Consider the following 71,229-nt stretch of genomic DNA (forward strand, 5'->3'; position numbering starts at 1 on the left):
CTGTTAAGATTCTTCAAATCTTACTTCGGCATCGCAACAGTTTACATGTTGTCTGATGTACTACCTTTGTTGGCAATGCTGTCAAAGTCATGCCAGGTAATATATTTTGCTTATTTCATGTATTTATTTAGAAAGTGTTACTTTGTTTTGATCAGTTTTACAAAAAAATCTTACTTCATTTTACAGAAAGAAGATGTTGTCATAATCTCGATCAAAACACAATTGACTATCACCAATGAAGAACTGCAGTCTTTGTATTCCAGCCCAGGTCCTTCTTCACTTCATTAGAGGAAGTTCTTAAGACTGAACTGGAGGATCTGAATATACCTTTTGATGAAGATAAGAAAGACAAATTTACATCTAAGGTATGTGTCTAGTTTTGCTTCGTTACAGTTAATTAGTTTATTTAAAGATTATCAAATAATTTAAAAATAAAAGGCTTCAGTATTTATTCTATCGAAAAGTACTGTGATCAACACATTTTGATTGATTTCCTTTTTTCTTTTCTTAAATACTAGTTCAGGTTTACAAGGCGTTCCATCAAAATACCATAAAAATTTAGAGGAAAGCTCCCCTAACATGCCCCTTCTTCGGGTATTTGAAATATTCAAGCCTCAGTAAGTGCCAGAATCAACAATATTTACAGATGGAGATAAAATGTTGCAGGTATGTTTAGTATGAATAATATTTAAAACATACATTTCTAAAGTATTTTTACATCTTTTTGTACAAGACTTAAGCCTATATCAAAATACAACTGTTTTCAGACATTGATACAACACTACAGTCCATCCATGATAGACAGTGAGTACAAACTGATGAAAAGGACACATTCAGAAAAATGACACAAACAGACTTCATGAAACACATGGCACAAGAAGAAAGGTCCACAATTTTTCCTAATTAATCACTGCTTTCTAATATTGGATTGGTCATTCCTGTTTCAACTGCTGGTAAGTTATGTTAAAACAAACTGATAAAATATTAATTTATCTGCTTTAAATAATCAATGGAATATTCTTGGAAACTCCAAAAATATGTTTTTAGCTCATCTGATTTTTTGAAAAAAAATGATGACTTATTGTCATCACTTGAGCGGTTGTCGGCGTCGGCGTCGGCGTTGCCTGGTTAAGTTTTATGTTTAGGTCAGCTTTTCTCCTAAACTATCAAAGCTATTGCTTTGAAACTTGGAATACTTGTTCACCATCATAAGCTGACCCTGTATAGCAAGAAACATAACTCCATCTTGCTTTTTGCAAGATTTATGGCCCCTTTTGTACTTAGAAAATATCAGATTTCTTGGTTAAGTTTTATGTTTAGGTCAACTTTTCTCCTAAACTATCAAAGCTATTGCTTTGAAACTTGGAATACTTGTTCACCATCATAAGCAGACCCTGTACATCAAGAAACATAACTCCATCTTGCTTTTTGCAAAATTTATTGCCCCTTTTGGACTTAGAAAATCAGTTTTCTTGGTTAAGTTTTATGTTTAGGTCAGCTTTTATCCTAAACTATCAAAGCTATTGCTTTAAAACTTGCAACAGTTGTTTACCATCATAATCTGACCCTGTACAGCAAGAAACATAACTCCATCCTGCTTTTTGCAAGATTTATGGCCCCTTTTGTACTTAGAAAATATCATATTTCTTGGTTAAGTTTTATGTTTAGGTCAACTTTTTCTCTTAAACTATCTAAGCTATTGCTTTGAAACTTGCAACACTTGTTCACCATCATAAGCTGACCCTGTACAGCAAGCAACATAACTCGATCCTGCTTTTTGCAATAATTATTGCCCCTTTTGGACTTCATTTTCTTGGTTGAGTATTATGTTTAAGTCAACTTTTCTCATAAACTATCAAAGCTATTGCTTTAAAACTTGCAATAGTTTTTCACCATCATAAGTTGACACTGTACATCAAGAAACATAACTCTATCCTGCTTTTTGCAAGAATGATGGCCCTTTTTAGTCTTAGAAAATCATGGGTAGGACAATATTTCTATTACACAAAAAAAATCAGATGAGCGTCAGCACCCGCAAGGCGGTGCTCTTGTTTTCTCAATATTTTCAGATTGTGAGAGGTCATTTTCTGACTGAAAATAGTGAAAACACCTCTATGCAACAACCTGACAACAAAAACAACTTGAACAGGGTACTACAAGTATCAATCAATGGACCAAAACTGGAGTGTTTCAATTGTAACTATGTTGCCAACAAATGGAATTAAAAACCAAGGCGTATACATGTGCAATAAACTTTAAAAGAAATACAACAAATGTTTTATTCCATTTTATATACCTTGATTTTAAGACTTTTGCTGTTTTAATTATGTTTTAGATGATCTTACTCTGAGAAAACAATTGAAACTGTATACTTTGTTTCTGTTAACAATATATAACGACAAATTATGAAAAAGTGTACCCGGCTATAATTTTGGAGAGCCCGGCTATAAAAAAAATCCTGGGGAGAACCCTCATTGTACCTGCATAATTAAATGCCATACGTTTACATTTACAGTCGTTTGATAAAAAACATTTCAGTTTATTAGTGGTATTACATATTTAAACTGTATTCCTAATGCATAGTACTCTTTGTACTAAGGAATAATGTAGTAATTAAGAAATAATAAATATGTGCCTATATTTTATCAGTTAATAAAATATGGGCAGGAGTTCGGATGCGTAATAATTAAATCACGAGTGCGTAGCACGAGTGATTTAATATTCGCATCCGAACGACTGCCCATATTTTATTAACTGATAAAATTATTGGAACATATTTATTATTTCGATTCTAACCACGTAAATTCTTCGCATTTTACAGCACTACATTTTAGCGCGATTGTCATTCGGCTGGCCATATGCTATTATAAAAACCTCCCCACGAATGGAAAGCGTTGCATCAAACGGAATTTTCCGATATTCAGTAAATTTTAATTAAAGTATTAAGTCGTTATTGCCGTGAAAATGTTATTTTCAATAACATCAAAGGTCGGATATAGAAATCAGAGGTAAATACTTAATTCAAGGTTTATATATGCAGTTTCTAAAAATAGTAAACGTCACCTACATGATGGCACTGAAACATACACGCCAGAACATTGCGGCGGCATATAAACACGTAAAAACTTGAGTCTGGAAGATTGGAAAATTAATTATAATTTATTTACTGTCAAAGTAGAATCTAGTTGACATTTGTGGTGCCTACAACGCAGAAATTGTAAACTACACACACGACCAGACATAGATGCACTGGTGTTGAAGTTGAAACTTACCGGGCTGAAACATATTCTTACGGTAAAATATAAACAAATAAATTCATCAGTTAGATATTGTTTGTTTCAGAAAATTTGATGTACTTTTTATTACTACTACATAACACTGAAAAAGTCGAGTATTTAGTCGGTATATAACGGAAGCAGAGTAGAATCTCAGTCGTGTTACAATCGTAGGGCGGAATGGAAGAGCTATATTTTATCGTAGATTCATGTATAGGCGATTTCGCTATATGTTTATATAGCAACTGCTGCGGATCGTGTTAGAATTCTTCATATTTTAAGTCCAGAATACCTTTTAATCATTTTATAACCAAGAGAGAACACACCTTCGGCTGAGCGCGAAACTATTGTAACTGTATATAAATAAAGAACAAGATACAATAGTTTCGCGCTCAGCTCCCGATACATTTTACTTCACTTAGATACTTGATAAGTCGTACAAGATGAGGCGTATCAGAACAATAAGGTTTCGACATATATATTATCAAATCTACACATTTTATATCTTATTTCAAAATGAGAAACGATTATTCAAAATCGCAGAGCTTGGTGTAATTGTATTTGAGAAATAGTTACATCGTAAACATTTGTCATGAACATCATTTGATTTGTAATTACAAGCAATGTACATCTAGCGTCAGAATGCTTTTGCCTGAACATTTTGTGAGACGTAGCAAATAGTTTTGCAATAATGATGTAGGTACAAATATATGAATAGTTCCTGTTTTGAATCTCTTCCCCTCTCACCCCATAAATGTCCATCATGGCAATATTTTGATGACGGTCCCTTTCAGCAAGAAATTAATTTAAGACACGTCGTAAAATTGAGAAAATTTTAACATATTCAATAAAAGAATCAGAAAGAGAAGTACAATGTACACTTTTTTCTTAATGATTTTTTTTTCTAATTAATGACAGTTTTGTTTTGTTTATAGTTAAATCAATTTACATTCTCTTTTAATCTGGAATCAGATGTCCGACCTTTAATGGATGAAAACTGCAAAAAGAGACAAAATCCGAAGTGTTATATTTTAATGAAAGCAATATGAAATAAATTCGACAATTAATGTCTGTACTAAACATTTATGTCAGCAGTATGTAGCGAGGTGATTCGATGTTACAACTTTCCTTGGCGCAGGATATGGTATTTCAGGCGCTTGAGAGTAAGGCAAATTAGCCATCCACAGGTGCTTTGGCATCTATTTCAGAGACTTCATTAAACACTTCATGTTAAATGGTCTGATAAAGTGGTAATAAAACATATTAAACGTGGAAACATATGGTATGGACAAGTGTCTGTCAAATAATGCTACACATAGCTGCTTTATAGTCACGTTCTGGTCGGCTTGCAGTCAGTCTGGCGTTTTCGCATTCCCAAACGGAATGCTCGATATTTTCTGAAATGAACGAACATAAAGTGACAGGAGGTGGTTCGATGCATCCGTTGCGATGACAAAATAAACACAACAATTGTAAAGTAGGAATACTTAACTCTGTTGTACTTTTCCAGCTTTTAAGCTGTATGTTTTTTTTTTCATCTATAAGAAAGATATTTGAAATACAAATATATCATATACAAAATGTGTATGGTCAATGAAATACAATTCCATGAGTATGTCTTTTTCATGTTATTTCTTGTGAAGATATTACCAATTACCAACACGTTATCTAGTATTCAAAATACGGACACCTCTCCCAGCAAGTTTCGTTTTAGGTACGATGGTTGTCATTCACCGGGTTCATTCGAATGTAGTCCATAACCTTAGGACGGCCAGCACATGTTCATGCAACCTCGCCAGGTATATGTATGTTTATGACAACACAGAAAATGAAGTCACTCGACCTTCAGCTATTTCCGGAAGTAAATAAAATGAAAGTAGAAATGCTAAACTTGAAAACGAAAGCCGCATTTTGATTCGTAGATAGTCAGGGGTCACGCGCAGGGGTCACCCCGTCTAAATGCATGCGCGTGGACTTCTTTTTTTTTTTTTCTTTCTTTTTTTTTTTTTTTTTTTGTGCTATTGGGGAGCCAATTTTCAGCACTTTATTACGAATTAAAATTACCTGGGCTTTAGTACAGCATGTCAGCTTTTAATCTATGAAAAAGTATTTGAGCTCTGGATAAACACAAATCCCACAGGGGTCCGTAACGGACCAAGGGTACATTGATAATTTTGGAACTTTATCAAATCGCTCAAAATGTCATTTTTGATGTTGTCTGAGAGTGTCAGTATATGCCTCAGATGTAAGAAATAACCGTATTTGAGAGCTGCATACCTAGACATTTCAGAAATATTTTCAAAATAAGTTTCGTGTAATAAATGTTGTTTCTACGCAAGCGTGAAAGGGCCATCAGACGCTAATACGCTTTAGTACGTTAAGGCTGCGGAAAGGATATCACTTTAAATCGTTATATTTTTCCGCCTAGTAAAAATCATTTTCATGCCAGTTTGCTTGTAAAGAATTGTCTGCGAATGAAGTTAAGCATTTTATACGCTTCCAAGTTTCTGTGGAAACTGCTGGGTAAACTGAAAGTGAAGTAGGTACTTCAAGATATCGACCTAACAAAATTATTGTTTTAATCACGTGTCTCAGTCACTTTAGCATGATTTCCTTGCATTATGTTCAATCCTGTTTTGTTTTGGCATTTTGTGATTGCAAGTAGACAGACGTGGTCTTGCAAAAAAAAAAAGAAATGCGGGAAATTTTGACATTGTATATAGATATTTTACATAGAAAATCGGAATACAGACATTTAGTACCGTCAATATATTTATCAGTATTCATGATATATCATGATTAGTTAATTTTTAAAATGGACTGGTCAATCATTCAATGTTGGCAGTACCATTTATTATTCGAAGGGGGTTTAATTGAAAATTTATTGAGTAGCGAACAGTACATACTATGATGAGCCGGGTGTGCAGGATAATCTTGGTCTGCACTTGCGGTCTGCACTTATCGCATGCCGCCAGCAGGCTGAAGGTTACAGATTTTTTTTAAAGTTGAAGACAATTACAAATCAGTGTAAAAAGGAGTCGTTACAATGCGCAGAATATCATTTTTTAAACCAATAAACGATGTTATGGTATATATACTCTGATTGCGATAATAATTTTGAGCAATTTTATTTCATTTGCTTTTTTTTTTTCTTTCAGTTATTGTTTCTTTAGAGTTCTTAAGTTACAAAAATGACAGAAATCAGAAATATAATTGAGCCGCACCATGAGAAAATCACCATAATGCATTTGCGACCAACATGGACCAGACCAGCATGCGCATTCGCGCAGTCTGGTCAGGATACATGATGTTTGCTAACGGTTTCTCTAATTGCAATAGACTTTGAAAGCGAACAGCATGGATCCTGACCAGACTGCGTGGATGTGCAGGCTGTTCTGGATCCATGCTGGTCGCAAATGCAATATGTTGGTTTTCTCGGATTTCTCATTGTGCGGCTCAATTATATTTATAAAACGTGTTACTAGATACTTCTTATCGACTTGCGTTTCTGCGTCTTAATCTATAGAAATTCACCACTAAACGCATTATAACTTCCACAGACCCTCCTGTTCCGTTTTGAAAATTGATCAATATAGATGATGGTATTGTTTCTCTGAAACAAAAATTTGAAAATCATACATAACTTCATAAGTCAAACAGGTTATTAACTGCTGAACTGATCTATTTCTGATCACCCGTTTAGAAATTCATGGGAAGGCTTTCTGCAGTAATCTATTTCTCTGCAAGAAAACATTTCCTGTTCTAGTATGACAGCGATCGGCAATTTATTGATCACGATTACGCAACGGATGCCACCGTTGGTCTCAAATCAGAATGATTTATGTAATTTCCGTAAACCAAATCAAAGCAGACGATCGTATTATATTGATAAATAACCAGTTGTATAAAACGACAGTAGATATTAAAGGACCTTTAATGACCAGTATTGACAAGACCAATACAATTAAAAACGTTTGATGCATAGTAATGAATGTCTTCTAAAGCAGGTTTAGTTATGAAAAACGAAAGAGAAAATAAACAAATAGATAAAAAATTTCCAATCTGGCGGACAGTTTGTTTGCTAAATAACAAACACTCGTTTGTGCTGATTGCCAAAATCATTGGTTTTGTTGATGTGTTAAAGTTCAGAGAAAGTTAGGTCAGTAATAGTCATCTTTTGACTCGAATGTATTGTATTTGATAATTAGTCAGGTAAGAAAACATCATCACCAAGTTAAACTAGTATTTATATTCTAATACAGAGCGATCTTAAATTCATCAGCATTGTGCAAATGCACTTCAATACAAACAGCCAGAATAGCTAGCTTGTTGGTAATACATTCTCTACCGATGATGGTTATGAAATATTTTTATCAATCTTAGCGTTTGATAAAATTTTTGCCTAATGGATTCCCTATTTTCAATCTGTCACGTGTCAAACATTTTATTCTGTCATAAAAAACTGCTTTTTTTTCTCTGGACCCAGACATGCATTAACCGGAGGAAAATCGTGTATTAACAATACAATTTGCGTGCTGTAAATACAGGGCTGAATATTTACTCTTGTGCACATGGATATGTGGTACCTAAGTCTTGTTGTTTTTTCCATAAAGTCTCCGTTTTTATAGCATAGCAGATACAGTCCAAGCTGTATTAGTTACCAACCCCCTCCACTGCCCTATGTGCTTAAAGTGGCAGGAGCCAGTTACGCATTTGGCCCGGGTACGTTTTATAAATAAAATAGATAGATGTACTTCACAGGCATATATATTCAACTGGATATTTATGATGTTTATTGAACTAAGGATTCCTGCGTACGAGTAATTATTGTGTAAAATTAATATGTGCTTGAATCGATTTTCCTAGCTCCGTGTAGACGGCCGGGTCTAAAATCTTACCTGAGGTAACGGAAGTCAGACGAAATGGAAACGGTCATCCATCCATCCAGATTCAGCTCAAATTTGTGGAAAAAGTAAACGGTTAAGAGACACTTTTCTTCCCACCATTATTTTCGTCTGGTCACATGCTTTGAAAATATACATGTGTTTTAGGTCAGTCATTTGCAGATAATACGGTACAGGTCGCGCAAGGTGTGCATTTTGAGCCATTTTTTGCCTCAAAATTTAGTGTCCTGAAACCGGCGTTCTACTCATTTTTATCACAGAAGCAATAGAATCGGCAGGCTGTCACATAATGAAGTGCTAAGTATATGCAATACATCCGCTCAACACTTGCCTTGAATTTATCAAAATTGGATTTTTTATAATTTGTTTCGCACTGGTACCAGCGCAGATATGTGGAATTTTCAAATCTACTGACCCTTGCCCCCTTACTCCATTAATTACTCCTCCTGTTTACTCTCTTACGAATTCAGCGTTATAAAAAGAAGTTCGGTAACTGTAAATGTATTGAATCGTATGCGACTTGTGCGATTTATTATTTTAGGCATCATGTCAACGATTTTTGGGAAGCATTAATTTGTATGTTTGTATTTGATTTCTCACATAATTCATATAATGTTTGGAAGCAGGTAAACACTCAAAACTCAAAATAACTGTTCCTACTAAAGTAACTCTTACGTAAAAGATAATTCTTGAAACTGTGTTCCTATTTAGATCTACCGAATTTTTAAGTAACATGTAAAAGTATGGGAAGTGTCATGTTTGCAATAACGTAAAACAAAAATAAGCGTATAAATATATTGAATACATGCTTTTGGTAGTTTTGTTGATTTGTGCCCCCGGTTTTAGATATTTAAACATGTTGACCGTTTCCAAGAAAAGCAGAATTGTAATTGAAAATTGTTCCAGAATCTTAAAGTCATCCGCAATTAAAAGCGATGCAACAAATTTAGTCTTCGTTTCATGTTTTTATGCAAGAAAATCGACAAGCCATTTTTGTTTTATGTATAAGCATCTGCAGAAGCCCTTTGGGATATGTTGGTGACTTCGATGTCCGGTCTTGGTCACCAACAAACTATCGGGATTCTGCAGACTTAAATACAGAAAAACGTATATTATTCCTACATTAAATAAATCAGGTAGAATCGCTATTCCAGCGTTATTTTCACGAACAGTACAGAAGCACAAGGAAAACGATTTAAAAGGAAAAACGCAGTCCTCTCGACAGAACATGCACAATTCAACTATTTATAGCTTGCAAACTAATCACCTATATATAAGAACTAATCTAACAACACCCGAATTATTTCATCTAAAGGCTGTCGTCATTATTATTACATCATAGCGAAAAACGTCATATCTGCGCCTTTGAAAAGAACAAATGACGTCAAAAATGTAGCTAATAAGCCTCAATAACGTTTTAGAATTGAAATAATGCATGTCAAACAGTGACTTTCTTTGGTATAAATTAATTTTTGTCTTTTAGGTGCGTGGTATTTCATCACACGTCCTGTTCTCCAATAAAGGATTTTGTTGAAATCTAAATAATTGTTTAGGATATATATTTTTTATTTTTACATTCTGATGTGCAATGTATATACAGAACTTTATACAATAGAAAAGTCATAATCGCTCTGTAGGAATGGTTTTAATCCCCCTCGTATAGGGGCAAAAATTACAAAATATGAAAGACCTAAATAGATAAAATGCTTTCCTCCTGTTTTTCTCTGTGATAAAAAGAGTCAGCGATACTGCAATTATATGATCATTTACATGAAAGTGGAATCTATTAAAGTATCGTCTTTAGACGAGGTATTTCCACGAAAGGCAGTCGTTTTCATCCGGTCATGGCCACTCTGTCAAGTACATATAATTATCCCCTGGAGGAAAAGAATGTCGTTATTCAGCTTTTACTACCAACGATATTGTTTTTGTTTTAAATGATATAACAGACAGTTATATTCTTGCTGTAGGACCAATTTCCTTGAGGAAGATAATTGCGTTGGTTATTCCGTTAACATAAGAGTGTAACTCATTCAGGATATAATGCTGACCTGATTAAAGAAACGATGAGGTTCCATTTTTTTACCAAATTTGTATATGAGCTGCAACTGAATTTTGAACAAATCAGCTTTTTCTGCTTACAAGTATATTTCAAAAGTCAAATATCAGACTAACATTTGTCATCATCATTCGTCGTCATCGTCATATATCATTATCATTGTCATTCATCATTATCAAACATCACTATTTCATCACTATTTAGTCACTAACATCATCACATTTGCTATCTTTATAATAAAACACAAACATACATCTAATGTTGACTTGTAAGACACAGAGAATAACAAATGTCAATATAATCTTTGATGCATTTGAACAAAAAGATAACAGTGTCATAATGATAAAACACTTGTTGAGGCTATACGTATTGATCTGATATTCGCGCTGACCTCGGCAAACTGACATTCATTTTATTGTTCTACAAGTTTGGGTATATGTTCGTGACTGCATTGTATTGCAATGGTGCCCAAATACCATCCAGTCGGCTTACGGAAGGTCGATGGTTCTACCCGGGTGATTGCTCATGATAAAATAATGCATAGAGGGACACCTGAGGTCTTCCTCCACCATCAAAGCTGAAAAGTCGCCATATGACCTAAATTGTGTCGGGTTGTGACGTTAAACCTAACAAATTCAAATCTATTTTTGTAAATAAAAATTGTGAAGCATGCATGTGAGCTAGCTGAAATAAAATATATGTTTTAAAGAAAATAGGTTATCAGTGGATATTTAACACTGACTAAAAATTATTGTTTTGTTGTTCATAGTCCAAGATCAGTTAAAACACTGACTGTTGTTTTTTGTTTTGTAAGTATTGTCGTTCTGTAGTGTAGTTATTAGCAAAAATGGCTTAGATGTCTCCTTTCTCTTCAGATTGTAACTGAAATACGTATTTACTGAGAAAACGTTTGAATTGTGAACAGGCAAACCAAGCCAACAGGTGCCAATTGCATTACACATAGTTGGATAGGTGAAATTCAATAGAACACATACGACTGACAATACTGACGCAGCTAAAAGCTTACGAATGTTTGGACGATATCTATAATAAGAAAATGTTCCATGTTTGGACTTAGAAAATAATAAGAATTGCGGTTATATATATATAAACAGTTACTTATTAATGTCACGTGACATGCTTACATTAACTGGTAAATAGCTTCTGTATGGCAAATATTATATTTGCACATGGATTTCTTTTACTGTCTTTAAAATCTGATCTTGATTGACAGATACATTCAAAGGCTGCATAAAATGCTGATGCTACTCTTACCTTGTAAAGGTGACATAAATTAAAATCAATGTTTTTCTAAATGGTGAACATATTGGGATATAACTGGGCAATCAAATATACCTAAAGGTTTTCGGTAAGATATGGGAATAGTAAGCACCCTTTGTAACAGTTAATAGTACTCCAAATTGAAAGAGGGACAAGTTCATTATAAAACTTTAAAGGTAAAGGTTAATTAATGCATGCACTTAGTTAAACGTCTCAGAATATCGAGGAAGCGCTAAAAGTTTTGTAAAGATGATTGAAATAATTGAATAATTGCAGATCACGTAAGTGTGCTTTGAAGAGGATACGTTCATCTAATTCAAAACGTTTAAATGGTACGTCAGGACAATTTTTTACTTAAATGTATGTACTGATGACTGATTCAATGTACACATAATCTATAGGCACATGTAATGCCAGATAAAAACAGGCTGAAGCCAGCAATTTCTTCATAATTTATGCTCGTGTCTTACCCTTTTTATTTTATAAAAGAGGTGAATGATATTTAAAGAGCTTCGATTACTAAGAATATGCTGTATGGCTTGTACTTCATCCCTAATGTCTCTCATTCTTTAGGTGGTATTGTAAAGGTAAAATCGTGGATTCATGGTATGTTCTGAATATAAGACCACTCGGAGCTTAAACGTTTTAGGATACTTCTCGAACTGGGGTAAAAATACGCTATTATCTTTGGTGAGAATCGCATGAAATTGATCTTGACAAATTGCTATTAATCTGAACTAAGACCCTAGGACAACCGATGAAGATGTTATATCTAATTGAACTATGCCGTACCCTAGTTAAAATATTGGGAGTTTCATTCTTCACGCATTTCTGAATGTGGGTTATTTATGTAATACAAGTATGTATACATGTAAATTTACTATTTTTATTATTTAAACAGTAGTTAGATTTGTAATACCCTCCATAAAGGACAACCTAATGTTGCTCACTAGGCCTCATGTCAAGGCACTCAAGACTCAAGAAGACGTTGCATGGTGTCCATATAGAGTAAAATCATAGATATGGAACTGCGGAAGGTTGCGATGTCTCGGGATGAGCCAAGGTCGCAGCCAGACATAGTGAAGGTCCTATTCCCCGGACAATGAGATGATTTGGGTAAGTAAGTAAGTAAGTAAATGAGTAAGTATATAGATAGTAGTCTCTACTTTGTTATAATTACTTGAATGAAGCGCTGCTCACATTATTAACGTAATCAAAATTTCTTCTTATGTTTTCTTACTTGTATTAAAATTGTTCACTTGACGTGTTTAGGAATCAATTCTAGAATTCTACGTTTATATTTTATAGGCTATTGCACTAGTTTACAAAGTTCAGAAGATATTGGACTTTTACTCGATAAAACCACATGTTGAATTAAATTATATTATTTTACTTGTGTTTCTTTCATTTGTTTTAATACCATTTTAACTCTTACAGAGCAGAAATGGAAATGAACAGTCTCTCCGAAATTCATATTAAACTTGATTGGTTTACGACACCGCGATTTTCTGAATTGAGTTAATGTGAATCATGCAGAGAAATTGCGAAATGTCACGAAAAGCGGACAAAAACGAAAGGCATCATTTCAATTAGAAATAAATACCGAAAACAAAAACAATGTTTGGAACACAAAATGCATTAATTCTTTTGTGTGCCTAAATCGTTTTATATATTTTTCGACAGTGCCTATATCTAAATAAACGGGAAATAATTCTGACACGAAACTAGCAAAGTATTGTGAGATGCGACAGCTGATCATTCTGAGGTCTTAAATCTCCGGCTCAGCAAAAAAATAATTTTTACGATAATTTGACTTGGGTAATGATAGTTGAAAATAAAAATCGAAATAATATTCAACATAATTATAGGTACCCTCCCTGACAAAATTCATGGCTACTGCATTGCACAACCGCACTAACAAAAACGTTGTTAATAAAAATAGGATGTGTTTCTTCAACACAAGTTACAATAAATTATACTATGGCCAAATTGTTATTTGCCTATATTCACTCATGATCTCTTTAAACCATCAAGGAAACGTTACTCTTTGCTACAATAAGATTATCACACTCATTTATCTTCGGAAAAATTAATGATACTGAATTGCCTGAACAAAATACTTTATCAATGTAATATATTAAACTGCTCTTGCTTAAAACTAAGAACTAATAAGATCCAGCACGACCCTTCTTTCATTTACTGATATTTTGCACGTTGGTATAATGAACAGAACTATGTTATAGTAATCTTCGTAGTGTTTGTCTGCTTGAGTAGGATGTGAGCCTACATCTTCATCTACATCTACGGAGATACTCCCAGCAATCAATTTCTGATCATAACTGGGAGGTTGGGGCAGTTGTTAAAAGCATGTTGCTATGTTACATGATACATGATATTCATGTTGTTAAGAGCAGTAATATATACAGCTTGTTAAAAATAAAAACAGGATGATGACATTAGTATATACGAGTCTAGGTCAGATGTGAAGCACTGAAGGTTCACACTGTCCTTGATGTTATAAGGTAAGGCGTTCCAGTATCTGATTGTGCGGGGGAAAAAGGAGTTCATAGGATATTGTGTTCTTGAAGATGGAATGATAAAGTTTAAATTTCTAGAGGTTGTCAGGTGGTTATGATCTACAGAGACGAGGTTGTGTGATATTTTATACAACATTATTAAAGATGCATGTATTCTTCTTTGTTCTAATGTCTGCCATTTAAGAGTTTCAAGCATTGATGTGAAAAAAACTTGCTGAAATACTAATTTGTATTCAAAAGTTTGATTAGAAATATATCTCTCTGAAATAAAGCAAATTTCAAAATTTTGAAACTATAAATTGTATTAAGAGACATTTTAAACTTCGTGATATGATCATGTGTTTTTCATTTATACTGATAAATATCTGTTCGTAATGTGTCAGATCAGACAAACTGATTTCAGTAGACTTCGGAACTAATAAATTTCGTTGTACTTAAGTGGCCTTGTGTAGTAATCAATAGAATAATGCATACGAAATGCTATATGATGTTACCCGTTACTACATGTATAAAATAGAAAAAGTAGAAACTTCACAGGTCGCTCAACACGACAAAAACGAAAATGTTGCAGGATTGCTCGGTTTGATTGAGCCTGTTCATGGACTAAGCAAATATTACAACACTTTAGCTTAGTTTTGTGGATACTGATTCATTTTAGCTCGATCATGACGAAAACTTCCAGATTATTTAAAACACTGTCAGGTCCCATCACAAGTGAACATCAATTACATGCCTGATGTATTTTATGATTTTACAAAGAAAAACTAAAAATATATAATTTAGAAATGTGTGTAAGATATTCAGAGACATGTTACAGTTTCGCAAAAGGCTACCTTACTACGAGCGATTAAAGAGGCGTTAAAAACTTATACTTCGGTGTATCCATTTGCCACTTCATATAGCTGGCTTACGAAATGTCGATGGTTCTACCAAGATGCATCCCCGTGATGAAATAATTCACGGAGGGGAACCTGGGGTCTTCCCTCACCATCAAAGCTGAAAAGTCGACATATGACCTATAATTGTGTCGGTGTGACGTTAAACCCAACAAAAAAAGACTAGTTTGCCAATTGAAAATATTCTATCAAATGCATTCACTGTTTATTAAAGCGTTGATATAATGTTAAAGGTTCATGTTATATGAAAGTTTTGCTGCTCTACCACTTATTTATGCCACGGAATGTGTTACGTAAATGATAAATATCAAAGTTTGATGTCAAACCGTGTTATTCTTTCAACAAAATCGGCTATATAATCCATACTAAACTGCCACCAGCAATAAAAGAGCATTACCATATTGTCCCGTCGCATATTGGATTAAAGTTTGCACGATACTGGATTGCAGGAAAACACTGGATTTAACAGAATTGCCAGATATAAAACATGTTTGAGGAATGGCATTGATGTGAAATTTCCGTGCTTAACAGTCGTCAATGTTAAGTCATTAACAGAAAGAAACATATCAGAAATGTGAACAGTCTTTATTTAACTTAAAGGCTTTTCATAATGGAACATGGGGAATATTAGACATTTGTCGGTATAGGCTGAGCTCATAATAATCAAATATCCTGTGGAGGTGACACATGTTTGCCTTTGTTTGTCTGTCTGCCCACCCGTCTGGCTGTACGAGAACATTTGTATCATACACATTTGACCTATCATTATTACACAACAGTACTGGAATATTTTCAACTTTAGAAACTATGCACCTGAAACAATTTGCTCAGTAGGAGCAAGGTTGATCGCCCTGTGTCCGTCGTCCGCTTACGTCGTCCGTGGTAAACAATTCCGCTTTAAAGATTCTAAAGGCCACTGACCCCAGCGTAATATGTCTTTGCCAAAATGTCCTCAAGTTAACAAAACATCAAACGAGTTTGAAACATGATCGAAAATATGTCACTAGGCCAAACCATGTTAAAAACTTGTTGACATTCTAGAGGTCATTGTTTCTACTGGATCTATATGAATTCTGAATAGAATGTTTGCCTTTATGACTTTGAAGTATATTCAAACGGGATAAAAAAGACAATCATTTGTAACTACTATATTTATATTTCAATCACTCATAACTTACATTTAAACTCAAAGACGCCAACTTGCTTGTAAAATAACGGTCGGCCATTTTGTTGAAAAACGAAAGTAGAAAACCCATTCTGTTCTTGGCGTCTTTAAGTTTAAATGTAAGTTATTTAAGACTGTAGACTAGTTTACTATTTTCTAAATGCCCGATGTGTAATTGGTAGCAAGGTAGCCTGCATTGTTACTGAACTGGACATACTGGTTGTTCCACAGCGTGTCCTAGAAAACCTCAATAGCGTTACGGCAACCTTTTCAATACATCAGTATATAGGGGGGGGGGGGATTTTTTTTTTTTCGTTTTAGGATTAAAAACAGTGGTTTTTAGCTTTTTTTAAATGGGAGGACCCATATGGGCACCACCTGTGGTTTTACAAGGAAAAACACCTGCTGAAGGTCATATGATGGCATACACTTTTTGTTTTACATTTTTAACGCCCTGTATCAAAATATTGTATCTGCAGTGATGAATTTTTGTGCACACACACACATATATATATCATAGGATCAAGGATGTATGCAATGTTTTGGCATATAGGATATGTATGTATATCAATTATCATAACACATTAATTTATTAACTCAATACTTGCTTTGACACAAAGACCAGTTATAGCTGGTCACAGCATATGATATTTAACATTTAGCCGGCTAGCGGCAAGTGATTCTTCCTTTGCGACCAGTGCAGACCATGATCTTGGTCTGCATTTTTCGCTATTTTATCAATAAATTTTCAGTGAATACCCCTTTGAATAGTATAAGTGGTACTGCCCAAATTGAATGATGGACCAGTCCATTTTAGAAATTTAGAGTTGCCATTTGGGTATCCAACAGTAAATGTAAAACAAAAACGTATTGTATTTTGATGAATTCTATGATATTATGTGTATGAACAGATAGTTAGCAATCATTTACAATCTCAGTACCAAGCCTTAAAATATAAGAAAAATGATGCACGACATACATTATTCGAAAGGTTAATTTCTAATTGATCTGCAAGATGATGTGTAACCCGTCTACGTGACGTAACTTATAATTTCAACGCAACATGATTGTACTTATTTTGATGGTCTGAATCCTCCGAAAATGTGCTAGATTTATAGAGTTAATTTTGCTACCATATTATTTAATATTCAGTGTAACTCTTTATCCACGTGACATAGTCGGACACACGTGTAAACACAGCTGGAAATTTCTCTGGCCTTGCTTTACTGGTAAAACTTGCTATACCCACTTGAGTCCATTCCCCTAGGTAATTCTGGCAAACTAACGGACCTCCACTGTCTCCCTTCAAAGTAATAACATATACATTATAAAATACTAGCCTCAAAATATTTCACAGATTTTTATCGATGACTTCTGGCAGTGGTTATATAGATTTGTTATCATAGGTTATCATTTTTGTTAACAATAGCCAATTTTTATAAAATTAGCAAAAAGCAATATCTGATCTAACTGATCAGATGAAAGTGTCTGCGCATGCTCACAGAATTAGTGTGCGTGCATGCTCAATGGCGGCATTAGAAGTCTTCCTAAATGTTTTTGTATGACAACTTTTAAATGTTGGTTGTAAAATACCAATGACAAAGACGGGCAGTACAAAGTGGCAAATATCAATAAAGTAATTGCAAAAAAAATACAAACCGGACAAATTCCTCCACTGTTACTACTGGATTTGAAGCCTGCACAAAGTCTACCAAACATGGTTCGTAGATTGTAATAGTAACCACATTCAGTGTCATCTAAAATAGGTAGCTGTACGGACATGGCATAGCGAGATATACCCCCACCTGCAAATACACACAAAGTTAGTATTCCAGAGAGTCCAAGAAGAGGAACGGTCACCACTAGAAATAAGAAATTCAATTGAGCTGATACAGATCTAGTTTAAAGGATTTAACATTCTCCTCCGGAATGCAGGATGGGTATAGGAGAATTTCATTTTGTAATAAGGAAAACTTTTCTAAAAAAGCTATTAATAAAGACGGAAAACAACGGTACAATAAAATCAGTATTTTTTTCGAAGCATGTCGCTTAAAAGCGCTATAATATTATGATAATATTAAAACATACCGGCCGCAGTACATCCCCAACCAGCCATATGGCAGTTGCTTCCCTTGGCTGGAAAGCTGAAGTCGAAACCGTCTGGAAGTTGAATCCTCTTGATATGCTCGAACCTTGGACCAGACGGCACCGGGTCCTCTAGCTTGACGATAGCTATATCCTGATACCACAAATCTGAAGACACAGTAGAATCAAGAACAATTTTTTTTTTCTTGCTTTTATTTGAGCCGCACCATGAGAAAACCAACATAGTGCGTTTGCGACCAGCATGGATCCAGACCAGTCTGCGCATCCGCACAGTCTGGTCAGGATCATGCTGTTCGCTTTCAAAGCCTATTACAATTAGAGAAACCTTTAACGAACAGCATGGATCCTGACCAGACTGCGCGAATGCGCAGGCTGGTCTGGATCCATGCTGGTCACAAACGCACTATGTTGGTTTTTTCACATGGCGCGGCTCATTTGTCTATACATAATCTGTGACGAGAATCTTACTTGAATTTTAAATTTTCATTGAAAAGAGGACAGTTTTGTATATACAAACGGAGTCTATGTTATTTAATAGAGACATTAATCCTTTGTTTATAAAAGTAGCTCTCGGAATGTATAAATAAAATCATCATGCGAAATAATAGTAAAATGTTAATAGGGGATGAAAATCCCCGAGACGGTAACGTCCGTATATAGATATTCGTCTTTGCTGTTTGCACTATACTGAGGCAATTTTTTCGATGTTTTCCGGTTCCGGTTTATGTAAAATCCGCTGACTGGTTGTCTTTATGAACATCCGAGCACCCCGAATCTGTCACACAGATTCGTAAACCGCGCCAACATGATTATTTTACTTCTTTTTCGTAATGAAAACTGTACATGCAACTGAAAAACACTTTTAAAACAGTAAGGAAGTGTAAAGGCCGTCAAGTTTCTGCGTGGAGTGCAAACAAACAAAAAAATCCTAAAGCCAGTGCGAGAACGCTGAATGACGTCACCGTCACGGATTCCCGTAAATTTTGCAATGTATGATATTCGCTGTAAGAGGTATGATGACACAAAATGTAAACTACTGTTTAGAGCGAAGTTTCACTTTCTTGAGCGTTAAATATTTCTTTCTAAGTGGATATATAAAAGATAAATCCCCATGCTAGGCGGTGCCTTAATTCATATTAAAGTTACATCTCCACAAGTTCATTCAAACCCGACAAACACTGTGATATATTTCTCTCCTAGACATACGAAGCATTATTTACATGAAATGTTTTATTCAGACACGTAATTTGTGAAATATACATAACAGATGCGATTGTATGACCGAAAGATCTAATAAGGAAGACTTCCAGGATCCTTTATTATTCTGAATGTGCAAGTAATCACAAACAAATGTCGTCTGATGCAGAAGAAATATTTCATTATATGTAAATCAAGTCTGATGAAACCGTCAGATTATTCAAGAAAGCAAACAAAAGTTCTACCATTTTTATTGTATCCCGGATGTATGATGATTTTTGACACGTCTATTTCCCAGATACGCCAGTCTTTTTTTCCAAGTGTTTTTCCTAGAAAATCCATAAATCTGTCGGCTAGGGCAACCTAAAAAGATATAAACTGTAACATGACAGTACCAATGGCGCTGCATATGATTAGGTTACTACGATGATATCTCATAACAAAAACATTTACTCTGTGCTAGTAGCATTAACGCAAACAGTTGCTGGCATAGAACCCCGCTACATCGGCCCTTTCAAGGCTTTGATTAAAATGTTCCATGGAACACTATACTACTATAGCAGTAGCATTAAGCCCCCTACAGACGGTAGGTTTTTGTTGTACAACACTAATTATCCCAAAGATGTACAATTTTGAAATTGTACATTTTTCACATACATAAACATAGTGCATCAGGTACTGAAGAGAATGTAACCATTAATAATAAAAAATGATATTCACCTATTTATGTCCCATGAATTTCATTAGCATGACACAATTACGTAAGTCACGCCATGAGAAAACCAACATTGTGGCTTTGCGACCAGCATGGATGCAGACCAGCCTGTGCATCCGCGCAGTCTGGTCAGGATCAACGATGTTTGATTTCAAACTCTATTGCAATTAGAGAAACCGTTAGTGAACAGCATGGACCAGACTGCGCGGATGCTGGTCGGAAACGCACTATGTTGGTTTTCTCACGGCGCGGCTCAAATCATTTAACTTTTCAGTGTCATCCGTTTTCCATTATGCATTAGAAGCCATTTTATATTCAGATTTGTGTTTATTTTTTGGGCAGTTGTTTCTGGAATTTCATTCACTTGCCTCATATCAACTAATTATTTACCAATTTGTTGCTTGTCAACGTGGGTGGCACGTAAGGCAAAACTTACGAAACAGAACATGTCCTAATCTGTAAGTTACGAAATTAAGGAATAGCATCATACACACGATAATATTCGGCTGTACATCTTGAATTTAATTGGTGTTGTACAACAAAAACCTACCGTCTGTAGAGGGCTTTACATTACCTATTAGCCAGTTTCTATGGGGACCGCCACAAGTCAGGCTATTGCTGGTGAATAAGGAGGAATCTTTATAAGCCGGTGTTGTGTATACATGTATGTATATGATTACGGTAGTAACTCAAATGTAACTCCTTGTATTTTTTAACATTATTTATACATTGTATATATAATATTTACTTGTCAATGTTCAAACTATGTACAGCAAAAATTACGACAGATTTTCAAACCTACCTTTAGATCAACTGTTGCCAGCCTAACTTCCCACTCGTCAACATCTCGTCTTGCAATAAATAAAGGGAGATAAATAAATACCATGAAATTTCATTTTTCTGAAGAGTTGTGCCTCTTTTCTTCAAAACCTAGGCCTATAAAAATACCTCGATCTCGTATCATGAATTATAAAAGGTATACGAATCGTTTGATAAGCAAAATAGTCTAACAGATGAAGAAGAATGTTTATTTGTACCAAACCGTCAAATGAATCATTGACAAAGTGTCTAAGTAATACTAGTATAATAAAATGAAATGGCGGGATGGCCAGATAACATGTGCATTTGCACGAGTCACGCTGTATTCTATCAATTTCGGCCATACAAGATTTGTGTATTTAAATTGTTGTAAATATTTCGTTGTTAAGTTTAATATAAAAAGTCTTATGCATTCTTACCCTGAATCAAAGCAGTGTGCGGCTGTAAGGACGTATCGGTCATTGAGGAGAGAGCCACCACAATACACGTGCCTGTGACGTATTGGTATGATACCAAATAACCTCTCTGTCACAATTTTCCCGTGCAAAGACACCAGCCAAGGACTGTGGCCTTTTGAGATTTCAGTTCCACCGATCACTCGTTTTTGTCTAGATAACGTTTCTGCACCTGCAAACAAACAGATGTACGTGGTTTATAACATGTAGTCAGTATGCTATTAAAGGTGGTTACTCAGATTTTGGACAAGTAATGGATTTGTTCGAAACTTTAACAACTGTATATTTACACTTTAGTTGTGTTCTCGTAGTTAGATGTTAGCTAGGTAGGTGGGGGAGGGATTGGGATGAGGCGGAGGGGGCGGAAGGAGGTTATTACAAAATATCATAAAAAAGGTAATGAATGTTACATTTCTAATAGGGATCTAAATCTATGTAATGGATCTTTTTCTTTCTTAAATAAATATCAAATGAGATACTAGTATACAAAAAAAATGAAAAATGTCATATATGTTACTGACCAGCTTCGATAATTTTCAACTTGACACTGATATTTATCTGCAATTGTTTAGTGTAAGGTATTTCTGAAGGTATCTACAGCTGTGTTGGACCATAATTTTTCATAAATCACATTTTTCTCATCTGTGAGAAATACTATTCTATATTTCGCACGTGCGAAAGAATGTGATCTAATTTTCCCACAAACATATCATTTCTGGTAATTGTATGCAAATTCAGCTGGAATGACCTTGACATAAAATAAACAGAAAGCGACGAAATAAAGAATAGATACAATACAATGGTGAATACTCGAATTAAACTGAGGGCTCGGTGGTGGGAGAATGCATTTATAATCACTATAAAGGGAGACAATCTAATAAAATGATGTCGATAAACAGGGGAGACAATATTAAGTCCATCTACTTCAAGTTCCAAAAGGCTTTATATTTTATAAAAAAAAACCTGATAAAACAGCTGTCCAAATAGATGTTATGCAAAATGATATGGTTAGAAAAGCATTACTTTTAATACTGCACATGAGACTGTACAGGTAGAGCTACAAAGGGAGGACATCAAAGACAACAGAATTCAAAAAACCTTCTTCTATATTTATCAGTATTCAAATCTTTGTCAAACAAATATGGAAAACAATTATCATACAGAAGTAAATAAATTTTATGTTTATCACGAAAAATGTGGCAGCCACATTTTAGAAAGGCATTGTAAGCCTTTAATGATTATAATGTGTGTAAATTAAAATAACACAACTTACCAAATGCGCATGTAGCCAAAACTATAGAAGTATATATGAGTAAAACACACGTGCGATGTACGGTATCCATAACTATTTATCTTTCAAACACCGTCCGATAGAGAAAAAATCATTTCTAAATGAACCGTATACAAACAATAAACAAAATTGTATAATTGGATTGTATACAATATAGATGATGTGTTGAGTTTTGTCAAACTCGGTTGATGATACAAAGTTTATCTGTCATTTTATCATATTAAGTACTGATAAACAAAGAAGGCCTTATAGTCCACGACATGTCAAGTACATAAAGTTATTGCACTTCCGACAATGTGATATACTTGATAATCCCTTTTTAGGCTCTTTTTCCCATTTCTATGTCAAGACACACAAACATATAACTATGACTCCGCTAACTGAACATATTTACCTTTAGTTGCCTAAATTTTGGCTACGCTATGTACGTAACGTAACTTTACGCAAGTGCGTAAGTTTTATACCCGGTAGGCAAATTTCGATTTGTGTTGATGTTTAAATGAAATATTAATTAGTAACCAATATGTATGTGGCAGGACAAAAGCCGTTTAATTTTAATGAGACAGAACCTGAGCTGAATATTCGCGTGTGTTTGTCGTAGCTTTCAAATATACCGAAGATTTGGCTAGGCGTTCTACTGTAAGTTAGCTCCAGACGTTATAAAATTGGGTGGCCTCCACGTATCCACGAAAAGCAGTTGGACGAAGTGTTTGAAGAAAGTACTAAAAATTGATGACAAATGCTTTGTGCGGAGGAAAGTGTTCATTTTGCAGTCTTTGGCGCGCTTTATTTTATGAAAATCCGTCAAATAATAAGGACAATATAGGCAAAATGTTACCTGAATCGAGGCGTTTTCTCCATGTGTACAGTATTCAAAAGTGACGCATATGCGCGTTGGTCACTCTGAAGAATAATCTTTGTGGTATTATTAGCTACTGCTTAAGCATTAGGATAGGGGTGGGGTTGGAAACTGAAGCAGGAGTGTCGGTGCGGTTTAGGGAGCACGACTTTGCTGGATTCACTTATCAACTTATCAAAACACTTGACCGGGTAGCAATCACCTGACCTGCACGAACGAGAGGAATTACATGTATATAAGGTGTATTATCCTGGTAGAGGTAATATCAGCAAGATCAAAATTCTCTTAAGAAACTCTAAGAAATCCAATTACATTTTTTCAGCAATACAATGAGTTTGACCTGGTACAGTATACGTGTTTGTGAGGTATAGGTAAGTTACGGGTAATTCAGGGATTATCTTTCTTTAATCCTATCGTTAACCCAGCTTAATCTCCTGATATATACGCAGATTAACCCTTCATAGCATTTTGTGAATTATGAACAAGATCAATATATACGACTGATAATTGTTTATTGTTTTTTTAATATAGTAAATAATAGAGGATTGTAATAATTTGTAATACAACACTCATCAAGGTAGGGGTTGTCTTTCATCTCTTAATAATTTGTTTGTCCAGTGTTATTTTTAAAACAAAATATGTATTTATTTATGCGCCGTCGCGTCAACTTTGCCGAAACGATATTAGAATTTGTTAAAATTGTTACTACAGCTGCAAATCCGCGAAGCAAAACATGTTGATCATTTAAATAAGATGGCGCTTTTGGCGCGACGACGCACAGTTATTTATTTGTTAAACGGTTTTTATGCAAGCTCCGTAGCATTAGCTCCATATAACCAAGGTATATATCTTACACGTTCGGATGGGGTTATTGCTAATAACTTAATAAATGAAATCCATTTATTGAGTTTTTGCAATATGTGGCATAAATGTTAGATCCCACCTTTGATGATGCATATCAACTGTTAATATTTGTCTTTTCTTGATAAAATTAGTCACCTATCACATATCATGTATGATGCTGTAACAGAACCATTTATTGTTAATTGTGTTTTCAATTTCGTCATTTAGATATTAAATGACAGATTTCAATCAAATCTGTATTTATGCTATGAACACATTTGATAAGACCAGTTGAAACTATGATAAGAATCAACATATATGTAGATATTGCTTGGGTTAAATATCCTACTTTTTGTACTGTCGTCTGCTAGTATCTTTATTATTTTCCGACCAGATTTCTTTTTCTCAGCACACTTTATATAGCAGTGCAAGTCAGAAGTTCAGGAGGGAGTGTATCTAGTCTTAATAGTGATTAATTTAACAATAAAAAATATACAAAAAAAGAAGATTTTATTAAAATAGTTACAAAAACAATTAGTGATCATTCCTATTAACCAATTAAAAGTTATATGAGCCGCGTCTTGAGAAAACCAACATAGTGGCTTTGCGACCAGCATGGATCCAGACCAGCCTGCGCATCCGCGCAGACTGGTCAGGATCCATGCTGTTCGCTAATGGTTTCTTTAATTGCTATAGGCTTTGAAAGCGAACAGCATGGGTCCTGACCAGACTGCGCGGATGCACATGCTGGTCTGGATCCATGCTGGTCGCAAAGCCACTATGTTGGTTTTCTCATGACACGGCTCAATTATAAGTTTTAACTCTTCCTATCCTTTGATCTAGATGATCTGTTTCTGTTTGATACGTAGATGAAAGTTATTTGTATTTATATTCTTTCAATACTTTAATTTAAATCAACAAAGATCTTTTTAAACAAGTTTGTGCAATCAAACAGACTTTCCTTTAATATTATACTGGTTAATGCACTTCTTACTTTATTTTGACAGTTGTTTACGGGCCTAGTTTAGTTTTTCATTTTGTTGGGTGTCACTATTTTACACAAAAGGTCTCTTATCACATAAAATATCATAAAGGATTTAACAAGAGAATTCCTGCATTTCTATGGTAAGATCTACTAAAGAAAAGCCGCCATAACTTCACCCTTTTATCGGCCTGTAGCTTGATCTATATCATATTGCATTTGAAATGCAAGACGTTACAATTAGTGAAAAACGTTAAACAATGAAATCACGAACCACTTTTCTCTACTTTTAAATGTATTGAATTAATTGAAAAACGAAATTCAATTGAGAAAGGTCTATATTATAAAATAGGAAATATGATGGATAATTATTGTCAATTCAAATGGATAAAGAAGTTCTTCAATATTGGAGAGAAAAAAATAATTAAAACCGAATGATGACGGTGTAACGTGAAGACTGAGAAAGTGTGACAAAAATATATGGTATTAAAGAACACAGACTTCGATTTGAAAGCGCTCGTTTTGTCAAATCACTAGTTGTCAAAGGGCGGCTTAATTATATTTTCAATTTTTCACTGTAATTCAAATGTGAGCCGTGCCATGAGAAAACCAACATAGTGGGTATGCGACCAGCATGGATCCAGACCAGCCTGCGCATCCGCGCAGTCTGGTCAGGCTCCATGCTGTTCGCTTTTAAAGCCTACTGGAATTGGAGAAACTATTAGCGAACAGCATGGATCCTGACCAGACTGCGCAGATGCGCAGGCTGGTCTGGATCCATGCTGGTCGCATACCCACTATGTTGGTTTTCCCATGGCTCGGCTCATGTATTTTTATATTTAAGATATCGACGTATACTACTTCAATGAATGTATTTTATTTTTTTACCACATTTGATAAATTCTTTACTTCTTCTATCATGTCATTGATAAGTTCAAGTGTAAAACAAATATTGTGCGTTCTTTGTAAACAATCGTTCATGTTAGAATAGAACTGAAGATTTGTGTGATAATTGTAATACTGTAGATTACAGAGACACAGTTTAGAGTACATGGTACTAACAAAATATGTAAAATATCTTTAATTGTCGGATCTACTGTTTTAGCACTTGTTTGGTTTGAATTGGGAATACTGTAAAGGTATGTTACGATTTTTTTATGAATATTAACTGCATACATTGACCACAATATGGTTTAAACTCATGGACTACAAACTGCTTTAAAATGAAAGACATACTAAAATGATTATGTCTTGCGCTACGTGTTTTGTACCTCTTTAGGTTCAGTACCTCTTTTATAGCCCATGAACTACCTTTTATATAATTCAAAAACGCACTGATTACTTTTTTGAGCGGGACTACATATACATACACATGTTGTGTTGTGCAAGTGAAAGGAGCACTTTTGTGTTTCCACTTTGCGGAAACAAGAAGAGTACACAAGTCGTACCGACGGACGCGCCACCTATGACACCTGTGCCGGAACCCATGGTTCCCGAAGTAATGTCTGCGCAACCAAATCCTGTGTTGCATAACCCTGCAACCGTACCGACCCGGCCCGGTCAGGTACTACATAACTCCACAACCGTGCCAAGCCGGCCTGGTTCGCTGGCACAAAATGAAGTACACGCTAAATCTGAGCCTGTACCTACCAAGCCAAGGGTAAGGCTGATAATAGTATAGTTATATACAAGTAGTATGTGTTGATTTTCACTATATTCTGGGACCTAAACCAATTCTGTTTATGGGTGAATCTGTCACTGAAGAGTATGCTTAAATGTTCTTATTTAGGTTGGCATTACTTTTGAGGGTCAAGCATTCTTCAGTGGAGACATCAATATTTAAAGATATAAATTCTTACTATCATTTGTTTATTTTATCTTGTCATTTGAAAGCATACTTTCATAAAATCATTTAAATTGAGAAGATATCAGAAGTGTATCAACGGGATAAGATAAGTAAAAACAATTAAATTCGGACGGGCAGGTAGAGGCTCTGACAAGGTTTTCGCTGTTCGTAGGTTCATTACTCCAGTGGAACAAGAAAGCTGTGGTGCGGTAACAAAAACGTTGCAATAAGTTAGTACTGTTATGAACAATTTAGTAAAAACAACATAAGTATGATTAAGCATCTCCCCTTCAACAGTCTGAATAAACGTTTCGGGGAGCGGTGGTCTAGTGGTTAAGGTGTCGGCCGCCGAATCCGCGGGGGAAGAGTGTATGTGGCGGGAGGGGGTGCGGGGGGGGGTCTTAGCACTAGTGCACGATTTTTCAGGTAGCGGACTTGAGCGGTTCAAATAAGCTTGGGTCGAGCATTAACTAATAAACTTAAACTTAAACCTAATATCAAACTTTACTACGCCGTAAAATATCTAACGCCTATAACGAAATAAATTATGCGTAATTTGTCACTGCAAATCAATACAAGGTAAAACCTATGAAAATGCACTTGGACCAATTTAAACGTTTTGCATACGATTTAAGTGGATCATGTTATATAGAAATAAAACACAAAGTCTATTAAAAAGAATATATTTGTTTTGGAGCTCATATTTGGTAGCTACTATAAACGCATATCATTCTGTTGGATAATGATACGGGGATACGGTTGAAGTTGTGAAAAGTGATTTGTTTGTATTGGGAACAAACGGGGTGGAAACGGCAATCTTGATTAAGTCAAGTTAATTATTTCCGCTCAGCAGATTTAAACAAAGGTAGGTTGCTCGGGTCAGCGGGGTGTCTGGTGTCAGGTAATTAAGTCTTGTCTTTTTGTTTTCATTCAGAATACTGTGTCACATAAGCAGTGAACATGTTAAAAGGAACATTCGGTACATTTTGATGATTTTTTTACATTGGATACCGATCTATATGAAACAGAGAACAATGATGGTCTTCCTAAACATGTTATCTTGTTAAGAATAAAGAGACTATAATAAAGAATAAAGAAGAATATCTTGTAAGCCTGGAACGTATAAACGCATTTCAAACAGGAGGTATAATGCTTCAACTTTTCCTGATACTTTCACCAAGGTGGTTTTGGATAGTTTGACAGTTTTGAAGGACAGAAAAATAATAATCAATATTATTTACATTGGTGACAAGTGCTTTCTTTCTTTGATTAGCTTGTTGCTGGGGTCTCAAGCAGAAGTTAACCCTTAGCCTGCTGCAGGCGAATTTAACAGCCTTTGCAAACAGCTTGGAACCAGATCAAATCGGCGTCTGATCAGGTTCCAAGCTGTTTGCTACTCTGACAATATTTCTTCCAATTTTGGAGCAAATTGAATGAACTTAACAATTTTAGCAGACGACATTTCCAGCAGACGACAATTTACCTAGCATGCTAAAGGTTAATGGAAACTTTACAGAAATACAAAAATCTTTGACAAAGAAGGGAGTTTAAATTCCTGATTATACATTTACATATGAATACGCGAAATACATTAAGAAACCCGAGACATGTAATTAAGATGGAAGAACTAGCATGCACACTAGACTGGAGATTAATACTTAAGAAATTATGACTGGTGATAGCTTTATATATTGATTGCACAGATAATGATTACAAAAAATATATAAAATGTAAAAAGTGCAAACCGTATGCTTGGCAGTATGATTTTACACCGCTGTCCTACCAGTCTATCGCCATCCAGCTATTTCTAGCGCGCGTTAAAAAACTGTGACAGATTTTGTTCATTGTCTTCTTCTATCGCCCAGTTCTATCTAAATATGGTCAGTTACTTCACCCAGACGCTAATCCATTTGTGCAAAAACAATCCGTTGTTTTCCTGCACTATTAAACCACAGAAAGTCGTTTGTCATAGTCACTTTAAACAATAAAAAAAACTTTTTATCTTTCAGACGATGAGTGTTCCGGGCCGACTTTTGGCGACATATCCATTGCTGCCGTCGTTTAAGTTTAGTGATACACTTGACTGTTATGTCGACGATATCGACTCTTTAGATCCCGACATCCCAGGGCCCCACCCACCGCCAACAAAGAAAGTCGACATATTCAGTCCGGCGGACTACACTGATGTTGATGCAAGAGCTGTTAATGTAAGAAATTTTAGTTCTGTAGTGTAGTAACTTTTAACCAGCTAAATTTTTGAAATGGACTAGTCCATCATTCAATTTGGGCAATACCGCTTTTTATTCAAAGGGGTGTTCACTGAAAATTTACTGTCTGAATAGCGAACAATGCAGACGTGCAGGCTGGTCTTGGTCTGCACTGGTCGCAAAGGCATGGTCTCTTGCCGCGAGCAGGCTAAAGATTAAGTTTATAAATTGCAGATCGATGTTTATGAAAAGTTTCTGTAATCTGCCCCGCCCCGCGCAAAAACCTACCTTTGTTTCAGCCTAGTACGTACGTTATAATCAGCTCTTTCCTCTTTTTGCCTGTAACATTTAAGATGTTCAGGAGCAAAGAATTGTGAGATGCAATATGTCTGTTTGTAAATACATGCATAAACTCATATAGACTTTGTAACGTAGTTGTAAATTATAGGTGCGTACTTCATTATTACAAAAAAAAAACAACATGTTATACGTTTGTGAGGTTTAGGAAGCTGGCCGATATCTGCCTTGTTGTACATAGCAGAGGCAGGGTTGACCATCATTTGTAGTAGGATTATAGCCACCTTACGAAGCCTTAACTGTACGAATGAAATACAAGTCATATGTCAATGTAACTTAAAGCAAACCAATAGAGACTTAACAGATTTCTTATTGATAAAAAAAATGATTTTGTTTAGACACCAACAAAGTTCCTGAAACAGTCACTGAAAGATCTGGTTGACTACCTTACTGCCGGATATGACGACGACTTGTCCAAGATCCGGGTCATTTATCGCTGGATCACGTGCCAGCCTATCGACTTACTGCCAATGAAGAAAACACCATCACAGGGCCATGCAGTATTTCAACTCTGGCGTATCAAGAACAAAAAGGGGAACTATGCCCAACTAGTCAGCTTGCTTTGTAGGTAAGGCCCTCAAACTTATATGCAGAAACATCGATGTGACATGCAGGTATGTAGCGTTCTGTACAAAATGACCATACATTGTGAAATAACATTTGTATAAATGTTGAGTTTGTAATACGTCTACATTTTAGAGACATATTGCATGCAAGTATGTCATTCAAATATAATTTTCAAACACACAAACATATTCCTTTCTGAAAAGTAAATATTATAGTGGCTGATTTCTACCATGTCGCATTGTCTTGTTTGCGGGGCGGAAAAGCAAGAGAAATAGAAAAAAGAGCTTTGTATCGTGATGTTTTGTCGTGTCTTCGTTCCGCTAAGACGAAAACTCGCAATGATTCGCATGATATAACGACAGATATCGGCCGAAAACACGAGAGAACAAAACATAACGTCCTAGCAGTCTTTATATGTCTTCTAATCTCTTCGTCACATTTTGTTTTCTTCTAGTGGTTTTGCGGGACGGAAACTCTAGAACTTGACATTGCAGAAACTGGCCATCATAAAATATCCTAATCTAACATATAACTAACATAAATATAAAACAGTTTACCACACGGATCTTTTTAACGTATCTGATACTAAGTAAATTTATACTGGGAAAGGCACACGAAACTCATAAATAGAAATTATTTGTTTCTTTTATAGTATCAAGATAAGAATTTAAAAGGAGTAGTAGTGTGTTGGTGTAATGCAAACATTCAAAATGAATCCTTAAATAAATGTTTTTAAGAACGATCATTTATACGTATTCCTGTCTCAAACATATTAAAAAACATACCAGTTTAGAACTTCAAATGACACCTTCAAAGGAACAAGAGAAAAGCATGCTAAAAAGGTTGGTTAAATTCACACTTACACGAAAGACAATCGCACCTGATAATGATCCTATTTGAGGAGTACAAATAAGATCACCATGCATAAACTTTGAATTAAATTTGAGCTTCATATGATATAACTTTGTTTTAAATGTGTTTCAGATATGCCAAGATACCATGCGTTATTATCCATGGTACTTTGAAGGGATCAACATACGAGGTTGGTGATCCAATCGACGAAGACAAACATTATGGCGAATGGAACGCTGTCTTGGTGGACGAGCATTGGCGTTTTATTAATGCCTACTGGGGCACATGCGCAGAAGGTGCTAGCGAGGACGTCAGTATTCCGAATGGTGATGACGTAATAGAAAATGGCGAATCGGCGTCGAAACTGCATTATTTTTGTGATGAAAATTATTTTTTGACTGATCCAGATCAGGTTGTTGCAACACATTTACCGACTTTGCCAAAATGGCAACTCAAAAAAGATCCTTTAACTCCAGAAGAATTTGAAAAGATGACATTTGTAAAAGACAGGTATTTTAATCTTAAATTACGGACTTTAACCCATCCGGAGTGTATAGTGCGTAGCAATACAGGGCAAGTGGAGATAAAATTCACGATTCCTCGCCAGACGTCACTGAATATAGACTTTCAGTATCTACTCTTTCGGTTGAACGACGGTACGGAAAAAAGGTATTGTTCGCTTTCTTATGCTTAAGTTAATACATTTTTGATTTTTCAGTCTTTCAGTGTAGGCCTACGCATCATCAACCATTTTACAAATTTCTTTCACACTGGTGTTTTTCCTTGCCTTTAGTTTCATGTGTTGTCATGGGGTAGGGTGTAAATGGTGTCTTTCGGTGGTTTAAGTAAAAAAAATTGTGTCTATCGGATAAATATTGTGGATTTTGTTGACAAATGGTTACCCTATGGTGGATATTTGCCAAGTAAGCGAGTTTTTTTTTACTTTGGAAACATTGCATGCGTGACCACGCCATTTCTCTCCTCCCGATATTTTACCCCGAGTCGGTACCTGGCGCCGTAAAAAAGTTATTGAACGCTTTATACGGAGCTATATAGTTCATGTCCTGCTCAAGTACACTTTTTTAACGATTTTTGTAAAAGAACAGTACAAGTTCGACCAAATTTATGATAGTCAAGGCTTTTGAATTATTGATTCTTACTTACGACTGCACAACACAAGTGCAAGAGCCTTTTATTGCCGATTTTTATGCCCCCGAAGGGAGGCATATAGTTTTTGAACCGTCGGTCTGTCGGTCTGTCAGTCTGTCGGTCTGTCCGCATTTTCGTGTCCGGTCCATATCTTTGTCATCAATGTATAGATTTTCAAATAACTTGGCATGAATGTGTACCACAGTAAGACGACGTGTCGCGCGCAAGACCCAGGTCCGTAGCTCAAACGTCAAGGTCACAATTATACATTAAGGGATAGTGCATTGATGGGCGTGTCCGGTCCATATCTTTGTCATCGATAGATGGATTTTCAAATAACTTGGCAGGAATGTGTACCACAGTAAGACGACGTGTCGCGCGCAAGACCCAGGTCCGTAGCTCAAAGGTCAAGGTCACACTTAGACATTAAGGGATAGTGCATTGATGGGCGTGTCCGGTCCATATCTTTGTCATCCATGAATGGATTTTCAAATAACTTGGCAGGAATGTGTACCACAGTAAGACGACGTGTCGCGCGCAAGACCCAGGTCCGTAGCTCAAAGGTCAAGGTCACACTTAGACATTAAGGGATAGTGCATTGATGGGCGTGTCCGGTCCATATCTTTGTCATCGATGGATGGATTTTCAAATAACTTGGCATGAATGTGTACCACAGTAAGACGACGTGTCGCGCGCAAGACCCAGGTCAGTACCTCAAAGGTCAAGGTCACACTTAGACATTAAGGGATAGTGCATTGATGGGCGTGTCCGGCCCATATCTTTGTCATCCATGAATGGATTTTCAAATAACTTGGCAGGAATGTGTAACACAGTAAGACGACGTGTCGCGCGCAAGACCCGGGTCCGTAGCTCAAAGGTCAAGGTCACACTTAGATATTAAAGGGATAGTGCATTGATGGGCGTGTCCGGTCCATATCTTTGTCATCGATGGATGGATTTTCAAATAACTTGGCATGAATGTGTACCACAGTAAGACGACGTGTCGCGCGCAAGACCCAGCTCCGTAGGTCAAAGGTCCTAAACTCTAACATCGGCCATAACTATTCATTTAAAGTGCCATCGGGGGCATGTGTCATCCTATGGAGACAGCTCTTGTTAATCATTAATTTTTACTTACGACTGCATAGCTCAAGTGCTAGAACCTTTCATTGCCGATTTTTCTTGTTTAACCCTTAGCCTGCTGCAGGCGAATTTAACAGCCTTTGCAAACAGCTTGGAACCAGATTAGACGCCGATTAAATCGGCGTCTGATCAGGTTCCAAGCTGTTTGCTACTCTGACAATATTTCTTCCAATTTTGGAGCAAATTGAATGAACTTTACAATTTTAGCAGACGACATTTCCAGCAGACGACAATTTATCTAGCATGCTAAAGGTTAAGCCGATTTCAGTATCTTGAGGGGAACTTTAAAACAATTTGGTCTCTATTCGGGTCACTGTACTGTGTAAGAGTTACTAGTATGATACCATTCCAATGTACAAGGAAACTCGCCATAAAACATTTCAATAGCCGAACCGTTTTCGTAATAGCAAGCTAGCAGTTCACATTACAGGTTAACAAAGGTTGATTTGTTTTATTGTGTTGTACTGATTACATTAACTGTGCGTAAATATAAGTACATGCTAAATGCAATCAGTAATTGTGAACAGATTATGGCATTTGCACGTTAGAATAGTAAATTGTGATTACCACATACCGTGATGTTCTGTCTTACACATATAAGTACTTATAACAACGGGCTTCTATTCACAATTACTGATTGCATTTAGCATGTACTTACATTTACGCACATTTTATGTAATTCAATAAAACATGTAATAAAATAAATCCTCCTTTGTTAAATTGTCTTATGAACTGCTAGCTTGCAAATATTAAACGTCACAATTGAAAACGGTTCGGCTATAGAAATGTTTTGTAATGCCTTTCCTTGTAGATTGGAATGGTATCATACTAGTAACTCTAACACAGTATACAGAGTGACCCGAATAGAGACCAAATTGTTTTAAAGTTCTCCGTAAGATACTGAAATCGGCTTAAACAAGAAAAAATCGGCAATTAAAGGTTTCAGCACTTGAGCTTTGCAGTCGTAAGTAAACATTAATAATTCTAAAGCTATCATAAATTTGGTCGAACTTGTACTGTTTTTTACGAGTTGAGCAGGACATGAACTATTAATCTCCGTATAAAACGTTCAGTAACTGTTTTACGGCGCCAGGTACAGACTCAGGGTAAATTATCGGGAGGAGATAAATAGCGTGGTCACAGAATGCACGTATGCAATTTTTCCAAAGTAAAAGAAAAACTCACTTACTTGGCAAAATATCCACTTTATGGTGATGATTATACGTCCTACTCCCTGGTTATATTCAAAGCAAATACAAAGCAAATACTACAGAAGCGACAAGTCGTAATCATGCTTTCAAGTTCTTACTTCGTTTCTCCAAGTGTTTGTTGTTGTTGTTGTTTTTGTTGGGTTTGACGTTACACCGTCTTTTATATATTGATCATACTGCGACTTTCCAGCTTTTCATAATGGAGGAATACCCCGGGTGTCCTCCATGCATTTTTTTCAGTCATGGACAGGCACCTGAGTACAACCACAGATCTTCTGTAAGGCAGCTTTATGGCTTTCTTACATCAAAGAATTCTACACATAAGCCATGTTTCGAATTCAAAACCAAATGCGGTGAAAGGCAAGTGGTTGAAAGTCAGCGACTATAACCACTTGGTCACGGAGGCGTTAGTTTTTCTACTAATAACTTATGAAATTCAAATTCTGACTAATCTAATACAGTCGGAGAATGCGTCGCGTGTTTATCAAAGTAAACGCTTCATATTAATACTACCAGCCGAAATAAAAAAAAAAGATAGGCATTAATATTTAAAATTTGCATTAGGAAATGTTGTAAGAACCAGAAAATCTAGTCATGAAACAGGAACAATTATCTAGAGATTACTAACGTAATAATGTCAGGAGAGGAAGCTGTGATTATTGCGTAAAATACTTTATTAACATTGTCAGATCTTTACCATGTTGCAAGTGTTTTACGGAGACGGAAATTTGATTCTAGTTATCAGTGATATTCCATCTAAAATGACACAGTATATTTTGTTTTGTGGATGAACTGAATCAGGTTTCTCTGATGACTATTTATTTCTCAAAATTACTTCTATTTTTTATTGTAATTACAGGATGGATCGTTACGTGTTCATGCACCGTACAAACAACAATGAGAATCTCACAGTGAAAATACGGTCCCCGAAAGAAGATGTTTTCAGATTCGAGCTGGTAGGCAAGGATACCACTGTTACTGACGAAAACTACGATTACGATTGGATTGCTATTTATAAAATCATTTTCACGTGAGTACCATAAATATCCCCAACTTTCCCAGCTTCCTCCATCGAATAGAAATTCACTTTTCAGAACTGTTTACTGTAAATTTGGACTAAACAGGAACCAAGCAGAGGTATTTAATTAATATATCTTAAATGCAACCTCGAATTTTAAATATAAATGGTCATTATTGCATCTGCCATGTTTTCATCATTTCATCCCAAAGTATGTTTGGTTTTGGTTCCTCTTTACCTGTTATGATGTAAAATTAACGATTGAACTTCAGTGAGGGCCTAAAAGAATGCCAACCTTTCCCGCCATCTCCAGCGGTAGGATGGGGACCAGGTCGAGTTGCTGTGGAAACAGGATTGGTTCCCCTCAGTCATTTCACAGGGGAAGTCGAAATGGACGATTATGGGAAAGCAGAAATCAAATTTGGAACAGCTGATAAGATGAAAATAGGCGATATGTACTATACAGCAAAGGTTTACACCGGCGGTGATACGATGGAGGAACTTCCTGATTACGTTGTGCACCGAGTCGAAAATGGTGACGTCATATTTAACGTCATGACCCCGGAGAAAGGTGAATTCGTTCTAAGACTGTTTGTGAAAGATGGTATTGACGGTAAAACGCGAGAATTTTGTGATTATTTGCTAATTTCAAGACAAATAGAAGAAAACGGTAGATTTCCAAAAGGTTTTCAAACAAGACTTGGACCTAAAAATCCTGCTTTTGCAACTTCTGGACTTAGTCCTACGAAATCATCTGGATTTATCCGAACGGAATTTGACGAAGTACATATCGGTTTTTCTCGTGATGAAGATATTGAACTGTCGGTAAATTTCTCGGGAGAAAATGTTAAGCCAGCGGAAGCACCATTGTTGTTGTCTCAGAAAGAGGCAGGAGCTGTTGTAACTTACACAGTCCGGTGAGTCTCTTGTTGATTATTCTTCATGATCTAAACGGAAACAAATAAAATTTGGTAACTTGTGGTAATATTTTTAAGAGATGGTACGATCATAGTAGGCAGTTGTCGTCGATTGTCCATTCTTACATTAAAGAGATGTAGACCTACTTGATTCGTCCCGAAACTTTTTCGAACTTTGACAGATGAGAATATAGAACTGTATTATCAGTATGAATGATAAGAAAAGCAAGTAAAGAATGATGCGCAGTATGATAAGTAAATGTTACATAGAAAGCAGCCCAGACATAACCAATATTCCCATCAATATATATGTCTGCAAACGATTCAAGATTATTTTGTCCAAATGAAGATGTTCAGTGTGCCCTACGAAAGTCGGGTGGTGACATCATGTCTCCCATTTCTCATTTCTAATATGAAACAGAGAGACTATGAAATGTAAATTTGACATTTACTTTACTCAATTCGGTACAAAATTGAGAAATATGAAGTAACCACCGGGCTTTCGTAGTTCCCTGTACTCTTCATTTATTGTTTAGCCAAGAAACGTTTGTTCGCTTTAATCTCAAACGCACTAATATTACAGGCTGCCAGGAACCGGTCAGTATGGGGTAAAAGTGCGAGGAACCCGTGAAGATGGCACTGTTCACGTGCCACTGTATGATTACGTCATAGACTACCGGAAACCAAAGAAAAGAGAAAGAAAAGACCTAACGATCAAACAAGAAGCGGAAAGTTTCAGTACATCAGGTAGTGCGAATTTCATATTATTCAAACTTTAAAAAACATAATGTCAAAATATATTATGCTGGTATTCTCGAGATATTTTAAATCATGTCAAACGAAGGATATATAGAGAAAGCATGGTCTAACAGATATGACCCAGATAAATGTGATAACGTATTAGATAATCGACCATAGGTTTTTGATTCATTCAGCATTGTTTCTAGTGTTTCAAGTATAAACTATTTAGAAAAATTATGCATTTGTGTAGATAGATATAACCTCTTTTATCAGTTATAACTGATCGGGATGAACACATTTATTGTTCTTTCAATGATCTGTAAGTAAATAAGTGTTCAGTATTGTCTTGATACGCAATTGGGTCACTTATATTAGATAACAAACGTGTTTGTACCGAACTGTTCAACTTTTCTAAATAAATAGTACTTGTTGTGTTTTAGTATTTAAGTAAAAGCTATTACAGTCCACAAAACAAACAAACTAGTTTGTAAACATGGACGGATCCAAACGGAAGGGGAAGAAGCATTTTATAGAAATATTTCAATGGCAAAATACAATATATATCGTAGCCCTGACCAACCTATAAACCGGGCCAGTCTATTCTATAAGTACAACAACACGGTTGACCCATTTAAACGAGTTGTAGGTACCGGTATAATGATTCCGGATAATGTGAGATCTTGGATGATGTAATGTATAGTCATTGCTTGTCTTTACGGAAGTTAAGGATTAATATTCCATATAAAGAAGAAAACTTTGAGATTGTAAATGTCAAGAACATGCGTCAGTCATTGGCTAAGCTTTTAACATTACTATGTCTAACAACAAATTTATAGGTGAAAGTGAGGAAAGTGGCAAGGAAGATAAGGAGGAGTCAGAAGGTAGATTAGCTCTGTTATAGCTTACTGTTCTAGGTGTTAACATGGCAGCTTTTGAATCAGTTAACGAACCTTGCTTTACTTTGGCTTAAATGATCTCACTTAGCTTGGCTATGTTTTCAATAGAGTCAGCTTGATATAGTTAATTTTGGGGAATTAAATCGTCCATGCAATACCTATCCTTTTCCTAGCTATATGTTATCTTTTGACAAAGCTAATCCAGTTTTGCTTAAATTTTCCTAGGTGTATTTAAAAAGAATCAACAAAAGCTTTCTTCCAGAGGAGATTAACATTTACTTGACCTTGCTGTATCTTGACCGAGTGATGTATTTTTGCATAGCTATATCCTATCCGCTTTCTTGTTAGAGGGAGATAACTAATCCTTGCTATTTCTTTCCAGTTTTTCCCGCCCATCTCGATAGGTCAGTATAACGATAATAGTTTTGTTTGTAAAAAACGAAAAAGACCGAAGTTATCCTGTTTTGTGAGGTATCTTTTAACAATGCTTTTCGTCCAATGAGCAATTGACAAGCTGAGAACCAGCAAATATATAGCAATCATCTCGAAGAGACTCTCAAATTGAAAGTTGTATGCTGCTGATAGTATGCCGCGTAATATGTCTACACTATGTGTTTCGACATGACTTACAGTTACTTGTCTAAATCAGGATAGAACTGTGAAAAACTTTGGAAAATGCTTTTGTTGAAAAAAATCATTTAAATCATAATCAGCTGAGCATGGTTGCTACTGATTTTGTTAAGTTGGCTCAGGAGAGTATTTACTTTATGACTGTCTATATGTACTTTGAAGTGAATGTGAATACTGTTTAAAATTAGGTTATAGACAGAGATCTTCTAGTCCCACTTATGTTGAACCGTAGCGTACTAGATGTTCATTTAGGGCTATTGCCTACTGTCTGATAAAGGCCTTGCGCGAAGCCCTAGATCACGATGGCAGAGCACCAGATCACAGTTGCCGTCATGAAGCCCGAGGTAACGATGGCGAAGCGCGAAGTCTGAGTGATGACTTCTCATTCGTGACTTTGCCTTCGCATATCACCTTCTCATGATTACTCCGCAATTCGCAATCATGAGGACAAGATACGCGTATCAGAAATCACGATCATAACAAAGCGCGAAATTACGAATCTTCTCGATTTTGGCCTTCGTAATTTTTGGTATCGCTAGAGCAAGCAATGCGCGAAGGTGGAGATAACCAGGATCGCGAAACTTTGAAATAATTTCTTGCTCCACAATCGTGAATTCACGCTTTGCCATCGTGGTCTCGTGCTTCGACATGATCTCGCGGTTCGCCACTATGATCATGCGCTTCGCCACGACCAGTATATGAGAGCAGGTGATGACCCAAACGGAACACCGTATAAATTGCTAACAAAAAAACTAACCTTGTAAGCCTTATCCAAGCTTTATAGAAATCGTTAGTTAGTCTGGCTCCCAGCGTACTGTTCTTTCGCAGTAATATGGCAGGCGATCAGCTTACGCTAATTATACGTAACCCGTTAGAGGGAGTTAGCTTTGCCCTCTTTCCTTTCGACACTGGTACTTAATTTAGCCTTACATTATGTAAATTGTGTGAGTTTAAATTTGCCACAATTTATTTGTTTATGGATAACTTAACCATGCTTCATCTCGTGCATTATGTGATAATCTGGCTTTACTATTTTAGAGATTGTTTTGCTTCTTATTTACTAACAAATGGTTGCCCTTGTTTGTGTATTACTGATCAATAAGATGATAATATCGGATAATATCGAAATGCCCTTTCAGTTTAATTTTAATCTCATTTATTCTAAACCAACTCGTTCTTAGGATCCGGTCGGTGGAGAACTTAACTTCAAGCGTTCACATCTGATATTTAAGGCAGTATATTATAAAAAAAAATTCTGACTCGGTGGTGGTTTGTTCATGTTAAACTTAACCTTTTCGCTTAAACAAATTTTAAATATTATAATCATGATGGTCGATTATGATAATATGTTATGTTTTGAAAACGCAACTCGGTGAGAGGCCCTAGGGTACTAAGTACTACTAACATATAGAATTTATTATGTGCCTGAAATAATGCTAAAATGGGCACCTTGGGTCTTCCTCCATCATAAAAAGTTTGAAAATTGTCAGATTACCTATGATAATGTCAGATTGATATTAAATTCTTAAATAAGAACAAACACAAATGATAAAAGTAATCAGGAGGACTATGTTGGCGTTACATTTCTGGCGTGCGATAGCCTGTTAAGGTTCCGATACAGATTCGCGTAAACAAGATAAACATCGAAATAATTGTCAGGTTACCTAGATACAAATGGTGTATAAATATGTTATCAAAAATATAAACCAAACAAAGTTAAGTTTTTCCCCCCTGACATATTCGCCTTTTCGAGCTAGCTAGCAAAACGAATATGATATCGTTCACTTACATGGTTAACGCGAAAAGATTCATGTTACAAGCTTTTTATCAGTTAGAAAACTCTGAACATATTCGCCTGTTTGATAACTTGCAACATTAGTCTTACCTAGTTAAGTTATCTAAAAAGCGGATATGCTACGAGTATTTGGATTGTTCAGTAACTGGAGCACGAATCTTAATTAGTTAGTATTCTAGCTGCAAGTTAATGAAAAAAAACGAATATGTCTAGGGTTTCCCGAATGTATTTAATCCAGTTAACGCTAATCTATTCGCGAACCTAAACAGGTTATCGTTTGGCAGAAATATGCAACCATAGAACTCTATGAGGTTGTTCACTTTTAAAAGCGTCATGACGTCATTTCTGTCAACGGCCGTTTATTCACAAATAAAAAGGAAAACGTATTTTAAGATAAAAATGCATAAACATGTTTCTCGGTATTGGGTGAGTAGGCTTTAGACGACAAATAAAATAATAGAAGGCTCGCTAAACTCGCCTTTACACTCGCCTACGAAACCTAATAGAGCCGGAACTGTATTTCTTATATCAATGTTTGTCACAATACAAACTTGGTTTTCTGTAAAGATACCACTGATTTTTGTAGTTTTTAAGTAGTATATCTATATTTTCGGAAAGGAAATATAAACTCGGGTACCGCGGTGATTTAACACACTAGCGGCTCGTCAAGGCATCCGGGTCCGATTCGCCTATACAATAGTAGGCAATCAACTGAGCAATAGTTTCACATGAACTATACGCAAACAGTTGCTTATAAGAGGATCTATATTCGAAGGTTGTGCTGTGTAATAAAGCATAATGCTCAACATTTTGACAGCAAATGTATTAAGAAAGATGAAAGAATATATTATATGCATCTGACTTGTACTAAATACTTTTAGGTTTATTGAAAGATATTTTCAATTTTTTCCATAAAACACAAAAATAAACATACCGGTATACGAATTACGTAGTGTTCATAACATGACGGTTGTAAATATATTAAAAAGGAACTTCTTGCATAACGTCATTCATAAAAAGTCTTTATTTTGTGCCAATGCATTTATCATTCTTAAATGATAATAACTCTTTACTAAAATGAAAAAAGTTTTTGTTTACAAGTTTTTGTTTACAAAATGTATTATTTGGTATCATAGGGAAGGATCGCTATACCATATAAAGAAAAAAACTTCGAAACTGTAAATGTCAAGGATAATTATGTTGTATTTTGGACGTCAGATTATAGGTTAGTAATTGGCTCAGTTTTTGACAATACTCATAATGTCTAACAACAACTTTATAGATGAAAATGAGGAGAGCAGCGGAGAACACATGGAGAAATCAGAAGGTAGATTAGCTCTGTTATGGCTTATTGTTTTAGGAGTTAACATTGTCTGGTGATATGGCAGCTTTTGACTAAGTTGACGAACCTTGCTTTATATTGGCTGAAATAATTCAATTTTGCTTGGCTATGTTAACATGTAGTTAGGGAAAGGATAGGTACTGCATGGATGAGTTAATTCCTTTTTAAAGTAAACTATATTTAGCTGATTCCACGCGTAACAGACGAGAAAGTACATGTACATGAACATGTCATACCCTACGCCTAGGTATACTATAAGAACCATGATCATGAACGAGAAATCCTCACATAAAAGGTGCAGTTCGGTAAATGGGTACTAAGCATACTGAACAAGTGGTTATTTGTCTTCCATCGTGCACCAGTCACAGTGTCTGAATATTTCATATCTCAGAGACAATCCACATACAGAGAAAACTTGGATGAACTCCCCTAATATAGTTCCGGCCTGGAAATGTCTGTCAGTTGTCGTTTCACAACACATGTACGCTAGAATGTGTATAAGCAACATAAATGTGCAATGTGAATTAAATAAACAATACAAATGTGTACCACTGTATGATTCATTCATCATTTCGAGTTTTATCGTATAACTACGAATATTTCACATTCTGTCGCCTACCATGTGCACACGGCCGTGTCGGCTGGACCGGAAGTTCATTTGGGAAGTTCAGCCAAGCTTTTTCTCACGGTAACATTGACGAAAGCATAAAATAAGCGGAGAGTTTTTGTGAAATGTAATATTGACACAATGTAACTGGTGCACGATGGAAGATAAATTACCACTTGTTCAATATGCATAGTACCCATTTACCAAAATGCACGTTATAAGAGAGAAATGCGCGATTGAAATGGGTTAGTGTATTTTCCCGTTCATGATCATGGTTCTTGTATAATGTACCTAGAGATAGGATATAACATGTACAGTGACATTATCTTTTTGGTCTGGTGCGAGTGGATTCAGCTAAATATAGTTTACATTTAGAGGGAATTAACTTATCCATGCAGTACCTATCCTTTCCTTAACTATCTTTTACCTTTTGACCAAGCTAATGTAGTCTTGTCTAACTTTGGTTAGATGTATTTAAATAGCTTTTTTCCAGAGGAAGTTAACATTTACTTAACCTTGCTATATCTTGACCGAGTGATTTATTTTTGCATTGTTATATCGTTAAAGGGAAATAACTAATCATTGCTATTTCTTTCCCATTTTTCCGGCAAATCTCGATTGGTAAGTATAACGATCAGATTTTTGTTTGAAAAAAAACGAAAAAGAACGAAGCTTTTGAGTACTATGAAATACCGTTTAACAATGCTTTCCGTGCAATAAGCAATTGAAATGCTGAGAACCAGCAAATATATAGCAATCTCGCAAATTGAAAGCCGTTGCTATCGATGGTATGCCACGGAATATGTGTATACATGAACTATGTATTTCGACATGTATTACAGTTACATGGTTAAATCTAAGTCAGGATTGAACTGTGAAAAACATAAAAACGCTTGTTGAATCAAAATCAAATGGGCAGAGTTGCTATTACTTTTATTAATTTGGATCAGAAATTAATATACTTATGACTTGAAGGGAATGCGGAAGCTGCTCAAAATTAGGTCACAACAACAGATTTCTAGTCGACCGTAGCATACTAGACGCACGATGTTCGAATAGGGACATTGCCTCCTGTCTGATAACGACCTCGCGCGAAACCCTAAATCACGATGGCGATGCGTCAGATCATGATTACCGTCATGGTCTCGCGTTCCGCAGTTCTGATCTAGCTTGCCTTTGCGAGAGATGAAGCGCTAGATAACGCAGGCTTAGTGCGAAATCTTGGTGATAGCGCGAAAGTTTCGTAATTCCATGCTTCTCCATCGGATCTTGTGCTCAAATATCGCCTTCGCATGATGACTCCGCACACCGCCATCATTATGACGAGGGACGCGTAGTGCAAAATCACGATGGCAAAGCACGAGACTGCGAAATTTTCTCGGTTTTGAGCTTCGCCATCGCATTCTCGCGTTTTGGATATCGCTAGAACAAGCGATACTAGAAGGGGCAGATCTCAATTGCTTAGGTGAAGCGCGAGACCAGGATGGCAAAATTGTGAAAGAATTTCTCGCTTCCCCATCGTGATCTCACGCTTTGCCATCCCTCGTGCTTAGACATCATAACCATACGTACGACTGATACATGAGAGTAGGCAATGTCCTTAACGAAACAACACATTAATGTGCCGCGGACTTGCTTTTATAAAACGCTATCCCTTAGCTAAGCTATATACATAAATCGTCAATTAGTCTGGTTCTCAGCATTCTGTTTGCGTAGCGATAGGGCCAGGCCATCAGCTTAATTAAGCTTATTATACGTTTCCCGTGAAAGGGAGGCATCTTTCTTTCTTCTCAAAAATGTTACTTAACTTAGCCTAACATTAAGTGAATTTGTGAGAGTTTACATCTGTCACACTATCTGTTAAAGGAAAACTTAACTACGTTTCATCCTGTGCATTATGCGATAATCTGGCTTAACTATTAAGAGACTTTTATGCTTGTCATTTATTAACAAATGGTTGCCCTGTTTGTGTAATAAGATGGTTATATCGAATAATACCGCATTGCCTTTTAAATTCATTTTTAAGCTTATTTATATTTTAAGTCCACTTGATTTAAACATATTTTATTTTAAGTCCACTTGACTTACTCGAAGCGTTTCTAGAATCCATTCCGTGGAAATATTTAAGGAGAAATAGCATAAAATATATGTTAGAAAAGGGTCTAACTCGATAGTGGTTTGTTCATGTTAAACTTAACCGTTTCGCAATATTATAATGATTGTCGATGGTACAGATTTTGTCAATGGAACTAAGTGCTACTAACATATAGATTTAATATGTGCCTAAAATAATGCTAAAAGTGGCACCTTTGGTATTCGTCATTATGAAAAGATAGAAAGCCGACAAATGACCAATGATAGTGCAAGTTCGATATCAACCCCATCAACAAGAACAAAACTCAGATGATAAAACTAATCAGGAAGACTATGTCGACGTATTTCTGGCATGCGATAACCTGTTAAGGTTCTTATACAGATTCCAATACAGATTCGTGTAGAAAAATAATTATCGAAAAAAATATCTGGTTACCTAAATACAAATGTTGTTGTTGTTGGTTTTTTTGTTGTTTTTTTTTTTTTATTTTTTGCCTATAATTTAGATATCTTAACAGGAATATAAGCCTCAGAATTGCCCACACCAAATTAAGATTTTTTCCTGACATATTCACTTTATGGTGGCTAGCAACACGAATGTAAGCTAGTTCACATATTAAGGTGGTTAACGCAAACAGATTCATGCTACTCGTTATTAGTCAGTCAGAAATGTATAAAAAGTGTCTCGGTGTTAACGGAAAAAAAATGGAACCCTCATTAAAATTCTTGTATCAGGCTGGTCTGGATCCATGCTGGTCGCAAACGCACTATGTTGGTTTTCTCGTGGTGCGGCTCAAATAATTTAAATTTGTTCGGACCAGTTTTACATATATTCCAAGTGTACAAGTGCTATACGCGGCTAATATATAGCTTCGCAGGAGCTATGTACGAACAGTTGCCCCGATAATAGCTTACTGAGGAGCTATATTCAAAGAAAGCCTTACAGTGTAATAATGTAAAAGGTTCTACATATTGATAGCGAAAGTATTAAGAAAGATGAAAGAGCCTATAATATGCAACTTATTCGTACTTTTAGGTTTACTGATAGATATTTTCTACTTTTTCCATAAAACACAAAAATAAACATCCCGGTATACGAATTACACAGTGTTCATAACATGACAGTTGTAAATAAATTAAAGAGGGATTTTTTTGCATAACGTCATTCATAGAAAGTCTTTATTTTGATTAAATTTTACTAAAATGAAAATAGTTTTTGTTTACAAAATGTATTAATTCTTTTCATAGAAGATGTAGACAATCATGAATATGACACATTTAGTTGCGTATTTGTTTTTATAGCAAAATAATATCATTTTCAGAAAATCTAACGGATGTGTTGCGACGGCGCCTGCGTTTGGCAATAGAAGAAAACAACCCGGATGAATTAACTGCAGTTATCAAAGAAATGAAAAAATTAAAACTTCCGTCGATACAACCGGATATAAAATATGCAGAGGAACAACTCCAAATTCTTAAGATTAAGAAAGGTAATTGTTTTGAAAAAAAAACTATGAGATTTTGGATTCCGCTGAATGAGTCTCATATGAGTCGACGAAAGGGGACGCGAGGATCGTAGCACTTTTCATTACCTCTCATGAACAAGTTAAATAAATCTGCTTTGTTGAGTTTTATACTATCAGATGATCAAAGCATGGATTTTGTAAACTATTACAGTAACGTGGTCTTTTGGAATCATGTAATTCATTCAATACTTATTTGTAATAAAATTTGCTTTCTAAAATGATAGAAGGCGTTGTACTTATTGTTTAAACCTAGTCTGCCATCATTTCGATTGGTTGCTTTCATTCTATCACATGCTCATTGGTAGATCTTGTTATAAATTAAACATATGACTTGAGTATAAGCAGTTCCTTGCCATATTTTCAGTAAACTAGATATTAACATAACTACCAATGATTTCAATGATTTCTTCTAAAGTCAGAAGTGCACAAATAGTGGCATTTTATACTACATATATTGAGATTTAGGGAAATCATGTAAATTATATAGTTTAAGGAAATTTATGTGTAAGACTTTCAAGAATATACATCATCTACATACATGAATGATTTTATTTTCCTCCACATTACCATCTCCAAATATTTGTAACTTAATAGTATATCCTTGTATTTACAGAGTTACTTATAGCTATCCGTGACAAAGACGCTAAAAAACTGAAGGCGGCATTAAAGAAGGTCAAGGCCGCAGATATTGGAGACAAGATGGAAAAAGAAGTTTCTATAGCAAAGAACTTAGTTGAAAGGTAATTCTAGTTTGAAGCATTGCTTGTTGAGTTTATGTGGCGAGTTTTTAGTGTCGGTGACGCCTTCGTCATTTTAAGAATGTCTTGAACAGGTTTGGAGAAAATAGTTTAGACACATTTATGACTACCTTTACAACGATGAAGGGGCGTCACATTCTCCGTGACTGTGTTAGTTATCTTCATACAATAATTAAATTGCGTCGCGCCTCGTGGTCAGGTTATCTACTCAGATGTCCTACGCATGCGCTATTTGTAAACCAAAATTAATGCAAGTTAGGTAGCGTCACATTCTAGACGCAGTAAATCAAACTGCACTGACATATCTTGCTTGTAAACTGTATTTATTTCCAGACTCAAGAAATTGCAGCGACTACTGCATGCAGTATTAGATTTGGACCAGTCCACTATTGCAGAAATAAGGGGTTATAGCAATCCACCGCCAATAGTCCACACGGTGATGATGTCCACACTGCTTCTCCTGGGTCACTGGGAGGACGAAACCAAGGTGCGATTAACCTAAGTGCATGTGAACTTCCTTCGCTCGAACTTGACGAGGCGGAAGAATTTGTTCATATTTTCGGCAGATTGAGCCGTCGAGCAATAAGTACTATGTTGGGATTTTGCAGAGTCCTGATTCTGAGTTCGAATGAAAGGTGGTTTCGAAATATCCGAGTTCGAGTGAACGAAATTTAACTGCAAATCGTTAGTAATACTTGATTTAATATACCAGCGTATTTTCGGTTTGAAATACACCCTGTATTAAACTAATGAATACAAATCCCTTTGTTTAACTCCCATTGGATACAAAAAAATAATATAAGGTTGACATCAAATATTAAATCAGAAACGACGTGATGATGACATCTTAACGACCGTTTAATTATATACATATACCTTATCTACTGCTATATCAACCGAAACTGACTATAGTTTAAGACATATTAAGCTGAAAACTGTCAAAAAGTTCACCGTTTCAAACACGTTTTCAGCTTAATACATGTACCGTATTTTCCGGACAATAGGCCGCTGCACCGTATTGGCCGCAGCCGTATATTTTAACTATATCAGAAATAAAATTTAACGTATAGGCCGCTCCGGTACATTGGCCGCGGCCTATACACCACTAAGCGGCGATAAACATGTCGTATAAAAACTGTCCTCAATAAATAGTCTTTGAAATTGGTTGTATTTTAGGTAATTACACTTTTTAATCTGTCAGATGCAATGAACTGTTAAGTCCAAATGTAAGTTTCTTGAGCTGTTAAAAAAGGCCCTCTCGGCAAAATTGTCCATTCTGTACATTTAACATGATTCGAATTGCTTTCAAAATGCAAGTGAAAAATTAAAACTGTTGCATAGGCCGCATGGAAGGCCCATTTAGAAAAAATAAATTGACGCATAGGCCGCACCCCTGAAAATTTCACTTTTTTAAACGTATAGGCCGCGGCCTATTGTCCGGAAAATACGGTATGTCTTAAACTATAGTCAATTTCGGTTGATACAGCACTAGATAAGGTATTTGTATATAATTTAACGGTCGTTAAATCAGTACTTTGATCTGCAATGTTGTATACGGCTCTCATGGAGTTTGAAAGACCGGATCACACTCGGCGCAAGCGCCTCGTGGGTTCCAGGACTTGCAAATTCCACAAGAGCCGAACACAACATTGCCAATACTGAACCTGCAGATGATCAACACTTATCAAATATCAGAGATTCACAGTGTTTTATCTGAACAGATCTGACGGACTGATTGACTAGACATAGGCGTCGCATGTACTTGTATCTTCTTAAATAAAGTTCTAAGACAATTTCATGTCATTTATTCTACCGTCTAGTAAAAATTGTTCTTAGCAAAGCAGTAAAAGACATTTAATGTTAATAAACACTCCACGACATCACGATACTACGTACATTATCAGCAACAGCAGGATTTTATAACAAGTCAAAAATAATTCATTAAACCATTCATATGTAGGTATGGAAGAATGTACAGTGCGTCCTCGGGAAAACTGGCAAAGAGTCACTGAAACGCTTAATACTTGAGTTTAAGATAGAGAAGTGTCCTCTAGAAGTGGCAATGGGGGCCAAAGACTACCTAAGGGACTACAGTATTAACCAAGTACGCCTTGTCAGTGCTGGATGTGCAACATTCTTTGTATGGGTGAGTATTAATATATATGTGTTATTATTTTGAAAAAGGTAGGTATTGGTATGTGATGGAAGGTTAATCTCAATACGGGGGTATTGCTGGACATTGTTCGGTTTGGTGGAGCCTAAGATACAGGTGTCGTGTTGACAAAAACGTTATAGCGGAATAAGCGAAATTCTCTGTGTAAGTATGTATCGTGGAATTACATTTTATCATTTTAAGAGTAAGTAATGTTGTATGTGGGTTATGTTTTGATTTGGCTGTGTTGGAAAATAGGGTTCTCTATATACGTGCGACATTATTTTTTCGTAATGAACACCGTAACGCAATACAGGTTTTTGTGAACAGGTAGGCATCGTTGGGTGTGAAAAATGCTAAATTTGCAAGAAATAGCAAGCAATAGAGTATTCTTTACTTAAGATATGGATCCGATTGGTAACACTAGTGGACGTCGTGCTATTTACACATGGACGTCGTGCTATTTTGTGAAAAATTGCTCATTTCTGACGGATGTGATAACAAACACTACGGAATTCATTGTAATTCAGGATATTTTCAGTTCGCTGATGTTGGACTGCCTGAAAACTAAATACTTTAACATTTTAAAATCTGAATTTGTTGTGAAAATTATATGGAAGTTCATAATGTTTCTTTTTTGCCTTGTAAATCGTCTGTTTTTGCTATTCTAGGCAACTGCTACATGTATAGGAGTGTATGTTCATCATTTTAGCCTAAGAAATACTAAAACAAATCATGCAAAATGTGTTTACTGGCATCAAATTAACTTGTAGGTGAAAGGTGTCGTAGAAGAGCTGGAGAAAAGAGCAGGAGAAGAAATAAACAATATCCGACCTTTAACCTCAAGAAAAAGGAAAAAGAGAGAAATGACGTTTCTAGGCGACCTGGATCAGAATTCGGCGCGGTAGCATTTATCAAAAACAAATGCAAATACTTCTCATCGAGATGAGAGTATGGAATGTTTGACTAGAATTGAATCCACAATCCACACTCGTTTCACTTGAAGAGCAACTTTGTTGCAGTGAAAAAAAATGTTAGGTTTAGAAATTTGGCTTTTCAGCTATTTTTCTCACCAGCAATATCTGTAAGACTACAAACAATTGCAGAGCGCAATTTTTAAGAATAACTACTCAAAAAAACAACAGAAGTGTCCATTTTATTCACCGGCTTGTTTATCTTACTCAAAGCGTGATAATATTTTCTAGAACACGAAACCTCTTCGGACTTGAGTGATTTGTGGATATTCATTATAATAGTTTCCTGCACTTATATAATATAGGCATGCATGCTTGGTAAAGCCTTTACACTCAATTTCTTGAATTTAAAAATATTTTTCTGTCCTAATTTTAGTGATACTATTTATTATCAAATTTATACATTCATTTCCGTTGGTCTTAACACAGTCACGTGATTAGTGACGTCATGACATATGACATCAAACCAGTTGACGTCATACACAGTTTACTGTAAGAAGGATCAGTCCATATGTTTGAACTTGAATTCTCTGTATTAAGTAAGCTGTTTTATAAAAAAGTGTTGCCTTCGGACATTCGGCCCATGTAAGGATTTATCGCGCTGTAAAAAAGTGATATGAGCCTTGGGCTGAGACCTTGGTCGATGTCACTTTTTTTCGGATCGATAAGTCCTCGTACCGAATTTTAAATGCGTAATCTCCATAGATTTAGTGACGGCAACTATGGCGATGATCAATGCAGGGACACTTCTTTATTATCTACAGATTTTGTATACATTTCTAGGACATTAGAATGTATATTTTGCATACTTAAACGACGGAAACAAAAACCAGAGATGGACCATGTAGATACCAAAGTGCTACAAATGTACATTATCAAATGATTTTAATGACGATTTATTAATGAATAGAACTATTTAATATAAAACCTTCTTTTTGCGTTTAAACTATATATTTCATTTGATGGCGTTATGAATATTTACGTTAAGTTATTTGTTGTTTTGTGTGAATATGCCTATTTAAGACAGTTTTTTCAAGCTTATAATTATGTATTACTTCACCACTGAAAATTAAAAAAATACAGTGAATCAAAAGCTTCAGTTGTAACCGAAGGTCCCCCTCTTTATTGAAAATTTTGCACTTTCTGTCTTCTCCATCCTGACCTCGCTATCCTGACCTTGCTACCACTGTAAAAAGCGAATCAGGAAGCGCAAGACAACGATGGTGAAACGCGACACCACGACGGCGAAGCGCGAGATGACGTTGGCAAAACTGCGAAATGATTTCCCGCTTCGCCGTCGTGATCTTGCGCTCCGCAATTGTGGTTTCACGATTCGCACACGGCCCCTATTAGACATGACGTTGTGGCCTTAACGGGACGCCGTTGTATGTAATTCAATATTTCAAAATGTCAGAGGACATGACTAAATCACAAAAATCCAAAAAGGACAAAACAGCTATTGTATAATACGTGTTTTATTAATATATACTGTAAAACAAAAACACACTAGCACCACTACATATATGCAAAGATATAACGTTGCAAATATGTGTCTGATTGTCAAAACATAAGCTCCTTTAGTATAAAATTACAATGGCATAAAGAACAAACAATACTACATATTACATACTTATTCATAAACTCCATTCAGCTGATACTTCAATATCTCTTCCGGATTTTATATAATGACCTCAATTCTGACGTATATATAGCTTTACTCAGGGTTTTGAATAAAAACAATGCATACTAATCTAAGTAAAATTATACCTCTAAAAATTTTAATGTGTATGCAAAAAGAATAGTAATACTTTTTTATCTAGAAAGAAAAAACATATTGCTTTCCAAAAGTCGCCCAAGGACTCCGCTGCCTTGCTGTTGCATTTTTCTTGATACAAATACAACTTCCAATGTCGCTGTTTCTTTCGCGATCACTTAACAGTACGCATGCAAATTTTAACTGAAATAAGACTTGTAGAAGATGAATATTTCGATAATATTTCGATTTTCTGTTGATAAGGAAACACAATTAAAACGTCTGTTTAAGCAAATGCATGAAGGGGGTGTCAACTTTTTTTAAACAAATCAGCATGGTTTGGAGGATTTTTGTTTGGAGTCACCAAAAGAACATTGTTTTCAAATGATTCTGAAATCGTATTAATGGTTTCAGATGGAAAGATCGTCCAATGTATCCATAACACAATGCACATGGCGGTCAGGTATTTTAGCGATTCTGAAACGGAATGATTCGAAAAAATCTGGAAGTGGGTCACAGATTTGAAATTGTTTAAAGCGACATTTCTGTGAAATCATTTTAGAATGGGGCCACCGGTTTCTAAATAGAAGATTTTAAAAGATTTTTCTTTTTGTTTACATTGGAATCAGAAGTCTGCATGGTTGACCTAGACTCAAAGGAACATTCCTATGAAGTTATTGGTTGAACGAGTGGTTGACGGATGGACACTGGACGACGGAAATGAGATGATCCAAAAGTCTCACCGTGAACACCGTGTTCAGGTGAGCTAAAACGTCCAATAATTGTTTAAGTACTAAGTATTTCAAACAGATACGGCATTGTTTCAAACAGTAATATAAAGTATACAACGTTATTATTACTAGCTATTTAAGTTAGATATAACATTGTTTTATTTAGATTAGAAACAGACAGTAAAATAACATAAGCAGACTTATTAACCTTTAGCCTACTGGCAGCAGATGATCTTGCTTTTGCGCCAAGTGCGGACCAAGATCAGCCTGCACAAGCTGGTCATGATCTGCACTGTTCGCTTTGCAGTCAGTAAATTTTCAGTGAACATCCCTTTGAACCATAAATGGTGCTGCCCAGACTGAATGATGGACCAGTCCTTTTCAGAAATTTAGCAAGGTAAAGTTTACTTAGATATAGAATTGATTACCTTAAACAAGACACATTGAAAACATTTAACATTGATATAAACATTTAATACATGTTAAAATAATAGACGTATATATACAGTGTACATGTATATGAAATAGTACAATATAGTTGCATTGTCATCGTTGACCAGTATCTCAAAAAGTAAGGAATAAATATACAAATAAAGGACACAATGTCGCTAAACAAATCATTAATTAAAGGACAAGGACATTACATAATGAAATACATGTTTTACATTTACACTGGATGTTACGGCAATACTAGCAGCGGAGTATACAAAATTGCCATAATGACATTAGTCACTATCATAACCAGTAAAAGCTTGTCAAACTGAGGAAGACTCTTTTTAAGCATTTCAAATAGCGGATTACATCCAGAAGGGCTGAACCATATTACCCAGTTGTAATGCCAAACACACTGTTATTGTTTTGAGCTTTGCAGTAACAGTGCGTCTACAGATTTGTTCCAATGAGAAGAGTCACACACGTAATGTTCATAGAGCAGTTGCCCTTTAAAACCAGTACTAACTTTACTTTTAGTGCTGTTGGTTCTACTCTAACTGAATGTGAAAAGATACGTTTTTCGTGATAATTTTCCACCAGAATGGGAATAAAAAACATGCTTAAGATGCAGGGCTTCATGTTGACAACTTTTACAGAGTGAACGAGCCATGTGTTCTGAGGAAAATGAGCAAACGTTTACCTAATACGTCGATCTATATTGTGACTATTGATACAGCAATAGGGATATTTTATGCACACAAATTATTCTCAGATATCTGTTAGTATCTGCCCTTTTAGCCCAAAAGTTGTGTTTCTGTCAAGGGATAATGATCATATGGAATTTTATTCTAAAAGAGTTTGTGCTATTTGGTGTCAACCATTTACTTTAAATCCCCCTTTAAAAACAATAGCGCCTTAATATTTTACTTACTGACAGTTCGTTATAGGAATCATAGATATGTACATCTCTGCCAATTATAAATGATAAACGTGTTCATATCAATAGATAAAACACAATAATTTGTATTTATCCCATTATGTTACATTTCAGTAACAGTAATTGCACGTTTTTAATAAAATCAATTTATGAACATGAGGGTAAGGTCACTTTCACTGGTATTACTCTATTCATTATTATGTTATCAGCGATTATTGTTTGTCAACAAAATCAAGTTATCAAGTTTCCGCTACATCAGTGCAACAGGCACGTTTTCCTATAAATTTACTACACTAGCATGCAATGAACATTATACATGTAACTTGAATGCATCATTTAGGCACACGTGATATTACGGTTTTTAATTGGCTATGGCCCTAATATCGTGTAGGCAGTCTGACATTAAATGCTTAATTCCACTGATATCGCACATCACTGTAAAGAACTCGAAGTGTTGATATATAAACTGTTGAACTTAAGTCCGTTATGACATTTTTGCCCAAAACCGATTTTTACAAATTTCAGTTTTCAGCCATTTTGGGGCTTGAATTGACAAAAATGCACTCTCAATTCAATTATTTGTCCGTGGATACAAATGTACATGTAACATAAAAAATAACTTAAACAGCTTGATCGTAAGAGACTATGAAAAACATTAATAATTTTTCGAACTGTCCTTTGGCAATTACTTTCTGTTACAATTACATTTTGGCGTTGTTAATCCAGATACCGGTATCTTCGAAATGTTCCGTCCCCCATCCACTATTCGTTTGAGACATGTAAGCAATAATATATAACTTGTATAATAAAAAATTCATGCCAGACCTGATATAGATAATGTGGCTCAATTGGTATTATAGCACAATAGAAAAGAAATACATGGTAAAAACATGTTATGAAAATTGTGGATAAAATGGTAGATCTTGCTTAATAGAAAGTAAATTAACGGTAAAAATCTGTTATGAATTTGGTGGCTAAAACGGTACATCTTGCATTGTAAAAGGAAATTCACGAAAGTAAAACCCGTTTTGGCTTTTGGGGTTAAAATGGTGTACAACAGAAACGAACGTCACTATAAAATTTTGTTACGAATGTGGTGAATAGAAAAGTAGTTTCGGCAACCTTGCATTACCGCAGTTTTAAACACATTGCTGAAAACAGTTCAAGACTATGTGATGTTTCCTTCAATAAAGAATCACGGCCGATCAGAATTCATTTATTAAAAATCTATTCACATAATTAAAAGATTGAGCAGGTGTTTTGATATTCCATAGACTCAAATTCAACATCGACATATAACTTTCGTCAAACCATTTGTTTCTTCCTCTTTTTCACATTGTGCGAACTGGTTCCTCTGAATTTACAAAACAGCAATGTTATACAAAGCAAAAGCGTCAATGACGCCAGTACCAGAAGCAACATGCGTGTGTCTTTGAACAGGTACCAGACGATTTTGCCGTCCCAGCTATGCCACGAGGAATTATGAAGCAACACGAGGTAGTGACTGTAAATGGTACTGTTGATGATATAGAACTGTTGCGGATCTCGGTAGTTTAGGTATCGTCCCCACAGAAACGTGGGCCCTGTAAGATAAAGCAATTATGAAAATAACAACATTAAAAAGAAACATGCTTGAAGCATAAAAGATCACAACGTGTTCTACTTTCAATGCATGCATAGTCCTGATCTCTTTCTTTTCTTGTTGACATTGAGCACTAACCAAACAAGGAGTAAATACGTTAAACATGTCAGACCCCTGACGCTTTTTTACATAACCTCACAGAGAAGAATTATTTCCATTTGTCAAATTAAAATCCTTTGAATTATCCAATGTTATGTTCTAATTTCGGATTCATCAACGGTAGGAGTCTGAAACTTAAGTTTTGAAATGTTTGCCATACAAATTAAAATCTAATATGGTAATATGGATTTTACCGAATATGACATATCGTACAACAAAATGCTATTATTCAATTATACAAAGTTATTACAAAGGAGGCAAGCAAAAAACGTCAGACTTGATGTATTGATGAATAGAAGTCCCGGAAAGGCATGTGTGTATTAATAATAGTTTTGTTTCAATAAATTTCTTTGTTAAAAATTAATATGAAACTAACTGAAATGCAACAGGAAAGCATAAGTTATACATTTACATAAGAAATGAAATATAAAGCAACCTGTAGAAAACATGGTGTTCGCGTACGGAAAGATAAACCATCTGTTAGACTTGTCCAATGACGTCAGAACGGAATAAAGGAACGGATGACGTTCCGTGATACCAATAAAATCATTGGAAAAACCTACTGGCTCTGTTTCCCTGAGAATAACTGTTTTATTGAGCATTTTCGCCTCATGTTCTAGCGTGGGTACACTGAAAAATAGCAAACATATTATACGTTACTAAATAGACATTTTATATCTTGTTATGTGAAATTTTAAAATTCATTTTCATGTATATTTCAGTATATGCAATATAATTCCAAAAAGTGCTACTCGAAAAACAAAGACAAATATCAAACAGGGAATGCCACGTACCAAAAACGCAGCCTCCCCAAAACGAAACCCACAGCACGCAGACGCGTTCACCACAAACACACACACACATACATATACACGCGTACACACACAAAGCCAACACATTAGGACAAAACGAACAAACAAAGGAACACAGTGAGGCACCGCCTTGGAACGGTCAGTGGCAAAAACACCACTGGGGAGCTTAAACCGGTTTAAGAACACTTAGGTCTTAGTTTCTAGCATATATGTATCCAATTTATGTATAACTTTATCTTTGATTTTTTTATTTGTCATTTCTGAGATATTTTGTCAGTTTGAGTAAGGGCTTCCCTGTATTTGTCACGTTTTAACTAATATCTACCTCGGATGCATCTTTGACCTTGGGATTTCAAACATAATTAATGCAACTAAGTAAATAGATAGCAGACTCGGTTTGAGTCTGTTCATGAGATGTGGTGAAACGTGCAACATACCTCAATCACCCTAGTACCAGCCATTACAGTAAAACTAAATGAACTCCATGATCCAAAAGGACCAGAAAATATAACAAAACTGAATCCAAGCAAGGGGAGACTTTTCCCGCCCCAACACAACATTTAAAAGACAGCTGTTTTAATATTTTATACAGGCCATAGGAAGATACTTTGGAAATATAGAATACAACCAAGTACAATAATATTAAGCAGACTCTGTCTGCATGAATCTGTTCAGGAGAGGTAATAAAATGTGCAATACACCTCACACCAATTAGTACCGGTTTATAAGGAAGTCTATCATAGGACAACTAAATTGACAACATTACTTAAAAGTACCAGAAAATATAAGAACATTGAATCCAAGTTGGGGAGACAATTTACAGCCGCGGGACGGTACTACCACAAAATGTTTGAACTCACAAATTGTATATCATTGATATTTATTCCGAGCTTAATAAATATTATTTGACATTTATTACCAATAGCAAACCTTCAAACATATGACCAGTCACGATATATAAAATGAACTACATAACTTCTTTTCTTCTTTCGTATCACTAGTGTGAGTAATCAGTCAACATTTACACGTTTGTTAAACAATACAATCGGTTTAGCATGGTTGACATGACAAAAAAAAACACTCAGGCCTACAATCTGTCTTAACTGCTTACTTTTTTACTTTAGCCGGAATGGTATTCGACTGTTCTAAATTAAAACAAATGACTTGTACCTTCTCATAATTCTGTCAAATTAAAACAATTTCATATGCACATGCGCATTGATCAATAGGAAGTGCGATTTCTGTCATTCATAAATTGAGAATGCAACTACAAATATTTATAACAGGTGTCTTTTTATAGTTTGTAACAACAGGGGACAGTTTGTAAAGCAAAGATAATGCGGAGAATACGCAGCGGTTGTAAAAATAAATGAAAATATATAACAACGCCTGAATATTATATCTTCTCATAACTATTTTATGCTGAAGCACCAGGTTAACAGCTGGATCTTCAATATAAACAAATGTAAGCATTAATAGTATTACAACATTTAAAGATACTTTATATCTAGTGTAAAATGTACCTGCCTATACATATCTTATTCTGTATAATGTAAAAGGCAGGGGAAGAACTATAAAAAGGGTTCAGGTAGAGAAATGGCCACTCTTTTTGTGTACAGTGAGCAAGCAACATCAGAGGTTTATATCAAAATTTCAAAGAAATTAGAGCACAGATCTTTTTGAAATTTTGCACAAGTCTTCTTCAGCACCATTGTTATAAGTTTTGAAAAAAATATGTTGAATGATTATCTAGAAGTGTACTTTCCAGAAAAAAAATATGTGTTGTCTGCTACAATATTTGAATTTACCTCTCAGATGATTGGCAGCTTCTCCATTGGATGAGAACTAATCATGAAACAGCAGTTGTATGAGTCACACTCTCTACGTATCATTTGACATAAGGCGGGAAGTTTTCACATGTTTATGAACATGTATTACTGAATTACATAGAATTACATAGAAAACTATATTGTCCCAAAAACTATGGCTTTCAGCAATGGAAATTAAACAGCTATCTTCTCATTTATTGATAAAAATACACAGCAATGCACTAAGTCTTGTCATTTTTTTTTTGTAGAAAGATTTAAACATTTACACATAATTTTTTTTAATGGAACCAATAAGTAAATTTAGCCTATTCCACCATCACTTGCACAGCATTTTGTTTACCTTCCATTTGTCAATTGAATGGCATTGACCAAAATTAAGGGACATTATTTTCTGCTGTGTATCAAGTTATTTCTGTAAATAGGGAGTTAATACATTTACATGATTATTAAAGTTTTTGCAGTTACTTGGTGATGTAGATGGGACTTAAATTGTTACAGCAAGGAAAAGAAAGAATATGAGGCAATAACTACATTATACATGTAGAAAACTTTTTTGAAAAAAAATCACATAAATCCAGTGTTTCATTCTGGTACAAGAAAAAAAATCTGAAAAACATGAATCAGATGCTTTTAGATATCAAGCAGACGAATTTTGTGTTTATATGATCAGATTACAGTCGTCTGCTGACTCTCCCCTAATGCATATATGCTTAATTGCCTGCCGGTTGGTAATTAACTAAATCAATCCCCGGCCTTAAAACTAATTTCATTCGTGTGGAATAAAAATGACCCAAATTGTTTTTTTCTTTATTACTATGTTTGCTATGCCTTTGGCTTATAGGCAAATTCTTATACTGATATTTCATGTAGGTGTCGATTTTTTATATTTAACTGTCAAATACGATATTAGAGCAAGTTTTTACATCTAAATGCACAGTACAACATTTCAAAGTGTTGATAAATCTAATATATCATCATTTGTACGTGTGTTGTTGTTTTTTCTTCGAAAACGTGCAAACTAGTGTTCACAATAACTTCGAATCTGAAACTAAACCCATTTGATATTCTCTGTATCACAGCATCACTTATTTGATATTTTCTACGTCACAGAAACACTCATTTTTGTATTCTCTATATTCCAGCAACATGGAGAAATTAGCATTTATTGAAAACATGCAAAACATTTAGTTGAAAAGGATTTTCATTGTGCTAAACTATGTAGTTATTTAGTTGTATTAATTGTGTGCAACAGCTGCGACGAGAGAAAGTACAAAGAACAATGTAAGGTCAAGATAAATGTGTACAATAATAAATTATCAGTTTAATACGAATTACATTACATACTTAATAAGGTAAATATTTATCTCAAACTACTAACCAACAGATACTCAAACATACCTTTGAATGCATGCTACATCCAAATCCACGTACCAACCTCCGTAATGATAGAGCACGAGATACCGTGCAACATCAGCCCTTCTAACCCAGTGACCATAACTGTGATATATTTTCTTTAGAAATGGATATTTTTTATCTATAAGGTTATCTATAGAAGTTTTGTTCCATAACACGTAGCTATAATTCGGATGGTTTTGTATCCAACTGTTTTTTGCCTTTTCTAATTTATCCGGCAATTCGTTACTTGTTTCATAGAAATAAATCTGATGAATTCGGTTGGGTATATTTCCAGGTTTCGGCTTAATATTACCACAGCCAGCGCAAGGTACATTAACATCGTAATTGTGAGAACAATATATATATTCGGATATAAGATATTCGGCTATCCGACCAATAGATATCAGAAATGTTAACGTTATCACACCAAATATGAACAAAATTCTTTTCTTTAAAATTACTTTATCCATCACGTATTTTCATGTACAATATTTTGTTATCTACAAGTCCACAAAGCTTTTTGTGTATAAACAAAAATATCTTCATTTCATAGTTCCTCACCAAATGCTAGACTACATCACATAAAAAACAAACATAAAAAAACAACATTTTGCTGACTGTCAATGAAGCCGCTACATCTTCGTCAGTTTTACTGCCCATTAGTATCTAATATCTACTGCATGTACATCCGATAATATCAATATGTATACAATTTTATCTAAGTTATACCTAATTTCAAATGTAGTACTATAAACAACCACTATTTTCGACGGTGCAATATTTTTAACTCCAGATTCATTCTCATGAGACAATACTGTGTAACAGTGGTTCATTGTTGACACATTTGAGCCGCACCATGAGAAAACCAACATAGTGGCTTTGCGACCAGCATGGATCCAGACCAGCCTGCGCATCCGCATGGATCCTGCATGACCAGACTGCGCGGATGTACAGGCTGGTCTAGATCCATGCTGGTCGCAAACACACTATGTTGGTTTTCTCATGGTGCGGCTCATTTATAAACATATCTGTCTTATTTAACTGATACATTGATAAAGTATCTCTGTCAAATATAACATAGTCAGTTATAGTTTAACTTATCAAAGTATCGAAATAATGAATACTACTCACAGTTTCATTAAGAATAAGTTATTTATTTATTATTAAGTGTTATATAAATTACAAGATATAACGACTAAAACCTCGCAAAACATTTTGAATACATGATTTATTATACTAATGTAATAGATTTAGATGTTACATGCGACAGATTCACGACTGTGTTTTACAATAAACATGTGATCAATGGCCACTTATTGTTTGTGTCATGAAATGAGACACAATCTATATTTGAACGTCAGTACTGATAACTTGTCACCTTATGGGGACGTTGAAGATATCACTTTGATAAAAAGGACAGTACCACTGGATACTGGTTGAAATGAGGATTGTTTGTTTATATCCTAATCAGAAGCTAATCCTGCGAAAAATATCCAAGATACGATTTTACGAAAATACACCCGAGAGAAACGGTAGGCCAGAACGGAATAACAATATGCAGAAAAAATGTTGACTTGGTTTATTAAAACATGATTATATAATATCGTAGCTTGCGTTCAAAAACTATCATCTAAAACGATTTCCACCTAATATATGTCTAATGCCCCTTTTTATCAATGAAATTTTATGAGAAACAGTTGATCATGATATAACATATTGCAAAAATACTTCAACAATATAAATTGTAGGTAATTCAATGGCTTGTTACATGGTATTGATATAATGTATTTGATAAATTTACGTACATTTCATTATGTCTTTCAAATAATTTACTGACATATAAGGGAGGTTTCACTGGTACAGATTGTCACATTGTTCATATTCATATATCTTGGTGATAGTTTTCACAGTAAAATTACTAGATTTCGTTCTAACATTTCAATAACTCACTGAAAAGAAAAACATGGAAAAAATGTTTGTCTATAACCATTTATTCTATCATTTATGACAATCGTCAAACATACTGGAGATAAATGAAAAGGTTAACAAACCTTCTATATACAAATATGAATAATTTGCTGATAAAATGACAGTGATTACGATAATCATGATATAGTAAGTGAGAAAATATGTATATTTCAAAATAATAGCCTGCGTTAGAAAACAAAAAACAAAAAAAAAAGAAATTATCAAACTGGGAATGTCATGTTCCAAAAACGCAGCCTCCCCAAAACGAAACCCACAGCACACAGACGTGCACACTACAAACACACACACGCACTCGAAAACAGAGCAAACACACGAGGACAAAACGAACAATTAAAGGAACACCGTGGGGCACCGCCTTGGAACGGTCAGTGGCAAAGACACCACTGGGGAGCTTAAGCCGGTTTATGGTGCGCACCCAACCTCACTCTTACCCCCCACCATGTTCTAAAGACATAAAGCCAAATAACTAACCACATTAATAAAGCGGAATAAACTGGAGTTTTAATTAACAACTTGATTTCTTTGAGAAAGAAGCATTTTTTATTCGGATAGATAATATTCCTTCTGCTATTAATATCGAATCTATTGGAAAAATGATGAACGCTTTTCGTGGAGATCATTTTCTACCAAAAATACCAAATCCACGATTTTTAAATTACATTGAAATTAACCCGAGCTTAGAGACTACCGACAAACGTTCTTTGTTACTGTATATGTAAGTTCAAGGAAACAATATTCATGTTCTGCTTGGGAGGAGGGTTGTGGGTGCTAAGCTTCAGCCTTGATTTTCTTTAAGTTTAAATGTTAAAGACTAGCAGTGACTTTCGGAAAGCGAAATAACGACGGTCGAAATCTCGATGGTGATAAAACGAAACTATTATCATGATTAAAACACGAAATCTCGAAACTTCGAAACATGCGCTGCAAAAAGGTCGAAAGGCGATGTTGTAAGTCGATATCACAATAATTAAGGTCAAAAGAAACCGCTTTGATGAACGTTGAAGATACACTGATGAATGTCGGAATTGTAAGGGTGTAAGTCGAAATCACGATGACGAAAAGTGAAACCAAGGTGATGAAAGACGAAACCATGATTGTGAAAGTCAAAATTACAATGACGTAAGCTGAAAGGTGAAACTTGGAACTACAATGGTGAAAGTAAAACTACTGTTGGTAAAGGTGATATATACATATGCGACATTATAAGCATAATGAATACCGTTACTCGAAATGAGGTTTAGAATGTGTATCAGTGTGTTTGCTTTGTGTGAGAGTGTCTTATGTGTTGGTCGTGTGCACGTCCACTGGGTTAACGTTTGGGGGACTGCGTTTTGGGAACGTGGCTTTGAAATTCCCTGTTGGATATTTATCCTTGTTTTTAGAGTACTTACATGTATCGGTATATGCATGCCTATAAATGCTTGCTTTAAAGGGAAAAAAACAAGATACTATGCAAAATCTGGGATATGAAACCCTTTGGCAATATTGGTGGATGCCAATATATGTGCACATTTTTCTAAAATAAAGTCTTAAATTTTCTTATTTCATACTGCTTTAGTCACAAACAATCATGTCAGTTGTCATCGAAGGTCTCCTTCTTAAAGAACAATGTTGCAGTTTTGCGCTTCTCCGCCATCGTCATCTTGCGCATCACGTATCGGTGTAGCAAGCGATTCATGAAGCGCGAGACCACTAAAGCAAAACGCAAGGCCACGGTAGCGAAGCAAGAGATCACCACGACGACGTTGATACTTGGCAATCATGATCTTGCGCTTCGCCATCGAGATTTCGCGCTCCACAAGCATAACTTCACGTTTCACACACAGCCGTTATCAGACATCAGGCAGTGTTTTAACGGAAAACGATTTTCTGTTATTCAATATTTCATATTGTTAGAGGGAGGAACAAAGCCACTTCATAAAAACACAGTAAGGATAAAACGCAGTTTCATACAAGATTCGTAGTGTTTTATTAATGTATACTGTAAAAAACACTGGCACAATATTACATAATTATATAAAAACAAAGTAGTGTTGCAAATATGTATTGGATTGTTAAAATACTAGGTCCTTTAGTATAAGCTATCAATGGCACAAAGAACAAATAATTCTATAAATTGCATACTCATTTTTAACTTCTATCGCGGTTCACAATATTTTTCCCGATTTCATTTATAGTAGAACTTTAGCGACCTCAGACGTATTTTTGCGAGTCGCTTCGTTAGAAAAATGAATGCAAAAAATATTTAAAGTTAATGTGTATGTAACGGCATTTGATCGAGAAAGAAAAAATAATGTTGCATTTTTTAAAAGTTGCGCAGTTACGATGCAGTGCTCTTGCATTTTATCTTTAGACAAATATTATTTGCAGTATCGATGTTTCTTTCGCGCAATTCAGGAAAGCTTTACAACACACATGCACAAATAAACTGAAATATGTCTGTGTGTGCGTGTGTGTTTGCCTTCGGTTTTAACGTCTTTTTCAACACTTTTTCAGTCAAGTAAAAGACGGTGTCGGGCTGACCAGTCCTAGTTCTATCCTCTTAATGCTGAGCGCCAAGCGGGGAAGCTACTATTACCATTTTCTTTGGTATGACGCAGCCAGGGATCGAACCCCGACCTCCCGCTCTCGAAGTTGGTGCTCAATCACTAGGCTACCGAAGTGGTGAAATAAGTGTATTTGATACATCCACAGAATAACTTTCAAAGGGAAATGTTCGAAGGTGATTATCTCGATTTTTTGTTGAAAAGAAAATACAATACTAGTAACTACGTTGTCTTTAGTAATCTGTTCAAGAACATGCATGGAGTGGGTGCCATATTTTTGTTATCAACATGACTTGGAGAAATATTGCTGACAAAGTATTTTGAAATCAGACCAATGGTATCGGTTACAAAGAAAAGTTTTCCATAAAAATAAAGCAATATAGAGCCAATTATCCCCTAGTGGTCAGGGTTTTTAACGAAAATAAATTATTGGAAAGACGGACATGCAAGAATCCTAAAGACTCACCATGAGCACCTCGTGTTTAGGTGAGCTAAAATGTTCATCAGTAACTGTTATTAGCACTAAGTATTTAAATTAGAAATGACATTCTTTCTGTTTAAATAAGACTCAAAATTCAAATTTTGACAGTAAAATAACGTATATGCAGAGTACTAGCTTGACATTGACAATTTGAAATAGATAAAGTTTTGTTATTTAACATTAAAATATCGGTAACATTCGCAGATTTATAAACACAAATTATTGAGCTAAATATAGAATTATTGACCTTAAATAAGGCACATTGAAAATTTAACAGTAAAGTAATTTAAATCAGGGCCATTCAGTATATTAAGGTAAAAATACAGGCGTGTACATAAAAGCATATGAAATGGTAAAAATATAATTGCATTGTAATATGTTTGGTATTTCAGAAAGTAAGAAAAGGCTACTACATAACTATTTACATGATGTACATTTACTAGCTTTGTTGTTCCCGAGACGTGTACCAAAAAAAGCCATATCGACAGTAATCACTATCGCAACCATTTAAAACATATTATTCTTAAATCAGTTTGAACAATAATGCTTTATTACATATTGGCTATAGTTAAAAAGTTATTTTTCATTTCATTTATTTATTTCAAGTTAATATGCATAATGATCACATGCACTTTCACACGTTTCAGAGGAAACCTTAAATGATAAAATTACATCACAGGCATTCTGAAAGACCAACTGTTTGCTTTCTTAGAAACTAAACTAATTCACTATTTTTGTCGCAATTAAATATATAAAAATGTTTGGCATTTGATTTTTATATAATGGTTGATATATTTTTAAGAAGGATTTGAAACTTTGTTGACAGTGTCTATTACCGTGTTCAGACTACGTTTTTAATCCTACATTAACTTGGGTTTATTTTTTAAACTAGTTTGCGTCCACACTATATGTGGTGTAAAACGTGAATTTTGTAAAGGTCAAGTGGTTTCTGTAATGTAGCATTAAAACTACCTCAGGAGGTGGTTTTAATACTACATTAAAAAGTAATGCTACATTATTTTACAAATGTGAACGCAAATGTGGGTTATAACTGGTTTTACAATCCCAAATCCACAGATCTTACCTTTTGGAGGAAGAATACCATGTGTTTCTCTTTTGTATCAAACAATTGATGCTGTGGCTGGCAAAATTAATTGGACTGTTGTTGAAACAAAAACATTAAATTGCGATATGGAGTCATGCTGACGCTCAAAATGGACAATAGATGGAATGAACAGAAATTCTTAGATGAACACAGAAGTTTAATATTGATGACCCCTTCTTGTTTCTGTTAGCTTCAATTCTTTGTAACCTTTTTTGCTTATTGCAAGATATCTGTTAACTTCCAACATTGCATGTATATATTTAAACCACATTTCTTTGCCTAGTGTGGACGCAAACTGGATTATATTTTGATGGGTTTTGAATGTCAAATACCAATTATAGCCAATTAGTGCCTAATAAAAATAAAACCGTTCGGCTAGTGTGAACACGGTATAAGTTATGTAAACATAGGAGAATAAGTTGATCTTACTATTCTCTGTTGAAATTTGAAATGTTTGTTACTCGGTACTGAATGTAAACTACCTTAATTATAACATTTAAGATAAACGAGGTTAAACTATTAATTCATCCGCAGTGTATTGTGTTACAAACTGACATACGGGCCTCAACGTATACAGGTATTGCATCATCTTTTTTTTATAAATTTTTGAGTTATTGAGGTAAATGTCAGATTTTTTTTCTGTATTTGGTAACTTAAATTTCCATTTAAATTTCATAAAATTCGGTTCAGTAATAAAGAAGTTGATATTTTTTAAACTTTAGCAATTTATGTTTCTATCCCCAAAACCACTATCTATTTATAAATACTGCATGACACCCTTGCGAGTATTTTATGCAGGTGCGCGTCAGTGCATAAGAGTTTAAAAGCAGGAATGTACAGGAGAAATAAAGTAATACATAAAGTATTTGTGAGAATTTGAGACAAAGCTGATAGCACTAATAAAAAGGCGAGATGTACAGTAAAAGGATTAAAAACAGCCTGGTCACTCAGAAGTCCTGGCCCAGTTTGGTTACCCCTTGCCTAAACTGGTCCAGGGTAGGTGCTTGAGCAATGTCAGCCGGCAAAGAATTCCAGAGAATGATGGTAGCCGGGTAGAAAGAGAACTTGTAATAATTACAGGGTGTTTGAATTTGCCGAAAAGATAGGGAATGCATGTGTCTAGTGAGCCGGGTAGGAGGTAAAATATAAGATGGCATCGGCACTGCAACCAGTCCATGGACAATCTTGTAAAACATCAGTAGCCTGGCATCATTTCTTCTGTTTGCAAGGGAACGCCACCCCAATTGCTTTAACATGTGTGTGACACTGCTGTAATTTGAATAGTCACTGGTGACCCATCGAGCGGCCCTGCGTTGGACCATCTCGATTTTATGTATGTTGAGCTGTGTATGTGGACTCCACACTGAGCTGCAGTACTCTAGATGTGGTCTAACAAGGGTTTTGTAGGCAAATTCCCTAATATTTTGCTGTTTGGAGGGAATATTGCGCTTAATGAAGTTAAGTGTTTGACTAGCTGTTGAAGTGACCTGGTTTATGTGTTTGTTCCAGTTTAGATCTGAAGTGATGCTAACACCAAGGTATTTTGCATCACTCACGGTTGACTGTGATATAAACAGCAGTATCATCAGCAAATAACCGGACCTGTGAAACAATATTTTCAGGCAGGTCGTTTATGTATAGCAGAACGGTATGTATGTATAACGGGCCTTAAATTGTGCATTTTCCTTTCGCGCCATAATAGTCCGAGCTCACGGCTATGTCGTGATTCTCGTGCAAAATCCAATATTCGGCGGGACATTACAATACAAATTGACTACACCAGATATGCTTAGCACACACCACATTATACAGGCTAACGCTATGTCACTCAAATCGTATTTGTCAATCTTTTCATTGTTAATTATGGATCGCTGGTACTGCATTGTATTGTATAGTATAAATGTATGGTTTGACAAGTATAGTACCGTGTATTTAATTTTTAATTGCAATTTAAAGATAATGTATGCCGGTTTATTGCATATCTATAAAGTGTCCGCTTTGTTACATGTTAGTCGATAATAGCGAGTTATCCTTCATACCAGCTATTGTGTTACGTTTAATTACATTGCATTTTTGTTAATTTGTGTTGTAAATAATAGCTGCAGTTAATCATTTTCTTATCTATAATTTTTCATCGTAATCTTTTCATATCTTTATCATACTTTAACTTTAGTCTAGTAAGTAATTAATTTGAGAATTGATGGAAGTAATAAGTGACGTACTGTATTAACGTGACGTATGAACTTAATAGCACGTATACTTTGTATAAGTAGCACGTATTATTTATGGGAGCCTACAGAGGTATGGTGTACCCAAAGGACCAGTTTTGTGCTTTTATTTGTATTTGCTATTGTGCTTACCATCTGTTATATATTTTAGCTTCTTCCACAAGACGACATTTTCCTGGTGATGTCACGACCCGGAAGTCTTTTACCCGTGGTTTACTTTACTCGCCTATGTGTGAATTCCCAGCGCTGAGAGTCTACGTCCCATAGTTGTGCCTTAACCGCCAAGCTCTGACCTTTGTAATCGATTGAGATATCTCAGGGATACAGACACCGGATATGGGGAGTCAGAATGGGGTCAACGTCTTCGCGATTTAATGGGACAGTACCTTTACTAATAAACATTTCAGTGCTACCCTAAGTTCAAAGTGAAATCGAAACATCTGTATTACCGTCACAGTGATATGTATAATATATAAATAACCTGAGAATTGAACATCTTTTATAAACCATCAGATATTGAGCTCAGTTTTTTTTCTTCTACTTAGTTTACTTTTCATTCATTGTAAATATTCATTTTTTTCTGTAAATAAACTTGTAAATATTGTAATGTGTGTTAAACTGTTCGTATAGTTTCTGTCCCCGGTTCGACCATCCTGTCACATATTCTAAGCAAGCTTTAATTGTATATTTTTTATTCAAAAGATTCAAGCAATTGAACTATCAATACACTGATCAATTATATCGATGTTTCATAATTTAAACACGGAGTCGGCTATTTCTATTAAAACAATATTGAACGGTGACACACTGTCTGATGATTTCTTCACTGCGATCTTTTCAAACTGGATAACAAGATAAAAATATTTTTCTGGCCTTGCTATCATTTACACCAGGATGTAAGTATGCGTTTATATAGTTTTGAGGCACTTTCGTTAGACTATTCTTCTATGTCATTATTGATCATAAAATCACAGTTTTGTAATTGACACATTCTACTTATTCCATATAAAATAAGATTATATTGGGAATATGAAAAACAACTGAAATATCTGCTAAATGTATTTTCACAAAATAATTGTGATCTATATTTTTGCCTTTTTTTTGTTATTTTGCATAACAGCTGGACATTTTTCAAACGTGGAAAATAAAATTCAATGTGACTTATTTGGTATCAAAATGATGGCTCTAATTTGTATGAAATGAATATATGACTTTGACTTTGATAAATGTTGTTTGATTCCAATATTTTGATAAACGTCTTATTTTTCATCTTTTTAGAAAAAAAACGAATTTCATTTCTTTTATTTTAAATCAGCAAAAGTAAATTCTACATTTTCCTGTAACATCTCAACAATGATTGACATTTCCTACTTTTGACTTTGCTTTGATATCTTGTACTAGAGTAATGGTTATCACTTTTATCATTACTTAACAATATGGCTTTATTATTATTGATTGTCACTCATGACTTCCTTCCCTAAATGTTTATTGTTTTTATTGTTATTACATTTACACTTTTTGTTATAACAAAAATAGTTGTTTTATTTTAAAATGGCCTTAAAGTATAATGTTAACCATATACTCGATCTGCCGTATAAGCCCCCGTTTTTCGGCCTCTGGTCATGTAGTATAATGTTAAATATGTCCTCGATATGCGTATTGGCCTTTGCTTGGGGCCTCTAGTGATGTAGTATAATGTTAAATATGTCATCGATATGCGTATTGGCCCTTGCTTGGGGCCTCTAGTTATGTAGTATAATGTTAAATATGTCCTCGATATGTGTATTGGCCCCCGCCTCTGGTCATGTAGTATAATGTTAAATATGTCTTCGATATGCGTATTGGCCCTTGCTTGCGGCGTCTTGTCATGCTATATAATGTTAAACATACCCTCGATCTGCCATATTGGCTCCCACCTTTCGGCCTCTGGTCATGTAGTATAATATTAGTTACACTGCTTGTTGGTGACATGGTATAGGATATACGCTATCCATATCAGGCGAGAGGGAAGCTCGAACCTGATATAAATTTTGGAGACGGCGTATATCCCGTATCCTGTCACCAACAAGCAGTGTAACGATTTTATCTTGCCGACTACCTTTTACATCCTCGCTGTAATTGGCATAATTTTATATTAATAAAGATACTTACAGTTACAATGCAGACTGGAATCCTGCAATCTTCTCTTGTCATCCTGCTTTGATTATAGTTGAATGAGTTGATTAACACCAGTAATAAAATGTAAAATGAACTGTATTTTAACTGAATCAAAAAACACAGAAGCTCATTTATACAGGTTATGAACGGGTTTTGAAAAAAACTTTTTATATTCCATCCTTTCGAAAAATTATCAGATTACATGATGTCAGAAATGTCTTAAAACTTCGGCTTTCGCTTTCGTCCGTTTCCCGTTAATTCCTTTAACTTGCAGGTAGATTAAATTATCCTACAGCAACTACTGTCTTACAAATGTGTTAATTTCTTTGCTTTACGACGATTTAACTAAAATAAATCTTCAACCTGGTAATCGCGGCCGTTCCATACAGAGTTACTGTTCTTTTATTGCCACTAACTTCACGAACCTAATTTAGATAGGAAAAAAAATAGAACGGAAAAAACATAATTTTTATCTCGAAAACGATATCTAGAGCTACAGCTTATAATCTGACTTGATTCAATTACGCTAGCGATGCGGCAGCCATTTCGTTTGTAATCAAAGTTCATATCTGAAATGTACTAGCAGGATATAGAATATATCCTGTCTCCACGTGGCGTCTATTGACCAATAGAAATGCAAGAATCTTGTAGGAGGCAAGATAATGTTAAGTATGCCCTCCTTATGCGTATTGACCCTTGCTTATGGCGTCTTGTTATGCTGTATAATGTTAAACATACCCTCGGTCTGTCATATTGGCACTCAATTTACGGCTCGGTATTTGAACGAAAGACTAATGATATATTACATGTCCACATCAATAACACATTACCAAGGAAGCTAAAACCAAACCATTATTCCGACATTATTTTATCGATATTTTTTTTCTGTCTTTATTTTTTTATGCTTTTCCGATTTCGACTGCGGAA

The 71,229-nt window shown here is 35.3% G+C and overlaps 3 protein-coding genes across 10 annotated transcripts; 1 reads left to right on the forward strand and 2 right to left on the reverse strand.

Annotated features, from left to right (window-relative positions):
• Window positions 1-16,985: 16,985 nt before the first annotated feature.
• On the reverse strand, window positions 16,986-22,913 carry LOC123526582 (tryptase-like). Its single transcript, XM_053523078.1, has 7 exons — window positions 22,683-22,913; window positions 21,374-21,581; window positions 20,938-20,986; window positions 19,666-19,783; window positions 18,206-18,370; window positions 17,777-17,922; window positions 16,986-17,420 (listed from the first exon to the last, which is right to left on the reverse strand). The coding sequence occupies exons 1-7, from the start codon at window positions 22,750-22,752 to the stop codon at window positions 17,259-17,261; spliced, it is 918 nt and encodes a 305-aa protein (XP_053379053.1). The 5' UTR covers window positions 22,753-22,913; the 3' UTR covers window positions 16,986-17,258.
• Window positions 22,914-25,627: 2,714 nt separating this feature from the next.
• LOC123526583 (uncharacterized) lies at window positions 25,628-51,259 on the forward strand. Of its 8 annotated transcripts, none has more exons than XM_053523079.1 (15): window positions 25,628-25,867; window positions 26,411-27,044; window positions 29,240-29,437; window positions 30,133-30,362; window positions 31,346-31,882; window positions 35,576-35,746; window positions 36,007-36,651; window positions 37,235-37,398; window positions 38,229-38,273; window positions 41,996-42,040; window positions 46,079-46,246; window positions 46,896-47,022; window positions 47,374-47,527; window positions 49,001-49,186; window positions 49,966-51,259. In XM_053523079.1, the coding sequence occupies exons 2-15, from the start codon at window positions 26,757-26,759 to the stop codon at window positions 50,098-50,100; spliced, it is 3,093 nt and encodes a 1,030-aa protein (XP_053379054.1). In that variant the 5' UTR covers window positions 25,628-25,867; window positions 26,411-26,756; the 3' UTR covers window positions 50,101-51,259. The 8 variants fall into 8 exon arrangements, with proteins under 8 accessions (XP_053379054.1, XP_053379055.1, XP_053379059.1 ...); XM_053523080.1 differs by having other exon boundaries at window positions 26,490-27,044; XM_053523084.1 differs by lacking the exon at window positions 26,411-27,044 and having other exon boundaries at window positions 25,629-25,867.
• Window positions 51,260-54,832: 3,573 nt separating this feature from the next.
• Window positions 54,833-60,643, reverse strand: LOC123526584 (uncharacterized). Its single transcript, XM_045305827.2, has 3 exons — window positions 59,800-60,643; window positions 56,197-56,390; window positions 54,833-55,602 (listed from the first exon to the last, which is right to left on the reverse strand). The coding sequence occupies exons 1-3, from the start codon at window positions 60,264-60,266 to the stop codon at window positions 55,325-55,327; spliced, it is 939 nt and encodes a 312-aa protein (XP_045161762.2). The 5' UTR covers window positions 60,267-60,643; the 3' UTR covers window positions 54,833-55,324.
• Window positions 60,644-71,229: the final 10,586 nt, after the last annotated feature.

Source organism: Mercenaria mercenaria, chromosome 14, assembly GCF_021730395.1.
Source record: "Mercenaria mercenaria strain notata chromosome 14, MADL_Memer_1, whole genome shotgun sequence".
NCBI classification, from domain to species: domain Eukaryota; kingdom Metazoa; phylum Mollusca; class Bivalvia; order Venerida; family Veneridae; genus Mercenaria; species Mercenaria mercenaria.

Excerpts from the sequence above, each read along its gene's own strand:
- LOC123526583 (XM_053523079.1), top strand. The coding sequence starts at position 26,757 with ATGTTGTGTTGTGCAAGTGAAAGGAGCACTTTTGTGTTTCCACTTTGC. Across the intron at positions 35,747-36,006 it reads ATTTATAAAATCATTTTCAC|TGAGGGCCTAAAAGAATGCC; the intron begins GTGAGTACCATA and ends ATTGAACTTCAG. Across the intron at positions 46,247-46,895 it reads AATTCTTAAGATTAAGAAAG|AGTTACTTATAGCTATCCGT; the intron begins GTAATTGTTTTG and ends TTGTATTTACAG.
- LOC123526582 (XM_053523078.1), bottom strand. The coding sequence starts at position 22,752 with ATGGATACCGTACATCGCACGTGTGTTTTACTCATATATACTTCTATA. Across the intron at positions 17,923-18,205 it reads TTGGGGATGTACTGCGGCCG|GTGGGGGTATATCTCGCTAT; the intron begins GTATGTTTTAAT and ends GTGTATTTGCAG. Across the intron at positions 17,421-17,776 it reads ACAGTGGAGGAATTTGTCCG|GGAGACAGTGGAGGTCCGTT; the intron begins GTTTGTATTTTT and ends ATTACTTTGAAG.
- LOC123526584 (XM_045305827.2), bottom strand. The coding sequence starts at position 60,266 with ATGGATAAAGTAATTTTAAAGAAAAGAATTTTGTTCATATTTGGTGTG. Across the intron at positions 56,391-59,799 it reads GATGTAGCATGCATTCAAAG|TGTACCCACGCTAGAACATG; the intron begins GTATGTTTGAGT and ends GCTATTTTTCAG. Across the intron at positions 55,603-56,196 it reads GAACACCATGTTTTCTACAG|GGCCCACGTTTCTGTGGGGA; the intron begins GTTGCTTTATAT and ends TTTATCTTACAG.